The sequence below is a fragment of the Staurois parvus genome, unplaced genomic scaffold (genome assembly GCF_062004578.1).
Source record: "Staurois parvus isolate SC_StPar_1 unplaced genomic scaffold, SC_StPar_1.0 ptg001661l, whole genome shotgun sequence".
Taxonomy (NCBI): Eukaryota; Metazoa; Chordata; class Amphibia; order Anura; family Ranidae; genus Staurois; species Staurois parvus.
This window is the reverse complement of record NW_028319457.1, coordinates 1-60,603: the sequence shown is the minus strand read 5'-3', so window position 1 is coordinate 60,603 and position 60,603 is coordinate 1. Positions and strand designations below refer to the sequence as shown.

Sequence of the window (60,603 nt, the reverse complement as noted above, 5' to 3'; positions counted from 1 at the left end):
CCCCCTTCCAGTCCGGACACTTTCCCCCCCTTCCAGTCCGGACACTTTCCCCCCTTCCAGTCCGGACACTTTCCCCCCCTTCCAGTCCGGACACTTTCCCCCCCCCCTTCCAGTCCGGACACTTTTCCCCCCCCCCTTCCAGTCCGGACACTTTTCCCCCCCCCCTTCCAGTCCGGACACTTTTCCCCCCCCCCTTCCAGTCCGGACACTTTTCCCCCCCCCCTTCCAGTCCGGACACTTTCCCCCCCCCCCCTTCCAGTCCGGACACTTTTCCCCCCCCCCCTTCCAGTCCGGACACTTTCCCCCCCCCCCTTCCAGTCCGGACACTTTCCCCCCCCCCCTTCCAGTCCGGACACTTTCCCCCCCCCCCTTCCAGTCCGGACACTTCCCCCCCCCCCCCCTTCCAGTCCGGACACTTCCCCCCCCCCCCCTTCCAGTCCGGACACTTCCCCCCCCCCCCCTTCCAGTCCGGACACTTTCCCCCCCCCCTTCCAGTCCGGACACTTCCCCCCCCCCCCCCCTTCCAGTCCGGACACTTAATTCCAGTCCGGACACTTTCCCCCCCCCCCCTTCCAGTCCGGACACTTCCCCCCCCCTTCCAGTCCGGACACTTCCCCCCCCCTTCCAGTCCGGACACTTTCCCCCCCCCCCTTCCAGTCCGGACACTTTCCCCCCCCCCTTCCAGTCCGGACACTTTCCCCCCCCCCCTTCCAGTCCGGACACTTCCCCCCCCCCCCCCTTCCAGTCCGGACACTTCCCCCCCCCCCCCCTTCCAGTCCGGACACTTCCCCCCCCCCCGTTCCAGTCCGGACACTTCCCCCCCCCCTTCCAGTCTGGACACTTTCCCCCCCCCCCCCTTCCAGTCTGGACACTTCCCCCCCCCCTTCCAGTCTGGACACTTCCCCCCCCCCCCTTCCAGTCTGGACACTTCCCCCCCCCCCCCTTCCAGTCTGGACACTTCCCCCCCCCCCCTTCCAGTCTGGACACTTCCCCCCCCCCCCCTTCCAGTCTGGACACTTCCCCCCCCCCCTTCCAGTCTGGACACTTCCCCCCCCCCCCCTTCCAGTCTGGACACTCCCCCCCCCCCCCCTTCCAGTCTGGACACTTCCCCCCCCCCCCCCCCTTCCAGTCTGGACACTTCCCCCCCCCCCCCCTTCCAGTCCGGACACTTCCCCCCCCCCTTCCAGTCCGGACACTTTCCCCCCCCCTTCCAGTCCGGACACTTCCCCCCCCCCTTCCAGTCCGGACACTTCCCCCCCCCCCCCCCCTTCCAGTCCGGACACTTCCCCCCCCCCCCCCCCGTTCCAGTCCAGACACTTCCCCCCCACCTTCCAGTCCGGACACTTCCCCCCCACCTTCCAGTCCGGACACTTCCCCCCCCCCCCCCTTCCAGTCCGGACACTCCCCCCCCCCCCCCCCCCCTTCCAGTCCGGACACTCCCCCCCCCCCCCCCCGTTCCAGTCCGGACACTTCCCCCCCCCCCCTTCCAGTCCGGACACTTCCCCCCCCCTTCCAGTCCGGACACTTCCCCCCCCCCCCCCCCTTCCAGTCTGGACACTTCCCCCCCCCCCCTTCCAGTCTGGACACTTCCCCCCCCCCCCCCTTCCAGTCTGGACACTCCCCCCCCCCCTTCCAGTCTGGACACTCCCCCCCCCCCCCCCCCTTCCAGTCTGGACACTTCCCCCCCCCCCCCTTCCAGTCTGGACACTTCCCCCCCCCCCCCCCCTTCCAGTCTGGACACTTCCCCCCCCCTTCCAGTCTGGACACTCCCCCCCCCCCCCCCCATTCCAGTCTGGACACTTCCCCCCCCCCCCCCTTCCATTCAGGACACTTTCCCCCCTTCCTGTTCAGGCCAATTTTCAGCTTTCAGCGCTATCACACTTTGAATGACAATTGCGCGGTCATGCAACACTGTACCCATATGAATTTTTTAACAATTTTTTGAGACAGATAAAGCTTTATTTTGGTGGTATTTATTCACTGCTGGGTTTTTGTTTTTTTTTTTTGCTATATAAATGAAAAAGTCCAAAAATTTTGAAAAAAAGTGTTGTTCTTATAAAATTTTGCAAATAAGTAATATTTCATCATAAATCTTGGCCAAAATGTATTCCGTTCTATTTTCAGTAAAAAAAAAAAAACCAAATTAGTTTATAACGAAAAATTATCATTTTTAAACATTTTTTTTTTACATTTTATTTTTTTATATTATTATTATATATTTATATTATATTTTTATTTATTTTTTTTTACACATACTGTCACCCTAGCAGTGTAGTGTCACCATGGTTGACAAGTCCCATCATGCCTCTGCCTGTAAGAGTCATGCTTGTAACTGTCAATCTTGCAATGCCTCATGGAACTTGGCAAGAGCTGAAGGGCTACCAGTTTCCTTGCCTGTAGCCCTCTGGAACACGTGACAGGTCCCAGAAGACTACGGGACCATTCACAAGGCGCAGTGCTACTCGCCCATGAAGCCATAAGCTGTCACAGCCGGGTGCCCACACTTAAGATGCCGGGGAGAGATGACGGCCAGTGAAACCGGCTGCGGTGAGACCGCTGGATCTAGGGGCAGGTGAGGACATCGCTGGATCGAGGGGCAGGTGAGGACGCCGCTGGATCGAGTGGCAGGTGAGGACGCCGCTGGATCGAGTGGCAGGTGAGGACGTCGCTGGATCGAGGGGCAGGTGAGGACACCGCTGGATCGAGGGGCAGGTGAGGACGCCGCTGGATCGAGGGGCAGGCGAGGACGCCGCTGGATCGAGGGGCAGGCGAGGACGCCGCTGGATCGAGGGGCAGGCGAGGACGCCGCTGGATCGAGGGGCAGGCGAGGACGCCGCTGGATCGAGGGGCAGGCGAGGACGCCGCTGGATCGAGGGGCAGGCGAGGACATCGCTGGATCGAGGGGCAGGCGAGGACGCCGCTGGATCGAGGGGCAGGCGAGGACGCCGCTGGATCGAGGGGCAGGCGAGGACACCGCTGGATCGAGGGGCAGGCGAGGACATCGCTGGATCGAGGGGCAGGCGAGGACATCGCTGGATCGAGGGGCAGGCGAGGACGCCGCTGGATCGAGGGGCAGGCGAGGACGCCGCTGGATCGAGGGGCAGGCGAGGACGCCGCTGGATCGAGGGGCAGGCGAGGACGCCGCTGGATCGAGGGGCAGGCGAGGACGCCGCTGGATCGAGGGGCAGCTAAGTGGCTGTTTTTTTAAAAGTCAGCAGCTACAGTTTTTTTAGCTGCTGATTTTTTTATTTTTTTTATTTTGACTGGAGCTCTGCTTTAAAGGGCTGAAGAGAGTAAGTAAAGTCAGTAAAGAGGACCTGTCACGGACCTATGGTATTGATTTTTAAAAAAAAAAAAATTAAAGATACAGTGCAAAAAAAAAAAACAAACAAAAACCCATCAAAACATTTTTTTGCAAGTGCCCCTGTCCCCTTCTGCTCGTTCGCAAAGGCGGATGGATGTGTTGATGCGTAAAAAGCTATCGCACCACATGTGTGAGGTATCAACGCGAATGTCCGATTGAGAGCAATAATTCTGGCACCTGTGTAAATCTAAAGTGGTAACTTGGAAAGGCTTTTGAATCGTCGCCTATAGATAAAAATATTGTACGTAGTGTGTCACCTTAACACGGCAATTTGTAAAGCCTTGCATGTTTGGTATTTATTTACTTGGCGTAACATCATCTTTTATATTTTACCAAACAATTGGGTATTTTATTGTGTTTTTGTTCATCAACCACCTCCCATCCGGCCCATGCATATAAACGGCCAGACGGTGGCAGTGCAGGGTCGGGTGGCATTGTATAAATGGCCTCCCCGCCCCCTGCTTGTGCGCACTCCCTGGGAGCGCGCAGCACCGCGATCCGATGCCCGCTGTGTCCTCCGGACACAGTGGAACACCGATCGTCGTACGGGACCTCTGTGTGAGGTCCCGATCATGTGATCACTGATTGGCCAATCGGTGATCACATGAAGAGTAGTAAGCAAGATGTCACTTCTGACATTGCTTGCTACGTGTTAAATCTCTGAATGATCACAGAGATCACATGGTACAGGGCCATTCACTACAGCCTTGTACCATGTGACAAGCTGTGACCAATCACAGCTCACACAGTAGTTCTCAATGGCTGCAAGAATGCAACCAGAGAGGAGGAGAAATTTATTTATTTATTTTATTTATTACAGGTACTTATATAGCACCATCAATTTACACAGCGCTGTACATATATATTGTACATTCACATCAGTCCCCGCCCCCGAGGAGCGTACAATCTAAGGTCATATACAAGGGCCAATTTAGACAGGATCCAATTAACCTACCAGCATGTCTTTGGAGTGTGGAAGGAAACTGGAGTACCCGGAGGAAACCCACGCAGGCACAAGGAGAACATGCAAACTCCAGGCAGAAAGTGTCATGGCTGGGATTCGAACCAATGACCCGAGTACTGCCAGGCGGAAGTGCTAACCATTTAGGCGCTGTGAAATGATTGCTTTTACACCCATATAGGCTGTAAAAGCAATCAGTGTAAAAAAAATAAAATAAAAAATCATTACCCCCCACAAGTAGTACAGTGTCACCATGGTGACCCTCAATGCTAGGGTGACAGTGTGTAGAAAAAAAACATAAATAATAATATAAAAATGTAAAAAAAAATTAGAAAAATTATAATTTTTGGTTATAAATTAATTTGGGTTATTTATTTTTTTTACTAAAAAGATAACGGAATACATTTTGGCCAAGATTTATGATGAAATATTATTTATTTGCAAAATTTTATAAGAAAACACTTTTGTTCAAAATTTTTAGACTTTTTCATTTACATAGCAAAAAAAAAAGTCCCAGCGGTGAATAAATCCCACCAAAATAAAGCTTTATCTGTCTCAAAGAAATGCTAAAAAATTCATATGGGTACAGTGTTGCATGACCGCGCAATTGTCATTCAAAGTGTGATAGCTCAAAATTGGCCTGGACTGGAAGGGGGGGAAAGTGTCCGGACTGGAAGGGGGGGAAAGTGTCCGGACTGGAAGGGGGGGAAAGTGTCCGGACTGGAAGGGGGGGAAAGTGTCCGGACTGGAAGGGGGTGAAAGTGTCCGGACTGGAAGGGGGTGAAAGTGTCCGGACTGGAAGGGGGTGAAAGTGTCCGGACTGGAAGGGGGTGAAAGTGTCCGGACTGGAAGGGGGGGAAAGTGTCCGGACTGGAAGGGGGGGAAAGTGTCCGGACTGGAAGGGGGGGGAAAGTGTCCGGACTGGAAGGGGGGGAAAGTGTCCGGACTGGAAGGGGGGGAAAGTGTCCGGACTGGAAGGGGGGGAAAGTGTCCGGACTGGAAGGAGGGGAAAGTGTCCGGACTGGAAGGGGGGAAAGTGTCCGGACTGGAAGGGGGGGAAAGTGTCCGGACTGGAAGGGGGGGAAAGTGTCCGGACTGGAAGGGGGGGAAAGTGTCCGGACTGGAAGGGGGGGAAAGTGTCCGGACTGGAAGGGGGGGAAAGTGTCCGGACTGGAAGGGGGGGAAAAGTGTCCGGACTGGAAGGGGGTGAAAGTGTCCGGACTGGAAGGGGGTGAAAGTGTCCGGACTGGAAGGGGGGGGAAAGTGTCCGGACTGGAAGGGGGGGAAAGTGTCCGGACTGGAAGGGGGGGAAAGTGTCCGGACTGGAAGGGGGTGAAAGTGTCCGGACTGGAAGGGGGTGAAAGCGTCCGGACTGGAAGGGGGTGAAAGCGTCCGGACTGGAAGGGGGTGAAAGCGTCCGGACTGGAAGGGGGTGAAAGCGTCCGGACTGGAAGGGGGGGAAAGCGTCCGGACTGGAAGGGGGTGAAAGCGTCCGGACTGGAAGGGGGGGAAAGCGTCCGGACTGGAAGGGGGGGAAAGCGTCCGGACTGGAAGGGGGGGAAAGCGTCCGGACTGGAAGGGGGGGAAAGCGTCCGGACTGGAAGGGGGTAAAAGCGTCCGGACTGGAAGGGGGGGAAAGCGTCCGGACTGGAAGGGGGTGAAAGCGTCCGGACTGGAAGGGGGTGAAAGTGTCCGGACTGGAAGGGGGGGGAAAGTGTCCGTACTTGAAGTGGTTAAAGGGTATTTTTTTTTTTTTAAATTGTGTACGAAAAACTGCTGCGCAAATACCGTGTGACAAAAAAATTGCAACACCCGCCATTTTAATCTCTAGGGCCTCTAGTTTAAAAAAAATATAGAATATTTGGGTGGTTCTAAGTAATTTTCTAGCAAAAATACTGATTTTTACATGTAAACTAAAAAGTGTCAGAAAAATCTGGGTCCTCAAGTGGTTCATAGAAAACTCTGTTCTCTTAATATGTTGGCAAATGTGCAAAACTTTATTTTTTGCCGATTGAGAGAGGCAGGAATTCAGATACAGTTGGGTTATACTGCCGTCTGCTGAAGCTTGGGACACCGGCCAACAGAAGAACCTTAATACAGTCCACAGTATGACCCTCCTCTACCCAGAAATCTTCTGTGCTTTTCCTTTTTTTTTTTTGTTGTAGATTCCTCGTCCATCAATGAAGATTCCTTTCCATGTTTGTGGTTCAGTTTGTCTTTACAATTTTCTGGATCAGCATTTTCTCAGCCTGGCTTTATCCACCCCCCCCCCCCCCCCCGCTAGACTAGATGAGTGGGGCCAGCCCGGAATGTGACCTTCGGACACCAGGCTCTGCATTGTGGCACTTTCCAGCCTTGGGTCTGTTGGTGAGGTGGAGCCCCCCAAGTGTGACCCTGTCTTCGGAGCATCTGGAGCTATCTCCCTGTCTGCACCATTGGGTGTCGCTTCAAATTTCCCACTACCACCAATTTGAGAGCAGAAAGGGTTATTGCTAAGGTCATCTGCTGGGTGGAGGTTCACACACGCTCCACACTCTTTCCCTGAAAGAGGAAGTACCATCCTGATGCTGCCTGCCCATTACCATTGCCCACTTCCAGCCACCTGACCTCATCAGCACCAGCTGCCTTGGGTTTGAGATAACTGAGACCTTGCCTTTCACGTTGGGCCTGCTGTCATTGCTGTTACACGGTCAAAACGTGTCTGCTCAGAAACACACGGGACATTCTACAGGTGACCCTAGCCCACTTTCCCTAGTGGTTCTGAAGGCATCTACTAGTTTCCTCCAAAGCAACCAGTGTCTCTCACTCAGATTCAGTTTCCCTACAATTTTGTCTCTGAGGAGACTGTTTTCGGGGCACCACAGTCACTTGCCGTCACTCCAGGTTTACAGGTCATGTCGAATCTTATTGATGGGTTCTTCCCTGATCAGCATGCTGTCTCTAGCCTTGGGTCTATTGGAGCTTCCACAGCTGCAAAGACTTTCGCATTACATCTACTAATTGTGGCATTCCTCTATATCAGTGGCTTCCAAACTGCGGCCAGGATGGCTGGGTGTGGCCCTTTGCTTGCCTTTATCTGGCCCTTGGAGCACTATTCCATCAACTGACACCAGTGATGGAGCACCATTCCCCCTACTGACACCATCGATGGGGCACTATTCTTATTATTGTTATAGAGTATTTATATAGCGCCAAAGGGTTTGCTCAGCGCTGTACATTAGAATGGGGGACAGAACATGAGACAATACAGTAGCAAAACAATACACAATACATGAGGGTTCGAGGTCCCTGCCCTTTCGAGCTTACAGTCTAGGAGGGAGGGGATGGTGGTACAGGAGGAGATGGCTGTGGGGGATGGAATGAAGTGAGGAGTGGAGGGGATCGGCTGTTGTGAGGGTGGGGTAGGCTTCCCTGAAGAGATGGGTTTTCAGGGTGCGCCTAAAGGTGAGGAGGGTAGGGGACAATCTGATGGATTGGGGTAGTGAGTTCCAGAGGATGGGGGAAGCTCTGGAGAAGTCCTGTAGTCGGGCGTGGGAGGTGGAGACCAGGGAGCTAGAGAGTAGGAGGTCTTGCGAGGAGCGAAGATTACGGGTAGGGTGGTATTTGGGTATCAGGTCGGTGAGGTAGCCTGGGGCAGTTATTAATATCAACAACGGGGGCACTATTCCTCCCATTACAACCAAAGATAGAGCCATGATGCTGGGACATTTTCTACTCCCACTGGCCAGAGTCCAGCCCCTCTAAAGCCTGAAGGATAGTAAACTGGCCCTTTGCTTAGAATGTTTGGAGACCCTTGCTCTTTATAAACAGGAGACACACTGAGGGGTTCTGGACCCCACCCAAAAGTGTGCTGGGAGTGTTCCCAGGTAAAATGGTGGACTATTTCCATTGAGGTTCAACCAGTTTACCACCTAAATACGAGCACCGCCAGTCAGATAGGTGTGCTTACCTTTACATATTCTACTGAAAGGTGTTAGAAATGTAGAATCCTTCCTCAAATCCCAGTTTGTGCTAGTTTGTGATGCCCTCCGCTCTGTGCCGGCAGTGACCAGTGTCGGTGGGTTAATTCCCTCCAAAGGGGTCTCTCCTCAGTTGGAGTGGGCTCTTGTTTATTAGGGCACATGGAAAAATTCTGGAGGCTTGCGCTTCAGTTGTGAAGTTTTATTATAAGCCCCTAAACTCCTATTCCTCATAGGCCTGATGTCCATACAGATGCACAGGGCTCTCTGGTTACAATGCTGGGATACCAGTGACATATCCAAAGCATCTGACTTGGTTGGCCTTTGAGGGATATCGTCTCTTCGGTTCTGTGCTTCACAGTGATCAGTGCCATATTATTGAAGGCCAGACTTTGACCAATGTCATGGAAGGCCAGAATGTGCTCCAGCCACATTGCCGAAGGTCTAGAAGGAAGGTTGGTTGAATATCTCCTTTTTCCTAAATCTAGCTCTGCAGTAAGTGTACTCAGGCCCCCTGAGAATTCAGCAGTCTGCTAATCCCTCTTTATGAAGGTGTACCCCCCCTCACATCTTCAATCTGATTGTGCATCCTGGCTGGGTCCTTGAGTGACCTCCCTCCCTCTCCGGGATTCCAGTGCCCTCAAGCTAATCCCTTGCTTTTGCTGCCCCTTCAATTGCTCCTTCCCCAGTCTGTCTGGGTTTTTCACTCCTTGGGTCCCCTTACCCCAGCCCTTTTGATATTTCAGGTATTGGATCGGTGCTCCATTTGGGCTTCCTCGGGAAGACCCTTTGTTCTTAAGACTTTCATGGCTGCCAGGGTACATTGTACCCCGCACGTTCCTCCCTCTCCCGAGGGGCTCCCTAGCCTACAAGTCGACCAGAGGGTGGAATGATCCAGCCTAAGCTATCCCAGAAAAGGCCTAGATCTGGTGTGCTTTTGCTCCCTTGTCAGGCAGGGAGTCCACCCATTCTCACTCCATTGAGGGAATGTTAGGGTTTGGGCGCAAACCCCCCCCTCAGTATGGTTCCTACCTCTCTGGCTTTGTCCTGGCTTTCTGCAGCTGCCTCCTCTGTGGTTGCAGGTTCGAGCAGGCCTGTGATCCTGTTTCTGTGAATCAGGTTGTCCCTGCCTTTAATCCCTTGTCCTCTTCACATGGCTAGGAGAGTCTCTTTCCTACCATTCCTGGAGTATTCCACTTGCAGGAGTAACTCCATTGCCGGGGGTACCATGTGATCTCTTGGTTATATTTACCTTCACTTTGGGGAACCCCACCTGGACTACGTTTTCTACTAAGGTACCCTATGCTGATGGCAGAGTGTGTCCAGATGATTTTGTGGGGCCTCTTCAAAAGGGGATTGGTCCTTCCTTCCTGGCTGTTCAGCCTCCTAGTGGAAGTCCATGAGATACCTCCCTTGGTCTTGCCCTTGCCCTTATTCAGACCAATGCTCTAAGCACTTCAAGATTTCTGTTCCTCACTCCAAGACCGTTGATTCTTCATTGGGCCTGAGGGATCAGGAGCTTTTGAAAATCATGTCTGTGTTTAAGGGGTAGGCAGGGCCTGGCACTTTTTTTTTTCTGCAGGCCCTAGGGTTTTCTAGGGGTATCTTAGAATGTTTAGCTTTCCTTTCATCCTCTCTGTCCCTAGGCAGTCCACGTCTCACCTCTCTGAAGCCTATGTTGTTGTTTTTTTGTGTTTTTTTCGTGGTGACCCTTGTGCCTTCTGGTGCCCTCTTTCTTCCGGTTTTTTTTGTTGATTTTGTGAGATTAAATTCTTAAGTTCTCTAGTGAGGTCAGAGGTCTCCTCACAAACTAACTCCTCTTTACCTTGTACTATACTGTGCATTCTCTAGTATACCTCGCTTAGCAAGCTTGGTTATGTGGCTAGGCAACTTACCTTAGTCACTTAGTTACCTTCATTGCCTTGACCCTAAGAGGCGGGATAACGGGCCTGTGGCCTTCCCACGTAGACTAGCTGGTCTTTTTACCTAGACCTATCTTTTGTGTTTGTTTCCTTTTTGAACCTGTTCTTCCTGGGGATTATCGCTAATGTTTTGTTCTGCTGACCATATCAAGTTGTTATTGGTAGGTTAATGGTCTACCTCTTTTTGGTGGGTTCTAATTAAACAGTTTCTTTTTACTGACTTGGGTTCAGTGTTCCTTCTGAATATAGTCATCTCTCTCTTATAATGACTTTCTCCATTTTGGCCTTGAGCATCAGATTGATCTTCCATGCTCTCCCCCTAGTCATGTTTTTAGCTTTTTCTGTCTGGTAGGGGTTCCACCTCATCCATCCAGGTTTGGGTGATGGTCCTTCAGACCGCTCCTAGGCTGCAGGTTGCCCCCAGCTCCCCTAGTGAGGCCTGTGGTTTTTCTTTTCTGTGTTGCTCATCCCTCAGCTGGTTTTTGGAGGTCCAGACTGTATCTGAATTCCTGTATCCCTCAGCAGACGAGAAAGAAAATGGGCTTTCCTTACCTGCCGTAAATCATTTTTCTTGGATTCCCTTGAGGGACACAAGTTCCAATCCTTTGTGTTTTCGTTTTTGCCCTTAGTACTGCTTTACTACAAAACTGGGGCATGCTGGGTTTTTCTTTTCATTCATTGAAGGATGCAGCCATAGTTCGTGACAGATGGGTTTGATATAGCCACCAACAGGAGCAGGACGCCAGGTGCAACTAAACTAGAAACACACCCATGGGGAAGCTGCCTGGAGGTGGCCAAACCCCCCATCTGCAGCAAGGAGTTCAGTTTTCACAGCTTTCTAGATCCTAGTTTTTGCTGGTTTCTTTTCAATTTTTGGAGTTTTGCAAGGTGGCCATTTGTTCCCTTTTTCACCGAGTACCAAGTAAGGTTGACATGGCTGCCTCCGCAGATGCCAGCTTTGCTCAGAAAGTTTCAAGTGGCAGTTTGAGTTCTGCTGGTTTGCTGTTCCCTTCTCTGCTGTTGTTTTCTGTTTATGGGCCCACCCTTCTTCTTTCTGGCATTGCTTTGGACTTCCCATCTGCCATGAAGTATGGCTGTGTCCTTCAATGAACAAAAGATAAAATGGGATTCCTATCTTTTTTATGTTCATTGAAGGACACGGCACCCGCCCAGTCTTCTTTTGGCTGTCTCACTGGGTATATCCTATACTCTGGGCCGAGACAAGGGGTGGGCAGAAGGGGCAACTGCCCTGGGCACAGTGAAGCAAAGGGGGCAAAGAATAGATGCAGTGGTACTCCCATTCTACAGCATGTATTAATAATGGGGGAGGGGGGTGCAATTCTGGATCCTTGCCCTGGGAGCTGGATGACCCTGTCCAGGTACTGCCTCTAATGCTGGTACTGCCTCTAATGCTGGTACTGCTGACAACTAGCTACCCCCTGGGTGTGCTTTTAGTTTAGGCGCACCTAGCATCCTGCTCCTGTGGGTGGCGACATCAAACCTATGCGTCATGAATTATGGCTGTGTCCTTCAATGAACTAAGAGAAAAGGTTTTACAGAAGGTGAGTACAAAAATCCCATTTTCTGGTTTTGCCCGGGTCAAATCCTCCTGTAGGTGGCAGGATAACCAGATTGAATCTCTGTGTCCTTCAGTTGATGTCACCTTGCATGGGATCTCTGTCAGAACCAACATAGTGGTCACATGATCAGGAGGCACTGTGATTGGCTGGTCGGGATTGTGAGCTAGCAGCTGTGCAAAGTGGTATCTCCTGGCTCTCAAAGGGGAGAATATTTATTGTGTGTCCTCAGCACAGAGTATCGGTCCCGGGAACCCTCATAAACAGATGAACTTCATAGAATTTCGGTTATATAAAAAAAATCGGACCCTTGTTATCCAATGACCAGCCTCCGAGATCCCGAAATACAGGATGATGCCAGAATGGCAGATATTCATTGACCTTTATTCCATGAAGGGCATAAAATGTTTTTGTTTTGGACTTAGTGCTGAACTCCGGGAACAAAACTTTCTAGATTCATCAATAGCCACTTCAATCTGTATGCACCAAATACTTTTGAAAACCCAGTTATTACATGTAAAAGTAGCAGTCACATTATCACCATGCTGTACATAGCCTGAGCAGAGCTGTGGGAGGGGCCTGACAGGCTCCACCCACTACATCCTACAAGAGGGGGCGGAGACATGTCCTGTCCCCCTGCACAAGGAGAGAGCATAGCTGTGGGAAGGGCTCAGCAAGCTCCACCCTCTGCACTACAGGCTGCCTGCAGGAAAGTGTGTGGGGGAGGGGAGACAAGACGAGTCACCCAGCACAAGCAGAGAGATCAGCTGTGGGAAGGGCCTATTTGACTCCACCCATTGCAGAAAACTACAGGAGGGGTGGAGACCACACCAGTCACCCTGCACAAAGAGAGTAGATCTATGGGAGGGGTCTATCAGACTCCACCCACTACAGAAAATGACAGGAAGGGGGAAGCAACAAGACCAGTCACCCTGCACAAGGACAGAGAGCATAGTTGTGGGAGGGGTTTAGCAGACCCCACCCTCTGCAGAAAATCACAGGAGGGGGCAGAGACAAGAATGCTCTCTGCACAAGGAGAGAGAGCAGAGCTGTGGGAGGGGTCTATCGGACCACACCCACTACAAAATAACTACAGGAGGGGGCGGAGACAAGATCGGTCCCTCTGCACAAGGAGAGCAGAGCTGTGGGAGGGGTCTACTGGACCCCACCCACTACAAAATAACTACAGGACGGGGCGGAGACGAGACCGGTCCCTCTGCACAAGGAGAGAGAGCAGAGCTGTGGGAGGGGTCTACCGGACCCCACCCACTACAAAATAACTACGGGGCAGAGACAAGACCGGTCCCTCTGCACAAGGAGAGAGCAGAGCTGTGGGAGGGGTCTACCAGACCCCACCCACTACAGAAAATGACAGGGGGGGCGGAGACTAGACCAGTCCCCCTGCACAAAGAGAGAGCAGCAGTGGGCGGTCTTTATTCCAGGAAGTCTCCCCCCTGGATGATGGCTCAGATCTGGAAGAAATACCCAGAGATCTCCGAGATTCCAGAAGAAGTCACATGACCGATGGATGTAGAGAAGGTTTCCATCTCCCGGAGTTCAGCTTTAGGTCCACTTGTATTATTAGTAGTCTATATAATCATCTGCTGCTCAGTATCTCCGTAACCAACTTTCCCGGCTGTCCATTTGCTCGCCCGCAGAGTAACGCAATGTAAATACAAGAGGATTGGCTGCCCCTGGCAGGGTCCCTTCCACGAGCTGACCGTGCACGAGTCCGAGTGTTCCCACCCCTCCAAAACCGGTAACGAGCTGATGGAGATCCTGGACGAGATGGACCAAAGCCACAAGAAGGAGATGCAATTGTACAACAGCATCTTTGGCCTGCTGAGCTTCGAGAAGATCGGTTACACAGGTAAGGGCCGACCCGGCCGCTCCATTGGCCTGTGAGAGTTGCTAGTGTCTGTTGGGGGCTGTCGGTGGAGAGACGATACACAGCCGTTCTTTGTGCATGTCACTCTTTTGCTTTGTAGGTGTCGGTAGAGGATGTAGTTGTCATTCTGCAGCTGAGAATCTGAAGAGCGGGGGTTACCATGTGGGTTGTCCAGCCATCTCCCCCCTCCATCCCCCAACCAATCATGTGTTTCTGTAGGGTAAGTGTCACCAAGGACATGAAGAGGGGCAGCTGTCACTGCGAATTAGCTGCTGATCTTTATGAACTGACCCGCCTCTGATCGGTCTCCTTGATGGCACGTGACTCCATACGCACTTGCCCGTTCCTCTTCCTGGTGGGAGGAGCCGCGTGCGTCCGTATATGTCTTTCTTTGATGTTGAGAAGCAGGTTTCAGAAGAAGATGAAGATGCACTCGGGCCCCACTTATGCAGGGAAAGCCTTCCCTTCCCCCCCCCTCCCTTGGATTACCGATGTCCCTCAGCTTTCTGGTGGAAGGTAAGTCACCAATCTTACTTTGTGCTCCGGAAGCGGTTAAAGCGCCTGGATGTGTGTGAATCTCGGGTACGTACAGAACTCCTACAAAGGCAGAAGATGGCGGTCCTAGCGGGAGCCCACAAGCCGCCTTTGTTCTTCTTTCCCTTCTCTCTTCTAGCTCTCCCGCCATTTTCTCTTTCTTCCTCTCTAAACTATTTACAGCCCTGTTCTGTCTGGGTAAAACGTTTAGTGACGGCTCTCGGGTTTTTGTTTTTTTTTTTTTTTCCATTCTGGTGATCGGGAGGGGGGTTGAGGAAGGGTGCGATGAGAAGTCGTATCCCTGACCAGGTAAGTACATGACCTTGAAAATTGATCGTGTGTTCACCGTGTTGTTTTCTCATTGTGAATGACATTTATTAATGTTGCCTTCTCCTCCATCAGGATGGACTTTTGTTTATTTTAATAGTCGTATAAAGGAGGTGAGAGTTTTGTATATAGCGGAAGCACATTGGTCTCTTCCTGTCTGAAATAAACATTTCTTCAGCCATGTGTTGATTGCTTTTGTTAACTTCATGCCCGGGTCACGGCACCAAAAAATGTTGTGATTTTCATATAAACAGTGGGAAAAGGATGTCCTAAAAGGTTCCTCATGATGTGAGATGTTTCTTGTATTGTGCAATGTGTTCTCTGAATCTGGGAGAACGTTCCGGTATTGTATCAATCATGAACCTGTTTTTTTATTTTTATTTTTTTTTTTTAGCTTTGTATGATTTTGGAATAAACTTTTATTCTCTGAAATGGATATCTCTCCGTGTGTTCTTAAAAAAAAATGCAATCTGAAAGAATACGATGATGTTTTTGCCTTTTTTGCAATGTTGGTTTTCGATACAGAGTGTGAATTTTTCTTCATTAAAATTGAAGGCGGATTGTAGGAACCCATGTAAGAGATGGTATGTGCTCTCCTGCTCCTAGCGCTAGGCTTGTAGAGATGGTCAATCAAGATCAGTTCTGTGAATTCCGGCAAAGACTAAAACTCGTGGACTTTGAGGAACCTCCAGCAGACATTTGATACTGAGTATCAGGGAAAGCAATGATGTCGTAGAGTCTTGAAGCCACATTGAATAATTTTAGTCTTTAACGTTTGACAAGTACCTGAAGAGCAAAGTTTATTTAGCAGTCATGACAACAATCGAGTTTGTCTGCAGGGCAGGGGCATGGCTCAATCTCAAGTATCCGCCCAGTGCTGTGACATTCCTTTTTCGAGATTGGCAGCTAGACTTCAGCTAGGGGCTATAGCCAAGCAGGCTCTTCAGGGCTGGGCGGAGAGGTGGGGACAGCCTTTGGATCTACAGGAAGCCATGCTGACGCATGGCTTGTGATGTGAAAGTAAAGAAGAGAGGTCACAATCTGACTACGCTACCTTGGATCTGTATCCATGGATAGAGTGGTCAGAGGGTTACAGGAAGCCCTGCAACATGAAGGGGACTGGGGCAGGATTACAAGGTATTTAGTCTTCAGTGCTCTCTCACAACCAATAAAAGGCAGCATTATACATAGAAGGAAGGTAAGAAGAATGCAAAATGTCAATTTAATGGTGTGGGTTAACACAATTTATTGGTCACGTAGGCCTTGTCTGTATGGGACCAAGTACGTCTTTTGTTTGACACGCAATTTACTGCATGTGTTGAGCAACCTTTATCTCCCTTTCCCCTTTTTAAGAGGTAAAAAGATATAAAAGATCCCTTTAGGAGGCAAACCAGTGCTGAAGCGGCCACTGACCGGTCAACGGTAACAGGTAAAGTGGTGTCGTTGGGGGAATGTGAAACGACCTCTTCACCCAATAATTTTCTTTTTTCTTTTTTTTTTTCCCTTCCTCCCCATTCTCGTAGAAGTCCAGTTTCGACCCTACAGAACAGATGACTTCATTACCCGTCTGTACTACGAGACACCACGCTTCACAGTTCTCAACCAGACCTGGGTTCTGAAGGCTCGCGTCAACGATTCAGAAAGGAACCCCAACTTGTCTTGCAAGAGAACCCTCTCCTTCCAACTCATCCTAAAAAGCAAGGTCAATTCTCCTATGGAATGCTCCTTTCTGCTGCTCAAAGGTCCCTACGACGATGTCAAAATTCACCCAGTCATCTACCACTTTGTCTTCACCAACGAGAATAATGAGACTGAGTACGTGCCCCTACCCATCATAGACTCTGTGGAATGTAACAAACTTCTGGCTGCAAAGAACATCAATCTACGACTCTTTATATTCCAGATTCAGAAGTGAAGGGTGGTCATCTGCAGAACCATACTTACCTCATCTAGTTCCCTGACTCCAGCCCAACTCTTCCTCCTCCAGTAGACATGGCTGCCGCTAATTGGCAGGTGAGGGTGGAGAGCCCAACTCTTCCCCCTCCAGTAGACATGGCTGCCGTTCATTGGCAGGGGAGGGTAGAGAGCCCAACTCTTCCCCCTCCAGTAGACATGGCAGATGAGGGTGGAGAGCTCAACTCTTCCCCCTCCAGTAGACATGGCAGATGAGGGTGGAGAGCTCAACTCTTCCCCCTCCAGTTGACATGGCAGATGAGGGTGGAGAGCTCAACTCTTCCCCCTCCAGTAGACATGGCTGCCGCTCATTGGCAGGGGAGGGTGGAGAGTCCAACTCTTCCCCCTCCAGTAGGCATGGCAGGTGAGGTTGGAGAGTTCAACTCTTCCCCCTCCAGTAGACATGGCTGCCATTCCCCTTGGCAGGGGAGGGTGGATAGTTGTGCAGGATCCTTGTTGTTTGTTTTAATTAGTTTGCTTTTAATTTTTGTAGTTTGCATGTGTAGATTAGAGATGAGCTCCACTTTCAGCCTTGGGTATACACCATGGACACCTGGACATTTACTACCACTTCAGCCTGTCCACGTCCTGTTTTCTGGGTGTCTAAGCTGTTTGATTTCTAGTTTCTGTTTCTCTTCTCTGTTCTCCTCCAGGATTTTATCTGATTTTGTTTATTTTTAAGATTATTTTTATGTAGTTGAAGTAGCCCATTTAGGAACTGAAGATATCTTTGCAGGAGGTAGGAAACCCTTTAAGTTGGTCTCTATCACATAGCTGGAAAAATTCTACTTAATCTTTATGAACGCTTCCTGCCCAATTCCTGTCACGGTTTCCTTTCACGTTTGATAATCTAGCGGAATTGAGCTTTGATAGTAGCAGAGACTGTTCCACTGCTGGCGGGGTCTCCTCTGTGTGCAGAATGCTCCTATGGAAAGTTGAAGGATCTTCTCAAGCTTTAATCCCTCTCCCTTTATATATGGCTCTGGGTATTGGTGGATACTCCAGCTTGAGCGTCTGACCCCCATGTAGCATTATAATCCAAGCACATCATTCATCAAAGCAGCAAAGCCACAGAACTGGAAAGTGAGTAGATCACTGGCCACTTCTTATTGCCCGTTTGGTTGAGGCAATAAGGGGATGTTCCCAAGTCCTTCACAAAGCTTCGTAGATGACTGATGAGTAGCATTGTGTGCGTGAAGGTTCCTGAATGTTGGTAAATGCTGCACTAATGTTACCCTTCACTATTATTAACCTACCTCTTGGCTTCATTCACTGGTAGATCACTTTGAGTGACAGTAATCACATTATTCACTGGATTTGAATGGCTTTACTGTCTAGATGAGTGGTCTCCAAACTGTGGTCCGGAGGCCAGATGTGGCCCTTTTGCTTGCCTTTATCTGGCCCTTGGAGCACTCTTTCTCCAACTGACACTATTGATGGGGCACTACTTTTCCCACCAATGATGGGCACAGTCTGGCCCCCCCAAAGCCTGAAGGTCTGTAAACTGACCCTTTGCTTAGAAAGTCTGGAGACTCTTGGGTCTAGATCAGCCTCTCCCAACCAGAGCTGTGTGAAACCTGAGGGTTTCTCCAGAGGTTGCTAGGAATTCCTCTCGGATAAGTAGCCACTAACACTAATGATGTTTTCAGTAAGGGGAACTCTTCCTACTGACTACAAATGTAACTATCAACTTTCCTGCTAACCAACACATCAATGTACTGTGAGATGTAGATCTCATTTTTAGCAGGGGTTCCGGAACACCAGAAAATGATTTCAAGGGTCCTTTGTGTAAAAGGGTTGAGAAAGGCTGGTCTAGCTTTTTGGAAATCGGAGAACTTCATTGCCTCTGATTGGCCATCTATTATCCTGTGTGATGATTGGAGAGGAGACTTTATAATCCGTGTCATTATAAAGGCATGTTGAAGCTTCAGCTGCGTTCTTATTGGCCTGGAACCTGAGAGCTGCTCTGGGTCATGGCGATGGTTAGAAAGACATACGGTCTGCTTTGGGGTTGGAGCTCAGACAATGACGGATGATCTGCAGGGCCCAGAGCTGCCTGATTTGCGAAGTACTACTAGCATAAGTGGGGACTGTGTGATCCATCCATGATATGTGATTCTGAACACCAATTTCACAAGAATAGGACTAGACTCCTCCCAAGTGCAGATGATGTTCAGCATCACATAAACTTAGATGTCTCATTGACCCCATCCAATAGTAATACCGCAGGACTGGTAGACTGGACTGATCTGGTCACTGTGCTAAATGGGACATTCAGAATGTGGCATTGTAGGCCAGTTGCTTGTAAACCGTTTTACATTCTGAAGCTCTGGTTTAAAGCAGACTGCATCAGTTGTATACGCTAATCTGAAAGTGCAAGAATGTATTACTCCTCAGGGTGAGACTGTACCTTCCATCTTATTTCAGCACCATCAGGCATCATCTAGAGTTGTCACCTGCTTTCCAGAATACGATACTGGCCCAGGGAGCAGTCTTGTAAAGTCTGATGCTTGTTCCGTAGCCTTTATGTTCTTGGCTTTGTGTACACATTACTGCCATTCACTCATCTGCTTCCTCAAACTCTTTGACCAGCCAGGGTAACAATCCATCACATTCACACAGCATCCTCCCGCTTACTGCTTCCCACCCTGGGACCAGCCAGTTTAACAATCCATCACATTCACACGGCAAAATCTCTAAGTGGTTACTCTGTGACCAGCCAGGGTAACAATCCATTACATTCACACAGCTCACTGCCCTTTACTGGCTTCCACCCTGTGACCAGCCAGTATAACAATTCTATCACATTCACACAGCGCCCTCCTCCCTCCCAGCGACCAGCCAATTTAACAATATATCACATTTACATAGCACAATGCCTCTGATGTCTCTCACCCTATGACCAGCCATTGCAACAATCCACCACACTTCCTCTGCTTCCCCTCACTGTGGCCAGCCAAAGTTACAGTTCATCACATTCACAGAGCACATTTCCTTTGCTTCCTCTCACTCTGTGACCAAGCTGTGTAACAATCCACCACATTCACATAGCACACTTCCTCTGCTTCCCCTCACCCTGCGAACAGCCAGTGTTACAGTCCATCACATTCACAGAGCACATTTCCTGTGCTGCCTTCCACTCTGTAACCAGCCAATGTAACAATGTATCATATTCACATTGTACACTCCTGATATCTCACCCTTTGACCAGCCAAAGTAACAGTCCACCACATTCACATAGCACACTCAATCTGCTGTCTTTCACCTTGTGACCAGCCAATGTGACAATCCACCACATTTGCAGAGCACATGTCCTTTGCTGCCTTCCACTCTTTAAGCGGCCCAGTGTAAAAATCCACCACATTCACATAGCACACTCCTGCTACCTCCCACCCTCTGACCAGCCAATGTAACAATCCACCACATTCACATAGCACACTCCCTCTGCTGCCTTCCACCTTGTAACCAGCCACTGTAACAATCCAGCACATTCATATAGCACACTTCCTTTGCTTCCTCCACTCTGACCAGCCAATGTTACAGTCCACCACATTCGCATAGCACACTTCCTCTTGCCTTCCACTCTGTGACCATCCAATGTAACAATCCATCATGTTTATATTGCACGCTCCTGATGTCTCTCACCCTGCGACCAGCCAATGTGACAATCCACCCCATTCGCACAGCACATTTCCTTTGCTGCCTTCCACTCTTTGACCAGCCAGTGTAGCAATCCACCACATTCACATAGCACACTCCCTCTGCTGCCTTCCACCCTGTGACCAGCCAGTGTGACCATCCATCACATTTACATGTCATGCTTCCTCCTCTCACCCTGGGACCAGCCAGTGTAAAAATCCATCACAGCTGTACATCTGTTAGTCCCGTGGTGCTGTAAACGGTCAGGTCAGCTGTTTCTTCATGCGGACTTCTGATAGGTCCACTCCCAGCTCTCAGAATCGATGGTATGAATTGAAGACGTGGCTTCTCTGCCCGCTGGCCAGACGGTGACTTTGCTGCTTTGAAGTGTTGGGATGGGGGTTGGGGATAGAATATTTGGCAATGTGATGAAGTTCTAGGCTCTGTTCCCACAGTGTGTATGAGGGGGGATCTTGTTCTAGACCCTATTCCCACAATGTGTATGAGGGGGGGGGGGGGGGGTCTTGTTCTAGGCTCTGTTCTCACTGTGTATGAGGGAGGATCTTGTTCTAGACTGTTTCCACAGTGTGTATGAGGGGGGATCTTGTTCTAGACTCTGTTCTCACTGTGTATGAGGGAGGATCTTGTTCTAGACTCTGTTCCCACAGTGTGTATGAGGGGGGATCTTGTTCTAGACTCTATTCCCACAGTGTGTATGGGGGGGGATCTTGTTCTAGACTCTGTTCCCACAGTGTGTATGAGGAAGGATCTTGTTCTAGACTCTGTTTCCACAGTGTGTATGAGGGGGGATCTTGTTCTAGACTCTATTCCCACAGTGTGTATGGGGGGGGGGATCTTGTTCTAGACTCTGTTCCCACAGTGTGTATGAGGGGGGATCTTGTTCTAGACTCTGTTCCCATAGTGTGTATGAGGGGGATCTTGTTCTAGACCCTATTCCCACAATGTGTATGAGGGGGGATCTTGTTCTAGACTCTGTTCCCACAGTGTGTATTAATGGGGGATCTTGTTCTAGACTCTGTTCCCACAGTGTGTATGAGGGGGGATCTTGTTCTAGACTCTGTTCCCACAGTGTATGAGGGGGGATCTTGTTCTAGACTCTATTCCCACAGTGTGTATGGGGGGGGATCTTGTTCTAGACTCTGTTCCCACAGTGTGTATGAGGAAGGATCTTGTTCTAGACTCTGTTTCCACAGTGTGTATGAGGGGGGATCTTGTTCTAGACTCTATTCCCACAGTGTGTATGGGGGGGGGATCTTGTTCTAGACTCTGTTCCCACAGTGTGTATGAGGGGGGATCTTGTTCTAGACTCTGTTCCCATAGTGTGTATGAGGGGGATCTTGTTCTAGACCCTATTCCCACAATGTGTATGAGGGGGGATCTTGTTCTAGACTCTGTTCCCACAGTGTGTATTAATGGGGGATCTTGTTCTAGACTCTGTTCCCACAGTGTGTATGAGGGGGGATCTTGTTCTAGACTCTGTTCCCACAGTGTATGAGGGGGGATCTTGTTCTAGACTCTGTTCCCACAATGTGTATGAGGGGGGATCTTGTTCTAGACTCTGTTCCCACAGTGTGTATGAGGGGGGATCTTGTTCTATGGAGGTCTGAGCTCCGATATTTCTGTATATCACAAGAACGCTCCCCGACCACACGGCGCCGCGGCCGATGGAAACCCAGAGCCGAATCATAAGCCGGACAGCTCTGAAGGCAGAATCTGAGCCTCGCTTCGCGATACGTCTGTGTATGTTTTGTTTTGTTTTTCGCTAATAAATGAATGAATTGGTTCCTGCAGCCCAGAACTGCTGTGGTGTGATTTGTGTGTGGAGTCCATGAATGTCTCAGCATAGTCCACGTCTCCGGTACCACTGAAGTCCACCGGTGTCACCAGCTGCTGGTGCTTCTCTGGGATCTGCTCCACTCTGCAAACCAGTCCACATACCATGATAGGAGGCCACTGATCCACTGGGCACAAGACCGGTTTGCTGGCTTGGCATTGTTGAGGTCCCTCCACCTCCCTCCACCCAGCTCCTCTACTGACGCATTTTGCCCTCTACTAGAGCTTGATCATAGAGTTCAACGATCAGAGAGAGGAGCTTTTACCTCCCAAACATCCAGGATGCTTCTGGATTGGCCTAGGATTTCAACAAAATCCTGCCATCTCGCAGATCCGGGCTGTTTCCCAGAGCCAGAGCGAGTTGTCCTGGGGGGGGGGGGGGGGATTTGGGGAGAAGAAATTTTGTAAGGGCGGGGGATTTGTGTTGGGTCAGTTGATAAGGGGGGAGGTGGAGCATAGGGGAAGGATTTGTGCTAAAGGGGAATGGGGGGGGGGGATTTGTGTTGGGTCAGTTGATAAGGGGGAGGTGGAGCATAAGGGAAGGATTTGTGCTAGAAGGAGAATGGGGGGGGGGATTTGTGTTGGGTCAGTTGATATGGGGGGAGGTGGAGCATAGGGGAAGGATTTGTGCTAAAGGGGAATGGGGGGGGGGGGGGATTTGTGTTGGCTCAGTTGATCTGGGGGGAGGTGGAGTATAGGAGAAGGATTTATGCTAGAAGGGGAATGGGGGGGGGGGATTGTACTGGGTCAGTTGATATGGGGGGAGGTGGAGTATAGGGGAAGGATTTGTGCTAGAAGGAGAATGGGGGGGGGGGATTTTTGCTGGGTCAGTTGATATTGGAGGTGGAGTATAGGGGAAGGATTTGTGGTAGAAGGGGAATGGGGGGGGGGATTGTACTGGGTCAGTTGATATGGGGGGAGGTGGAGTATAGGGGAAGGATTTGTGCTAGAAGGAGAATGGGGGGGGGGGGATTTTTGCTGGGTCAGTTGATATTGGAGGTGGAGTATAGGGGAAGGATTTGTGGTAGAAGGGGAATGGGGGGAGGGGAGAATTGAGCTGTGTCAGTTGATATGGGGGAAGGTGGAGTATAGGGGAAGGAATTTTGCTAGAAGGGGAATGGGGGGGGGGTGGATTTTGCTTGAACAAGGAATATGGGTGAGGAAATGATTAGTGCTAGAAGGGGGATTAAGGGGGGAGATTTGTGCTGGATGGGAGATTTAGGGCAGAAGAGGTTTTGAAATGGAAGGGGGTTTAGAGAGAGGATTCATGCTGGGGGAATGTGGAGGGGAGAGGATTTGTGCTGGGAGGGGGATTTGGAGGGGAGAAGATTTGTGCTGGGAGGGGGATTTGAGGGAGAGGATTTGAACTTGGAAGAATTTGGGGGGTGGAAAAGGATTTGTGCTGAGAGGGGGGATTTGGGGGGAAAGGGATGTGTAATGGGGGGGGGGGAGATTTATGCTAGGATGGTTGCTTTGGGGGTATGAGGAAAGATTTGTGCTAGGATAGGAGGAAGGAATTGTGCTTGGGGGGGTGAAGAATAAAAGAATTGGTGCTAACAGGGATTGTGAGAGGACTTGTTCTGGAAGGTGGGATTTGGGGGGGGGGGGGGTAGTGCTTGTAGGGGATTTGGAGGGGAACAGGAATTGTGCAGGGAGGTGGGGTTGGTGGGAAATAAAAAGATTTGTGCTAGGAGGAGGAGTTAGAGGGGAGTATTTGTGCAGGGAGAAGGGATTTGGGGGGAGGGGATATTGTAGAGGATTTGTGCTGGAGGGTGATTTGGGGTTGGCAGAGAGGGTCTGTGCTTGAAAGGGGGATTTGTGCTGGAAGGGAGGATTGTGGGCATAAGATTTGTGTGGGGAGGGGGGAGGGAAGAATTGTACTAGAAGGGAAATTTTAGGGGTCGAAGAGTATTTGTGTTGGAGGGGTGTAATTGTATTGGTAGGGGGATTTTGTGGGGGAAAAGGATTTGTATTTGGGGGTGATTTGTGCTGAGACAGTTGATTTTGGAGGAGGGGGGTATGGCAGAAGGATTTGTGCTAGTAGGGGGGATTGGGTGAAAGGATTTGGGGAAGAGGTGATGGGGGGATTTGTATTGGGAGGAGGAATGAAGAGAGAGGATTCGTATTGGGAGGGAAATTTGGAGGAAAATACATGGATTTGTGCTGAAAGGAGTATTTGGGGAGGGGGGATTTGTGCTGGGAGGGGGGAGCTGTGCTGGGATGGGGAATTGAGAGGGAAAGTACGCTGCAATAGTTGATTTTTGTGGTGGTAGCGATGGGGATTTGGAGGAAGAAGGATTGGGGGGGGGGGGGGGTTGTGATGGGACAAATGATTTGGGGGCAAGATTTGTGCTAGGATGGGAGGAGGATTTGTGCAGGGGGATTTGGGATAGAATAAAAGTATTTGTGGTAGGAGGAGGATTGTGGGTGAGGATTTGTGCTGGGATGGGGATTTGGGTGTGTGGGGGAGTTTCTAACAGGCAGGAGAGGATTTGTGCTAGCGGGAAGAGGATTTTGCTGAAAAGGGGGATGTTTTTTGGAAAGAGGATTTTTTCTGGGACAGGTGATTTGGGGGGGTCTGTACTAGAAGGGAATTGAGAATTTGTGCTAGAAGGGAAGAAGGGGTGGTGGTAGTGCTAGCAGGTGGGATTTGTGCTGGGAGGGAGGTTTGGGGGAATAATGTGCTGGGAGGGGTGCATGATGGGAGTATTAATGCTTGGAAGGGGGTATTGGCAGGGAAAAGGATTTGTGCTGGGGGGGGGGTGGGTGAAGCATGCTTTAGTTTGCATAGGAGAATGGATTTTTGCTGGGAGGTAGGAGATTTGTGTTGGGGGGGGGGGGAGGAATTGTGCTTTCTGCTAGGAGGATTTATGAGGGAGGATTTTTACTGGGAGGGGGATTGGGAGGGAGAGGTTTTGTGCTGGTGGAGTTTGGCAGCAAAGATAATTTGTGCTGGAAGGTAGAATTTGGGGAGGAGCAGAGGATTTGTACTGAAAAATGGAGGGGGAGGAGTTGTAATAAAAGGGAGATTGGAGGGAGAATACAAGGATTCATGTTAGATGGAGGAATTATGGGGGAGGTGATTTGTGCTGGGAGGGAGATTTGGGGAGGATCAGAGGATTGGTACTAGGAAAGGAAAAGGATTTGTAATTGGGGTGGCAGTGTATTTTGGAGGAGGGGTATGATGGAGGAATTTGTGCTGGGAGGGGGGATTTGTAGTGGGGCAATCGATTTGGGGGGGATAATTTATACCAGCAGAGGGGGGAGGAACGGTGCTGGGAGGAGGTTTGGAGGGAGAACGTTTGTGCTGGGAGGGAAATTTGGACAAGAATACAAGGATTTGTGCTGGGATGGGGGATTGAGAGGGAAAGTGCTACAATGGTTGATTTGAGTGGGGGAGGGGGATTTGGAGGACAAAGGATCTGTGCTTTGGGGGGGGGGGGCTTGTGCTGCGACAATTGATTTGGGGGCAAGACTTGTGGGAGGATGGGGAAGAGGATTTGTGCTGAGGAGGGGGGATTTGGCTGTGAATAAAAGGATTGGTGCTAGAAGGGAAGTTTAGAGGGGAGGGGATTTGTGCTGGGAAGGGGTATTGGGGGTAGGGAATTTGGAGGGGGGGGGGTTGTACTCGGACAATTGATCTTGAGGAAGTATTTGTGCTAGAAGGGGGGAGGGGGATGATTTACCTAGCATAAGAAAAAAGATGTGTGTTGGAAGAGAGGATTGGAGGGAGAGGATTTGTGATGGGGGGAGGGAGGAATTGTGCTGAGAGAGGATATTGGGGGAGAATACAATGATTCATGTTACATGGAGGAATTATGGGGGAGGTGGTGTGCTGGGATGGGGGGACGATGATTTATTCAGGGAGGAGCAAATCCCCCCCAAATGTCAGGACGGTACAAATCCCCCCCCAAATGTCAGGACGGTACAAATCCCCCCCAAATGTCAGGACGGTACAAATCCCCCCCAAATGTCAGGACGGTGCAAATCCCCCCAAATGTCAGGACGGTACAAATCCCCCCAAATGTCAGGACGGTACAAATCCCCCCAAATGTCAGGACGGTACAAATCCCCCCCAAATGTCAGGACGGTACAAATCCCCCCAAATGTCAGGACGGTGCAAATCCCCCCAAATGTCAGGACGGTACAAATCCCCCCAAATGTCAGGACGGTACAAATCCCCCCAAATGTCAGGACGGTACAAATCCCCCCCAAATGTCAGGTAGTAAGAGGCATGGAGAGTATTTTTGTCACAATTTATTGAAAATGAAGAAATTGAATACAATTTGATGTTTTCACAACTATTTTTTTCCCATCCTGTCAGCAGCGCCCTCATGGGAGTGGTACGGAGGGGATCGGGGACACGGAGTGGTACGGAGGGGATCGGGGACACGGAGTGGTACGGAGGGGATCGGGGACACGGAGTGGTACGGAGGGGATCGGGGACACGGACTGGTACGGAGGGGATCGGGGACACGGAGTGGTACGGAGGGGATCGGGGACACGGACTGGTACGGAGGGGATCGGGGACACGGGCTGGTACGGAGGGGATCGGGGACACGGGCTGGTACGGAGGGGATCGGGGACACGGACTGGTACGGAGGGGATCGGGGACACGGGCTGGTACGGAGGGGATCGGGGACACGGGCTGTTACGGAGGGGATCGGGGACACGGGCTGTTACGGAGGGGATCGGGGACACGGAGTGGTACGGAGGGGATCGGGGACACGGAGTGGTACGGAGGGGATCGGGGACACGGGCTGGTACGGAGGGGATCGGGGACACGGGCTGGTACGGAGGGGATCGGGGACACGGGCTGGTACGGAGGGGATCGGGGACACGGGCTGGTACGGAGGGGATCGGGGACACGGGCTGGTACGGAGGGGATCGGGGACACGGAGTGGTACGGAGGGGATCGGGGACACGGAGTGGTACGGAGGGGATCGGGGACACGGAGTGGTACGGAGGGGATCGGGGACACGGACTGGTACGGAGGGGATCGGGGACACGGAGTGGTACGGAGGGGATCGGGGACACGGAGTGGTACGGAGGGGATCGGGGACACGGAGTGGTACGGAGGGGATCGGGGACACGGGCTGGTAGTATGTTAGAAAAAAAATTATATATGCTTTATTCAATTTTTTAAAACTTTAGGTTTTTTTTAGCTTTTCTTTTTTTTATTATTTTTCCGTCCCGTCATCAGAGTAGTTCAGTCACCATGGTAACACTGTACTACTCTGGGGGGTGATCTGGGATTTTTTGTCCTTTCACACTTTACTGTGCTGATCGCTGTCACGGTAATGTTTTGAACGGTCATGAATGGGTTACATTCACAACAGCTGTCATTACTATCGTGTGCTGTGATTGGCCCAGGTACCATGTGATAGCTGTGGGCCAATCACAACATCACTCTATAGGAATGACAGCCGTTATGAAATTCATTCATTCATAGCAGCTTTGTTGACGTTGTGATTGTCGTGGTCACGGGAGAGGCGTGCTGTGCGCCCTTAGCCTGGAACAGGCTGGATGACATACATGTACGGGATTGCACCCGCCCACGGTAAATACCATGTGAGCGGGCGGGGTAAAATAATGAACAGGTTTGCTTTCCTGCTGTGTGCAATGGTGGGTTTGGAGGAGGTCAGTACTGAGTAATGCCATGTTCCGAGGTCACTAGTATGTAACGCAGAGTCTGGAGGTCAGGAAGAGGTCATGCAAAGAGCAGGGGTCAAAGACAGTGCAGGGGTCAGTGGTATGTAACACAGAGGTCAGAAGTACCGCAGAATCTAGTAGTAGTTCCGACATTAGTAGTAACACAGGGGTCAAGGGCAAGAAGAAAGTAACGCAGAGGACAGTAGTATGTACCTCAGACGTTAGTATGTTATGCAGGGGTCAGTAGTATGTAATGCAGAGGTTAGTAGTATGTTATACAGGGGTCAGTAGTATGTAATGCAGAGGTTAGTGGTATGTTATGCAGGGGTCAGTAGTATGTAATGCAGAGGTTAGTAGTATGTTATGCAGGGGTCAGTGGTATGTTATGCAGGGGTCAGTGGTATGTTATGCAGGGGTCAGTGGTATGTAATGCAGAGGTTAGTGGTATGTTATGCAGGGGTCAGTGGTATGTAATGCAGAGGTTAGTGGTATGTTATGCAGGGGTCAGTAGTATGTAATGCAGAGGTTAGTGGTATGTTATGCAGGGGTCAGTAGTATGTAATGCAGAGGTTAGTGGTATGTTATGCAGGGGTCAGTAGTATGTACCTCAGAGGTTATAGGTATGTTATGCAGGGGTCAGTAGTATGTACCTCAGAGGTTATAGGTATGTTATGCAGGGGTCAGTAGTATGTAATGCAGAGGTTAGTGGTATGTTATGCAGGGGTCAGTAGTATGTCATGCAGAGCTTAGTAGTATGTTATGCAGGGGTCAGTAGTATGTCATGCAGAGCTTAGTAGTATGTTATGCAGGGGTCAGTAGTATGTCATGCAGAGGTTAATACCAAGTAATGCAGAGTTTGAGGGTCGGTAGTAATGCAGAGAGCCCCATTTTCTCGGTAAAACTCACTCACCTCACCTCAGATGTACTGGTGCGAGGAAAAGCTTCCTCCTCCTACAAAGGTTTCCTGTAACGTAGCCATAGTCCCACAGTCCATAGTCCCACAGTCCATAGTCCCACAGTCCATAGTCCCACAGTCCATAGTCCCACAGTCCATAGTCCCACAGTCTATAGTCCCACAGTCTATAGTCCCACAGTCTATAGTCCCACAGTCTATAGTCCCACAGTCTATAGTCCCACAGTCTATAGTCCCACAGTCTATAGTCCCACAGTCTATAGTCCCACAGTCCATAGTCCCACAGTCCATAGTCCCTCTCCGGATTGAGCAAGAGAAGGTGGATACATTCCAACATACAATGGGACCGTGGAGAACAATCCAAGCCACAATCCCAAAGACCACGGGTGTCAAACTGGCGGCTCTCCAGCTGTTGCCAAACTAAAAGTCCCATGAGGCATTGCAAGATTGACGGTTACAAGCATGACTCCCAAAGGCAGAGGCATGATGGGACTTTTGCAACAGCTGGAGGGCCGCCAGTTTGACACCCTTGCCATATAGACCGTCGGTGTCTGTAGTCCATACTTCCCCATTCCATAGTCCATCTCAGGAGTGAGCAAGAGAAGGTGGTTTATTCTCCACGGTCCTACTGTATGTAGAAACATAGCCATAGTCCCACAGTCCATAGTCCATCTCCGGAATGAGCAAGAGAAGGTGGATACATTCCAACATACAATGGGACCATGGAGAACGATCCAAGCCATAATCCCATAGTTCACAGTCCTATAATCTCATAGTCCGTTGGTGGCTGTAGTCCATACTTCCCCATTCCATAGTCCATCTCCGGAGTGAGCAAGGTGTTTTTTTCCACTCTATGGTCCCACTGTATATAGGAATGTAGCCATGGTCCCACAGTCCATCTGGGGAGTGACTAAGAGAAGGTGGTCTATTCTCCATAATCATACTGTATGTAGGAACATAGCCATAGTCCCACAGTCCATCTCAGGAATCGAGAAAGGACTTTGTTCCTACATACAGTGGGATTCTAGATAACAAACATAGCTATAGTCCCACAGTCCATAATCCCATAGTTCATAGTCCCATTGTCTATATCCCACACTCCATAGTCCATCTTGGGAGTGAACAAGAGGAGGCTATGTTCCTATATACAACGGGACCATGGAGAGTGATCGTAACCATAGTCCCACAGTCCATAATCCCATAGTTCATAGTCCCATTGTCTATAGCCCACACTCCATAGTCCATCTTGGGAGTGAACAAGAGGTGGCTATGTTCCTATATACAACGGGACCATGGAGAGTGATCGTAACCATAGTCCCACAGTCCATAATCCCATAGTTCATAGTCCCATTGTCTATAGCCCACACTCCATAGTCCATCTTGGGAGTGAACAAGAGGTGGCTATGTTCCTATATACAAAGGGACCATGGAGAGTGATCGTAACCATAGTCCCACTGTCCATAATCCCATAGTTCATAGTCCCATTGTCTATAGCCCACACTCCATAGTCCATCTTGGGAGTGAACAAGAGGTGGCTATGTTCCTATATACAAAGGGACCATGGAGAGTGATCGTAACCATAGTCCCACAGTCCATAGTCCCATAATGCCATAGTAATAGTGAAGGCTGAATCTACAAAAAGTGAACGCACGGATAACACATTATTACAAATCTGAATTTTATTGCTCCTCTCTGGAGAGAAACGATCGTATTATTTTCCAGTCCTGAACCAAATCAATATAAAGGATCTCCAGGATCCACAGCAGCAGAGAACCTGCCAATTCACAGTTATTGGTGGAGAGTGTCAGCTCTGCGGTCATCAGGATAAAGTCGGTGGAAGGTTCAGGAGGTGCAGGAGGGGCAGGCAGGACAGAGCGATGAACACCGAGAACGATACGGAAACTCCGAGAGAGTCCACGATGATCCCAGACACTGCGCTGAAGGAGACCTTCCCCAGGACCTCCAAGGAGGACAGGAGGCTGTAGTGACTGGCCTGCAGAGAGAGAAGAGCGGGAAATGTCATCTTACAAGTCCATCTCCAGGTAAATACTAACCCCTCCCACCCCACTGGCTGATCTAAATACTCCCGCCCTTATGTTCACATCCGGCAGGGTTCTTCGGGTGTCCATGTCATTGCCTGTGTGACATTTTCATTTGGCTGTCCAGCAGTGAGGTCCTCTCAGGATCCAGAAAAGTGACTTCACTGAGAGGGGACTGTTGGGAACCAGCTGGATGGGTGTATTCACAGCCCTGGATGAGTGGTCCTTATACCTGGAAATGGCACTGGACAGGGACCTGGCTGTGGAAATAGGGGACAACTTTCACTAATGTGAAAATATTAATGTTCTGTTTGGAGATAGGCTTTCAGGTGAGACCACCATGAGGAGTATACAGAAATCTCACCATAGTGATCAGGAGACTTCCGTCCTGTACAAAACTCTTCACACATCCAGACATCCTACATATAGTCCCTCTGGAATCAGTCTTCGCTGCACCCCCCCAGAGCAGGACAGGGATTGGCTGTGGTCAGTGTGAAATAACAGAGCCGCACAGTCCATTTTGCTTGCGAAACTTCATTGCAAGAAGTGGCAGAGATACTTCTCCCCTCCTCTGTCCATCCCCTCTCCTCCGATCCCCCTCCTGTTGTCCCACTCATACCCTCCATCTCCGTCTGTCCATCCCTGCTCCTACCTTCCTTCTCTTCTCCTCCCATCCCTCTCCTCCCCTCCATGCCCTCCCATTGCTCTCCACTTGTCCCTCTCTTCTCGTCCCTCCTCTCCCCTGTCCATCTAATCCCTCCCATCCCTCACCTCCCCTGGTCCATCACCGCCCGTCCCTCTTCTCTGGTCCATCACCACCTGTTCTCCTCCCCTCCATCTCCTCCCGTCCCTCTCTGCCCCATTTCATCCCTCACTTCCCCATCTCTTCCCTTCCCCTCCATCTCCTGTCCCTCTCTCCCCCTTCTATCCCCTCCCGTCCACCTCCTGCCATCCCTCTCTCTTATCCGTCTCCTCCTGTCCTCTGCCATCCATCTCCTCACATCCCTCTCCGTCTGTCCATCCCTGCTCCTACCTTCCTTCTCTTCTCCTCCCATCCCTCTCCTCCCCTCCATGCCCTCCCATTGCTCTCCACTTGTCCCTCTCTTCTCGTCCCTCCTCTCCCCTGTCCATCTAATCCCTCCCATCCCTCACCTCCCCTGGTCCATCACCGCCCGTCCCTCTTCTCTGGTCCATCACCACCTGTTCTCCTCCCCTCCATCTCCTCCCGTCCCTCTCTGCCCCATTTCATCCCTCACTTCCCCATCTCTTCCCTTCCCCTCCATCTCCTGTCCCTCTCTCCCCCTTCTATCCCCTCCCGTCCACCTCCTGCCATCCCTCTCTCTTATCCGTCTCCTCCTGTCCTCTGCCATCCATCTCCTCACATCCCTCTCCTTCCCCCTAGTCCATCTCCTACCACCATCTCCCAACAGCCCTCATTTCCCATCCCTTTCCTTTCTTCCTATCCATCTCCTCCAGTCCCTCTCCTTCCATCCTTCTTCTCCCTTCCAGTCCATCTCCTGCAACCATTCTCGTACCGTCCTTCTCCCTCTCATCTTCATCTCTCCATCCCTCCCCTCCATCTCCTCCCATCCCTTCACCCCCATCTCCTCCAGTCCCTTCACCCCCCATCTCCTCCAGTCCCTTTCCTTCCCTCTATCTCCTCCCATCCAATACATCTCCTGCCACTCATCTTCTTCTGTCCCTCTCCTCCCTTCCATTTCTTCATGTCTCCTCCATTCCTACTGCTTCCATTCTCCCCTCTAGTCAATCTCCTCCCATCCCTCTTCTTCCCTCCATCTCCTCCTTCCCCTCTCCTCACCTCCAGTGCATCTCCTCTCACCCATCTCCTTCCCTCCTTCTCCTCCATTCCCACACCTTGCCTCCTTGCTCTCCCTTCCAGTTCATCTTCTACCACCTAGCTCCTCCCACCCATCTCTTCCCTTTTCATCCATCATCTCCTGTCTCTCTCCTGCTATCCCTCTTCTCCTGTCTTTTCTCCTCCTGTCCCTATCCCCCATCTCTTGTATGTATTCCTCCTGTCTTCTCCTCCAGTCTCATCCCTTCTGACGCATTTCACCCCCTGGTGGGGCCTAATCATAGAGTTAGAGACAGCAGGGGGTGAAACACATCAAGGAAGATGGACAGGAGGAGAGAGATATTTGCAAGAAAAACTGGAAGCGGTGTGCACTCTGTTTTCACACTTTTAACTGTGGAGAGGAGATGAGACCCGGAGGTTTGGTTGGCACCACAGCTGGAGTGCAGTGCGAAGCCTAGAAACACTGAACTGGATATTATTACTGACTACAGCAGCCTTACCTGAATGTTCGGCTGGGCCTGGCGGGTGCAGTGCATCATCACAGTGAAGGTCACAGTGGTGACAACTCCGGCCAGGAAATGCTGCACCACCACACTGAGCAGAAGACACACTGAGGACAAAGCAGAGATAAAATATTATTGAGGAGATGACTAGAGAGAGAGACAGACCGTGATCATCAGAGCGTGAACATCACACGAGAGGACAGTGATCACAGGAGAGGGACAGTGATCATCACATAGTAAACCAGTACTAAACAAGGGAAGCCCCACAGGAATGCCTAAGATATTCTATTAGCTCCCTCAGAGCAGAAATTAAATATTTGAAATTTTCGGTATAGGGGTGGTGAGCACTCCTTCCTATCTCATCACAGGGGGGCTCTCAGGTAGGCAATAGAGGCCCCATAATTCCTAATGGCATTCCTGGACTGCACTGGCAGGAATCAGAAGCTATAATATGGCCCAGGAGACAACACATGGGTGATATCACCTCAGCTCCACCAGAACACACGGGTGATATCACCTCAGCTCCACCAGAACACACGGGTGATATCACCTCAGCTCCATCAGAACACACGGGTGATATCACCTCAGCTCCACCAGAACACACGGGTGATATCACCTCAGCTCCATCAGAACACACGGGTGATATCACCCCAGCTCCACCACAACACACGGGTGATATCACCTCAGCTCCACCACAACACACGGGTGATATCACCTCAGCTCCACCACAACACACGGGTGATATCACCTCAGCTCCACCAGAACACACGGGTGATATCACCTTAGCTCCCCCAGAACACACGGGTGATATCACCTCAGCTCCACCAGAACACACGGGTGATATCACCTTAGCTCCCCCAGAACACACGGGTGATATCACCTCAGCTCCCCCAGAACACACGGGTGATATCACCTCAGCTCCATCAGAACACACAGATGATATCACCTCAGCTCCCCCAGAACACATGGGTGATATCACCTCAGCTCCACCAGAACACACGGGTGATATCACCACAGCTCCACCAGAACACACGGGTGATATCACCTCAGCTCCACCAGAACACACGGGTGATATCACCTCAGCTCCACCAGAACACACGGGTGATATCACCTCAGCTCCAACAGAACACACGGGTGATATTATTATTTGATTTATTTTAGGCACATATATAAACACCATCAGTTTACGCAGCGCTTTACAAATATATATTGTACATTCACATCAGTCCCCGCCCCCCGAGGAGCGTACAATCTAAGGTCCCTAACTTACAGTCATACATACACATACTAGGGCCAATTTAGACAGGATCCAATTAACCTTCCAGCATATCTTTGGATTGTGGGAGGAAACCGGAGTACCCAGAGGAAACCCCACAGGCACAGGGAGAACATGCAAACTCCAGGCAGGTGGTGCCGTGGTTGGGGTTCGAATCAACGACCCTAGCAATGCCAGGTGGAAGTGCTAATCATTTAGCCACTGTGCTGCCCGTATCACCTCAGCTCCATTAGAACACACGGGTAATATCACCTCAGCTCCACAGAACACACGGGTAATATCACCTCAGCTCCACAGAACACACGGGTAATATCACCTCAGCTCCACCAGAACACACGGGTGATATCACCTCAGCTCCCGCAGAACACATGGGTGATCTCAGCTCCCGCAGAACACACGGATGATATCACCTCAGCTCCACCAGAACACACGGGTAATATCACCTCAGCTCCCGCAGAACACACGGGTGATATCACCTCAGCTCCACCGGAACACATGGGTGATATCACCTCAGCTCCACCAGAACACATGGGTGATATCACCTCAGCTCCACCAGAACACATGGGTGATATCACCTCAGCTCCACCAGAACACACGGGTGATATCACCTCAGCTCCACCAGAACACACGGGTGATATCACCTCAACTCCACCAGAACACACGGGTGATATCACCTCAGCTCCCGCAGAACACACGGGTGATATCACCTCAGCTCCACCGGAACACACGGGTGATATCACCTCAGCTCCACCGGAACACACGGGTGATATCACCTCAGCTCCAACGGAACACACGGGTGATATCACCTCAGCTCCACCGGAACACACGGGTGATATCACCTCAGCTCCACCGGAACACACGGGTGATATCACCTCAGCTCCACCAGAACACACGGGTGATATCACCTCAGCTTCCGCAGAACACACGGGTAATATCACCTCAGCTCCACCGGAACACACGGGTGATATCACCTCAGCTCCTGCGGAACACACGGGTGATATCACCTCAGCTCCCGCGGAACACACGGGTGATATCACCTCAGCTCCACCGGAACACACGGGTGATATCACCTCAGCTCCCGCAGAACACACGGGTGATATCACCTCAGCTCCCGCAGAACACACGGGTGATATCACCTCAGCTCCCGCGGAACACACGGGTGATATCACCTCAGCTCCCGCGGAACACACGGGTGATATCACCTCAGCTCCACCAGAACACACGGGTAATATCACCTCAGCTCCCGCAGAACACACGGGTGATATCACCTCAGCTCCCGCAGAACACACGGGTGATATCACCTCAGCTCCACCGGAACACACGGGTGATATCACCTCAGCTCCACCGGAACACACGGGTGATATCACCTCAGCTCCCGCGGAACACACGGGTGATATCACCTCAGCTCCACCGGAACACACGGGTGATATCACCTCAGCTCCACCGGAACACACGGGTGATATCACCTCAGCTCCACCGGAACACATGGGTGATATCACCTCAGCTCCCGCAGAACACACGGGTGATATCACCTCAGCTCCCGCGGAACACACGGGTGATATCACCTCAGCTCCCGCGGAACACACGGGTGATATCACCTCAGCTCCCGCGGAACACACGGGTGATATCACCTCAGCTCCCGCGGAACACACGGGTGATATCACCTCAGCTCCCGCGGAACACACGGGTGATATCACCTCAGCTCCCGCGGAACACACGGGTGATATCACCTCAGCTCCCGCGGAACACACGGGTGATATCACCTCAGCTCCACCGGAACACACGGGTGATATCACCTCAGCTCCCGCAGAACACACGGGTGATATCACCTCAGCTCCCGCGGAACACACGGGTGATATCACCTCAGCTCCCGCGGAACACATGGGTGATATCACCTCAGCTCCACCAGAACACACGGGTAATATCACCTCAGCTCCCGCAGAACACACGGGTGATATCACCTCAGCTCCCGCAGAACACACCGGTGATATCACCTCAGCTCCCGCAGAACACACGGGTGATATCACCTCAGCTCCCGCGGAACACACGGTTAATATCACCTCAGCTCCACCGGAACACACGGGTGATATCACCTCAGCTCCACCGGAACACACGGGTGATATCACCTCAGCTCCACCAGAACACACGGGTGATATCACCTCAGCTCCACCGGAACACACGGGTGATATCACCTCAGCTCCACCGGAACACACGGGTGATATCACCTCAGCTCCACCGGAACACACGGGTGATATCACCTCAGCTCCACCGGAACACACTGGTGAAACTAATAACCGTGGCTTTAAATTAAGTGCAACTCCCATCACATCATTGCTAGTAAAAATCTCAAATCGACACAAGAACAGCCAATCCCATCTCACCTTTCACAAGACTTGTGTCTCTACCAAGAGCAGAGAGGAGAAACGTCTGGAGGACAAGGCAGGAGAGGCGCAAACTCAGAACAGTCCCCAGCAGCGACTTGATGGACCTGGAGGAGAGGATAGAGGACAATGACCCAACATGATAGACGAAGAGCCTCACCACACCTCTGTGTTCCACATACATTGCGTTGAGAGGCTCATGTATCTACAATGGGCTTCAACAACAATAAAAGTGCTGCATGTCACACTTTTCTCAATCCATTGTTCACATCTGCACATTGTGTCAGTAGACTGAGGTTCTGTTCAGAAGGAATACTAATATTCCGCACCCCCATTGCAGGACACACGTTGCATTTGTGGTAACCCACCAGGGTGAATGGGTTGTGACTCTAAAAGGAACGAGCAGCCAGTCTGACCATACACATCCAAGATACTGCAGAGCCTGGCTGACCCCCATATCCAGGAGGTAGGCTTGTACATAACGTGTACAACCATCCACGTGGTGATCTGAGGGCCACATATGGGCACCCACCGGATTACCGAAACTAAGCATCAGATTTTGCTTTAAATGTGTGTGTGGGGGGGGGGGGGACATAATCTGACTTTCTATAAATGACCTCTGACCCCCATATCCAATAGAATTATTCTCTGGGAGAACACTCTGAGGAGCTCAGCCATGAAATCAGAACCCCCGTAACAAAGTAAAACATAATCAGAGAGGCCCACGGAAGAGCCTATTCTGCGTAATAGTAATATCAGGCCCCTTCTGCTGTTTGGCAGGCCTCTAGGGGCCCATTCAGACATAACTGGAACACCCTCCCAACTGGAGAGAATCCAGAGGACAACAAAGCTAATAAGAGAGCTGGAGGAGCTCAGTTATGGGGGATGGAGGAGCTCAGTTATGGGAGGATGGAGGAGCTCAGTTATGGGGGATGGAGGAGCTCAGTTATGGGGGATGGAGGAGCTCAATTATGGGGGATGGAAGAAATTATGGGGGATGGAGGAGCTCAGTTATGGGGGATGGAGTTCAGTTATGAAGGAGCTCAATAATGGGAGATGGAAGAAGTTATGGCGGATGGAGGAGCTCAGTTATGGGGGATGGAGGATCTCAGTTATGGGGGATGGAGAAGCTCAGTTATGGGAGATGGAGAAGCTCAGTTATGGGAGATGGAGAAGCTCAGTTATGGGGGAGCTCATTTTTGGGGATGGGGAAGCTCAGTTATGGAGGAGCTCATTTTTGGTTATGGAGGAGCTCAGTTATGGGGATGGGGAAGCTCAGTTATGGGGGATGGAAGAGCTCAGTTATAGGGGGGATGGAAGAGCTCAGTTATAGGGGGGATGGAAGAGCTCAGTTATGGGGGGGGTGGAGGAGCTCAGTTATGGGGTATGGAGGAGCTCAATTATGGGGGGGTGGAGGAGCTTAGTTACAGGGGGAATGGAGGAGCTCAGTTACGGGGGGGATGGAGGAACTCAGTTATGGGGGGGATGGAGGAGCTCAGTTATGTGCAAAGACTACAAACATGAAACGTTTTCCCCCTGGAGAAGAAATGTTTAGGATGGGATATGATCACAATATATAAATCACTGAATGGTGTAGGGGTTCTTCACTGTTAGAGCGGTAAGGATGTGGACCTCCCTGGCACAGTTGGTGGTGTCGGCGGGTGGTGTTGGCGAAAAAACTTGTAGAGGTTTCTTTGGGCACATAATAGGCTTTAATGTGTGGCTCAGTGCTTGGCTACAGGGTGGGGTAAATGGAAGCCTTACCTGCCCTTGCTGACCACCATTCCTCCAAGAGCTGAGCCTACGATGGAAGCCATCAGTGCCAGGATCCCATTCCAGATCCCCAGGTCAGCGGGAGAGACACCATGATCCAGGAGTAGGAGGGGAACCATAGAGAGGGAGCCCTGCTCACCTGTGGAGGGTCAATGTGTTAGATATGGAGGACACAGGTGTCACCAGAACAAACAGAGGACACCAGGCCTCACCCAGTTTGTAGATCAGAACATAGATGATGGTCCATCCCGTCCCTGGAACCCGCAACACGCTCCATACAAGGCTGCCCAGACTCAATCGTCTTGTTTTCTCCTTAGCGTTCCCTCGAGATGTTGGCTCCTCCCTTTTAAGGGCTCTCGCCCACCAAGCACACAACGTTGCCAGAAGATAACTAACCGAGAGAAGCAGAAAAACCATTCTCCATCCTAACATATCCAGCAAGGTGAGAGCGCCCCCTCCAGCCATCACTGAGCCCAGCTTGTAGGCCACAACCTGAAGAGAGTTGCCCAACCCCACCTGCTCCTCAGTGAGCACCGCCACAGTAACTGCGTCCAACGCTACGTCCTGCACGGAGGACAGAATGTGCATGAGCAGGAGCAGCCAGGCCAGAGAGGTGAAAGCAGTTCCAGGGGGCAGCACCGAGCAAAGGAGGCAACACACACAGAGTCCTCCTGTACACAGTAGTAGCCACGTCCGACGGCTCCACACTCCATCCACCAGTGGAGACCACATAACCTTCAGCAGCCATGGCAGATACAAGACTCTGGTCAGACCAATGTGAGAAAGGGAGAGGCCCTGGGTGCGAAGAAGAACTGGAAGGAGGCCAGACTGGAGGCCATACGGGAAACCCTGAACAAAGTAGAGGACCCCTAGAGGGAGGTACGGACTGGACAGGGGAGAGAGAAGGTGTGAACCCACCGTGCCTACCATGGTGGAGAACACTATCCTAAAGGTTGGGGGAAGGGTGGACCCATGTACTGCAGGGCTGGAAGATGGAGGGTGGTGGGGTGAGGAGGACAGAAGACTATGGCAGAGGAGATGAAAGATGGCCTGTGGGTGGCAGGATGGGGAAAGAGATGTACAAGATGACTGAAGGTCATGAAGGACTAGGAGTGGTGGTAAAGGATGGTGTATGGGGGTGGGGGATGGGTGTATAATGAGTTGGGGTGAAAAGGACAGAGGATTATGGGATGTAGAAGAGATGCTGGGGGTGGGGCATACAGTGGAGGGGAGAGAGATGGAAGGCTTATGGGGAATGGGGGGTACAGTTACGTAAGAAGGATAAAAGGTTTATGGGAAGTGGGCTGGGGTATGGAGGGTGGGGGAGGGGTATGGAAGAGTATTGGAAGTGGGTTTGGGGTATGGAAGGTGTAGGAGGAGTATGGAGGATTATTGGAAGTGGGGTTGGTGGGTGGGGGAGGGGTATGGAAGAGTATTGGAAGTGGGTTTGGGGTATGGAGGGTGTAGGAGGAGTATGGAGGATTATTGGAAGTGGGGGAGGGGCATGGAAGATTATTGGAAGTTGGTATGGAGGGTGTAGGAGGAGTACGGAGGATGGGTTATACAGTTGGGTGAGAGAGATAAAGGACTATGGGAAGTGGGGTGAATAGTTGGGTGAAAAGGTAGGTGGAGTATGGAGGGTGGGGGAGAGGTGTGGTGGATTATGGGAAGGGGGGTGGGGTATGGAGGGTGGGCTATGAAGGATTATGGGGGGGTTGTGCAGGATTACGCCCCGCTCGCCATTACTGCGCCATCTTGTGGAATTGGTCGGATCTGGAAAAGAAATAAGACGGGTCAGAAAGGAGGACATTCAGAGGAAGGAGGAGCACAGAGTCACAGAAGGGAGATAACCCCGCCCTCCAGGAGCAGCAGGAGGGTCCTATTAATAGAAGCGTCCTCACTCACTGGAACCCCCTGCTGGCGGATGTGTGTATATAATCGCTCACACCAGGGTAATGGCTGCTCCTGGGATTCCGCTTCTTTCAGCCGCCGATCACCTGGTCTATGAGAGTGATCGGGGTGACTTTATAGCCTCCTGATCACACATTCGGTGTAATACCGGGCATTGTCCAGCGGGTGGTGCAGTGGCATCTCTGCTGTTCGCAGGAATAGATGCCAACACAGTCCCACCACACCCGGCACAGAGACCCCTCCTGAGCTGTGCAGGGCGGCCGTCCACGCTGCTTCCTGGACTTTCCTACCCACCCTGGGGATGGGTGGCAAGGGGTTTGCGTGGGTAGGGGAATGAGTGGGTAAGAAGATGGGTGGGTAGGGGAATGAGTGGGTAGGTAGTTGGGTGAGTAGGGGGATGGGGGAGTAGGGGGATGGGGGAGCAGGGGGATGAGTGGGTAGGGGAATGAGTGGGTAAAAAGATGGGTGGGTAGGGGAATGAGTGGGTAGGTAGTTGGGTGAGTAGGGGGATGGGGGAGTAGGGGGATGGGGGAGCAGGGGGATGAGTGGGTAGGGGAATGAGTGGGTAAAAAGATGGGTGGGTAGGGGAATGAGTGTGAAGGCAGACTGGAGGGTAGGTAGTTGGGTGAGTAGTGGGATGGGTGGGAAGGTGGTTGGGTGGGTAGGGGGATGGGTGAGTAAGTAGTTGGGAGGGTAGGTAGTTCTATATGGTTGGGTGGGCAGGAGGATGTGTAGGTGGGTAGTGGGATGGGTGGGAATGTGGATGAGTGGGTAGGTAGGGGGATAGGTAGGTAGTTCTATATAGTTGGGTGGGTAGGAAGATGGGTAGGTAGTGTTGGGTAGGGGGATGGGTAGGATGTTAGGGGGGATGGGTAGGTAGTTCTATATAGTTGGTGGGTGGGTAGTGTTGGGTAGGGGGATGGGTAGGATTTTAGGGGGATGGGTAATATGTTGGGTGGGTAGGGGGATGGGTAGGTAGTTCTATATAGTTGGTGGGTAGGGGGAAGGGTAGGTAGGTAGTGTTGGGGATGGCTAGTCAGAGCTCACCTTAGTCAAGGCTCCTCCCCCTCACTCAGTCAGCAGGTCGGGGGCGTGGTCTGTTAGCGGATAGGTCAGTGGGCGGGGTTCACACAGACAGTCAGCGGTCATTGGAGGACACGGCCGTCCTCAGCCTCCCGCCCCTTGCAATTGCTTTCTGGGTCACATGACCGCACGCTGGGGATCACAGCCGGGTGTAGCAAGATGGCGCACGCGCCACATCCCCTTCCTTCTGGCCAAGTGAATGTAGGAGGAGTACAGGTCAGTTAGGCCCGCCCTTCGACCGGAAGTCCGGGGAGAGAGAGAGAGAAATCGGTGTGTAGTGTTTTGGGTGTACCGTGTGATGAAGTGGGGAGGGAGGCTGGGTACAGTGTGTGGGGGGAGGGGAGAGGTCATTGTATCGTCATCATGTTCGGGGCGCCCCCCTGCCTGGAGACTTCCCCAGGAGATCGGAGAGTCCCTCCAGAGTTTGTATCAGTTTGAGAACCTTGTAGAAACGCGGACAGCGCCCTCTGCTGGTGGGGCGACATCCTGACGTCTCCCCCACTAGAGCAGGGCCCCTCCAGAGGTTGCTTGGGGTTCCTGGAGCATTTTCTGCCTCAGATACCTTCCTCTGACACCAGTCATCTTAGTGATCTGTAAGGAGGGAATTCTTCCCGCTGACCGTCACACCGATGTGTCCTGAGGTGTACATACACTATATTGTCCCAAGTATTGTCCCCCCCCCCTGTATATACACTATATTGCCCCAAGTATTGTCCCCCCCCCCCCTGTACATACACTATATTGCCCCAAGTATTGTCCCCCCCCCCCTGTACATACACTATATTGCCCCAAGTATTGTCCCCCCCCCCCTGTATATACACTATATTGCCCCAAGTATTGGGCCGCCGCCCTTCCCACACACATGACCTTTAATGGCCCCCCAGTCTCAGTCCGTAGGGTTCAATATTGAGTTGGCCCCGCCCTTTCCCCACACATGACCTTTAATGGCCCCCCAGTCTTAGTCCGTAGGGTTCACTATTAAGTTGGCCTCGCCCTTTCCACGAACATGACCTTTAATGGCCCCCCAGTCTTAGTCCGTAGGGTTCAATATTGAGTTGGCCCCGCCCTTTCCACACACATGACCTTCAATGGCCTCCCAGTCTTAGTCCGTAGGGTTCAATATTGAGTTGGCCCCGCCCTCTGCAGCTATAACAGCTTCAACTCTTCTGGGAAGGCCGTCCACAAGGTTTAGGAGGGTGTCTATGGGAAGGTTGGACCATTCTTCCAGAAGCACATTTGTCAGGTCAGGCACTGATGTCGGGGGAGGAGGCCTGGCTCGCAGTCTCCGCTCTAATTCATCCCAAAGGTGTTCTATGGGGTTGAGGTCAGGACTCTGTGCAGGACAGTCAAGTTCCTCCACCCCAAACTGGCTCCTCCATATCTTTATGGACCTTGCTTTGTGCACTGGTGGGCAGTCATGTTGGAAAAGGAAGGGGCCGTCCCCAAACTCTTCCCACAAAGTTGGGAGCATGAAATTGTCCAAAATGTCGCCTTAAGAGTTCCTTCACTGGAACTAGAGGGCCAAGCTCAACCCCTGAAAAACATCCCCACACCATAATCCCCCCTCCACCAAACTTTACACTTGGCACAATGCAGTCAGGCAAGTACCGTTCTCCTGGCAACCGCCAAACCCAGACACGCCCATTGGATTGCCAGACAGAGAAGCGTGATTGGTCCCTCCAGAGAACACGCCTCCCCTGCTCTAGAGCCCAGTGGCGGCGTGCTTTACACCACGGCATCCGAGGCTTTGCATTGCACTTGGTGATGGAAGGCTTGGATGCAGCTGCTCGGCCATGGAAACCCATTCCATGAAGCTCTCTACGCACTGTTGTTGGGCTCATCTGAAGGCCACACCAAGTTTGGAGGTCTTTAGCTATTGACTCTGCAGACAGTTGGCGACTTCTGCGCACTGTGCGCTTCAGCATGCGCTGACCCCGCCCTGTCATGTGACGTGGCCTACCACTTGGTGGCTGAGTGGCTGTTGTTCCCAGTGGCTTCCACTTTGTTATAATCCCACTAACAGTTGAGCGTGGAATAATTAGTAGCCAGGAAATGTCACGGATGGACTTATTGCCCAGGTGGCCACCTATCACGGGACCACGCTTGGAGTCACTGAGTTCCTGAGAGCGACCCATTCTTTCACCAATGTTTGTAGAAGCCGTCTGCATGCCTAGGGGCTTGATTGTATACACCTGTGTCCATGGAGGGGATTGGAACACCTGAATCACATGATATGGAGGGGATTGGAACATCTGAATCACATGATATGGGGGGGATTGGAACACCTGAATCACATGATATGGAGGGGATTGGAGCACCTGAATCACATGATTGGGAGGGGATTGGAACACCTGAATCACATGATATGGAGGGGATTGGGACACCTGAATCACGATTGGGAGGGCGGGCCCAATATGTCTGAAAATATAGTGTGTGTATATATAGATATATAAAAAAAATAAATCGTACATACACTGTACATATCCTGCAGGTCATGCCTGGACTCTACTAGACTGGAGATGCAGGACCAGCCTGCATTGTGACCTTCAGGCCACCTGAACATCTCACCAGCTGCCTGAGTATGTGGCTACTAGAGGCTCTCGATGGGTAAAGTTGCATATTGCTTTACCATGCGCAGAAGACCGTGTTGCTGCCATGGGTGGTCACAGACCATAGTCCCCTGGTGGTTGTGGGACCATTTATTTGATATTCCTGGAAGGAACCAAGGCCTGTAATCAGTAACCTTGGGTGTCCAATATTATTGGCTTGTCCTCTTTGAGGTCTACCTTCACTCCATCTGGCAGGGCCGCAGCCTCCCCCATATCCTGGACACTTTTGTTGTATAATTGGTGTTGTCTACCAATAGAGGATCTTGGGCATCACCTGCCAGTGTTTTGAGATCGTTGGTCTTTACCCACCATAGATTTTCTAGTGGTCTACCTGAACCAGCATACTATACAAGTGGCTGGATGGCATGGTCACATTTCAGGATTTCACAGACAGGTGATTAAGTTCCCTTAGATCCCATTTCGAAGTAGCAGGGGTGGTCCTCTGCCCTATACTGGCAGTAACCTAAAACTGCCCAAACCTTGACAGATTGGCTGAAAGCACCAATATACTACAAATTCCATACCAATGCAGCCTTCAAAATGCTGGAATCTCTGCAGCCATCCCTTGGCTGCTAGTTCACATCTGAGCAGGTGGTGCCACTGCGTATCCGTGCGAAAATCCTTGCACCTCCCGTACAGAGAATTGCGGACCTAATGGCAAGCCACCTGCACTGGGAAACGCAACCGTACTGGGAACCTCGGCTGCGTTTCCAAAGTAGTGCAGGGACTTCTTTCCCTGCATGGCACAGGCGTCCATTCACATGAATGGGCTCTCGTCCCCGAGCAAAACGCGGGCCGCATAGGTGTGAACCTAGGGTGATTGAGCAAGGTCTGTGGACAATATGTACAAGAAAAGCAAAGGGAAGTGCAACCTCTAGTGCGATAAAGCTCCTTATTATCTGGATTATCTATACACTTCCATGCTCCAAGGGTGCCATCATGAGTATCAAACACAACCGTGAACCCTTCAATGTAGACGTCCTTCTCCAACAGACCTTTTGTAAAGGCACCACGTTCTGCTGTTCACTCGCCTTTCTTATCCTCGCCTTGAGCCTGTGTGTGCTACAGAGGGGAATGAGAGTAGGGAGCCGGCCGCACCACAGGATGAAGCTGACGGGCATCGGTGGTAGGGAGGAAGACCAGCTATCGCTCAGTGGAGCAGTGTGCACCCAGAAAAGTGCGGGTTTCCATGGATATGATGCGTTTTGGGGACCTGACCTCCTTTTTCAAGAATGGGTGAGAGCCCTTGGAGAGGACCCCTCCATAGCTGGCATAGGTTCATGTTTCACCAAATGGTTGTAACACGTCTGGAGACTTATTATTATTATTATACAGTATTTATAAAGCGCCAATAGTTGGCTCAGCGCTGTACATTACAAAGGGGGACAGAACATGTGACAGAACAATACCAATACAATGCAAAACATGAGGGGTTCAAGGGCCCTGCTCCTTGGAGCTTACAATCTAGGAGGGAGGGGATGGTGGCACAGGAGGAGATAGCTGTGGGGGATGGAGTGGTAGGAAGAGTGGAGGAGGTCGGCAGGTTAGCAGGGGGTGGGGTAGGCTTCCCTGAAGAGATGGGTTTTCAGGGTGCGCCTAAAGGAGAGGAGAGTAGGTGATATTCTGATGGGTTGGGGCAGGGAGTTCCAGAGGATGGGGGACACCCTGGAGAAGTCCTGGAGGCGGGCATGGGAGGAGGAGACCAGGGAACTAGAGAGGAGGAGGTCTTGTGAGGAGCGGAGTGTGCGTGTTGGGCGGTACTTGGATATTAGGTCGGTGATGTAGTTCGGGGCAGTATGGTGGACGGCTTTGTACGTCAGTGTTAGGGTTTTGAATTTGATCCGTTGCGCAATCGGAAGCCAGTGGAGGGATTGGCAGAGGGGGGTGGAGGACACTGAGTGGAGGCCAGTGGAGGGATTGGCAGAGAGGGGTGGAGGACACTGAGTGGAGGCCAGTGGAGGGATTGGCAGAGGGGGGTGGAGGACACTGAGTGGAGGCCAGTGGAGGGATTGGCAGAGGGGGGTGGAGGACACTGAGTGGTGGCCAGTGGAGGGATTGGCAGAGAGGGGTGGAGGACACTGAGTGGAGGCCAGTGGAGGGATTGGCAGAGAGGGGTGGAGGACACTGAGTGGAGGCCAGTGGAGGGATTGGCAGAGGGGGGTGGAGGACACTGAGTGGAGGCCAGTGGAGGGATTGGCAGAGAGGGGTGGAGGACACTGAGTGGAGGCCAGTGGAGGGATTGGCAGAGAGGGGTGGAGGACACTGAGTGGAGGCCAGTGGAGGGATTGGCAGAGGGGGGTGGAGGACACTGAGTGGAGGCCAGTGGAGGGATTGGCAGAGGGGGGTGGAGGACACTGAGTGGAGGCCAGTGGAGGGATTGGCAGAGGGGGGTGGCGGAGACGGAGCAGTTGGAAAGGTGAATGAGTGGCAGCCGTATTCAGGATGGACTGAAGCGGGGATAGCCAGCGGCGAGGCAGGCCAGTGAGGAGGGAGTTGCAGTAGTCCAGTCGTGATATGATGAGGGAGTGGATGAGCTGTTTAGGGGTTTCTGGAGACTTATGATGAACCGTGAAGGCTTCAAAACTAGTGTCTTGCTTGGGACTGATGGCTGTTCAAATGCATAGGGCATTATGGTTGTGTGTTTCGGATGCTGATGTTCTGTCCTGCTCTTGACACCATCAATAGCAATGCATTTGTTGGCTGTGGCCCCATCATAGGACTTCTGTAGAGGGGTCAGAGAAGTTCCTCTGTTATCCTTCAGGATTTGTTGCATGCAAAGCTTCAGAATCCTCTTCCTTCAAGGTCAGAGGTCAGTTAATCCCTCTGTTAAGCCTTGTGCATGAAGATGCCCCACTATTTCTACAAGTGGGGGGGTAGTTTGATCATTTGGACGGATCATTGGGTAGTTAACCTTTTAAGCATTTGATTACGCTGGTGGCTGTTCAGATGCATAGGGCATTATGGTTGCGTGTTTGGGATGCTGATGTTCTGTCCTGCTCTTGACACCGTCATTGATGACGAAACGCTTAGGGAGGAGTCGGAGCATATGACGTTGTTGGATTTCTGAGACACATATAGTACTTCTTTAGCGTCTATAGGCAATTTTGCTTGTGATTAAAGTGCCGGCAAAGTAAAAAATAAAGTGTTTTATTCTATCACACAATGGCTTAAAATAATGTAAAGCGTATCATGAACAGTTCCATGTAGAAAAAACCAGAAATATCATAGCAGAAGTTTAAAGATGTCACCCTTATTGTCTTGGCTGTCCGGCCATGTGCGTCTTCCATGTTCAGTTTGTCCTTTAGAGTCTTTGGGAAGAAGCCGGAAGTAGACGACGGAAGTGACTAATGCAGGCCATAGATGGGGAGAAAACCGGCCGATTTTTCTTTAAAAAACCGAAAAATCGGTCGTTCAAGCGGCCGACGTTACCAGGAATGGTAAAAAAAATCGGCCGATTTTCATCCCGTCTGCAGCCGGCAAAAACTGTCCCTGCAGAGAGCTCCGCTATTTCTTTGACATTTATAGTGGTTGCAACATTGTATCTATTTGTATCCATTTCGGATACAGATGTTTTTATTCGGAAACAAATAGATGCATTGTTGCAACCGCTATAAATGTCAAAGCACTGTCAAAGAAATAGCGGAGCTCTCTGCAGGGACACTTTTTGCCAGACTGGAATTATTCTTCATCTTCTTCATCCTCTTCTTCTTCATCCTCCTCCTCCTCCCTCTTCTTCATCCTCCTCCCTCCTCCTCCTCCCTCTTCTTCATCCTCCTCCCTCATCCTCCTCCCTCTTCTTCATCCTCCTACTCCTCCCTCTTCTTCATCCTCCTACTCCTCCCTCTTCTTCATCCTCCTACTCCTCCCTCTTCTTCATCCTCCTACTCCTCCCTCTTCTTCATCCTCCTACTCCTCCCTCTTCTTCATCCTCCTCCTCCCTCTTCTTCATCCTCCTCCTCCTCCCTCTTCTTCATCCTCCTCCACCTCCTCCCTCTTCTTCATCCTCCTCCGCCTCCTCCCTCTTCTTCATCCTTCTCCGCCTCCTCCCTCTTCTTCATCCTCCTCCGCCTCCTCCCTCTTCTTCATCCTCCTCCGCCTCCTCCCTCTTCTTCATCCTCCTCCGCCTCCTCCCTCTTCTTCATCCTCCTCCGCCTCCTCCCTCTTCTTCATCCTCCTCCGCCTCCTCCCTCTTCTTCATCCTCCTCCCTCTTCTTTCTTCTTTTTGTCTTCCTCTTGCAGGTAACTGCTCATGCGCAGATTTTTTATCGGTAAAAAGATTGGCCGATTTGCCCATAATTGGCGCAAAAATCGGCAAAATCGGCTGATCTTTTTCCAACTTTGTCGATAAAAAAGATCTGCAAAAATACCGAAAAATGGCGAACAATTAACCCACTAACGATCCGAAAATCGGCCGATTTTTATTTTCAGCTGAAAAATTGGCCGATTTTCGACCCATCTATGGCCTGCATTATTCTTGTCTTACAGCACCTGTTCCAGCTTCTCAGAATGTTCTTATGCGTATCTGTATGGACAGACGTGTGTGTGAGTGCGTGAGACTGTCCCTTGGGACCCTTTTTATGAAGCAAGTAATCATATCTTAGGACCTTGTATGGCAAACAATACTGCTTAGCAGAGCAATTTCATTGAAGGGAGGGGGCGCTACATATATGGTCTTTTGATTGACAGGCACATATGTAATGACCATAATAAGCTGGTGATGTAACATCAGCTTGTTCATATTTAAATGATAATATAAATTAAGAATGTATCTTTACAACATCTCAATAATGTTGTATAACCAGAAATCTACATATATAACAATATTACCAACTTATAAATCATAATAAATACATACAGATACTAGTAGAATACATTATGTAATACTTATTCTATTTTTGGTTACTTCTAACACCCTTTACATTTTACAGCAGAGTCCTGTAACCAGCTATGCCTTATTATATATATATATATATATATATATATATATATAAAACCTTTTTGTGAATTACAAAAATAAATTAAATGAAATAAATAAATAAATAAATTTTAAACATATAGTGTGCAATAAAGTCCAACTGATCAAAGAAAGTCCAAAATAGTGTCCACAAAGATCCCAAAATTTTCCACTCTTTTCATCCAATAAAAGGATTGACTCCTATTTCATCCAAAACGCACCTCGAAGTAAAAAAATATCTAGTGCATTACCTTAAAAAATATCAATAATCACCCCGTGCAACCACAATACACTTCAAAAACCTTTTGTGCAACCAAGAAGGGGGAAAAAAAAAAAAAAAAAAAAAAATAATATATATATATATATATATATATATATTAAATAAAATAAATAGATTGTTCAAATCCAAATAATTTTCTTATAGTGCATATAATCACACGGATCAAACTGTGAACACTCTGTGATCACTGCAATTCAGTGTCTACCATCAACCAACACACAGCAGTACTAAATACTATTACCCTCTATGAGTATTGAAATGCTCAGACAATATTATGGAACAATATTCCTCCACATTCTCTTCAAAGAAGTTTTTCCAAGGTCCTCAGAAAGATAAGAAGGGTCTCAGGACTGGTATTCAAAGCATAGGGATAACTTTTTTATTCATCACTTACATTAAAATTCAAAAATATCAGCTCCAGACATGGTTCCAAGCTTTTTCTATCAAACACTATAGAAAACCATGTGTAGATAACCAACAAAATGGCCGCGGCGACACTTCCGGTCTACGTACGTGCGTCTTGAAGTCACTTCCCTAACGCGTTTCGTCACTTCCGGACTTCGTCTGAAGAGATCTTGATTGACAGGCACATATGTAATGACCGTAATAAGCTGGTGATGTAACATCAGCTTGTTCATATTTAAATGGTAATATAAATTAAGAATGTATCTTTACAACATCTCAATAATGTTGTATAACCAGAAATCTACATATGTAACAATATTACCAACTTATAAATCAAAATAAATACATACAGATACTAGTAGAATACATTATGTAATACTTATTCTATTTTTGGTTACTTCTAACGCCCTTGACATTTTACACCAGAGTCCAGCAATGCCTTATTATAGAATATTCAGCTTTCATCTGGTTAATTCAGCTATCTCCAGTCTCAGCTTTTATCTGAAGAACTTAACACTATCATTTGTTAAAGGCCATTCACACATATTAATATTAATTATGATTAATCATAAAAAACAAATATTTTGCAAGTTTGCCATCAATATAAGTGACGAATTATACATTTGATATAATTAATAATATTCATCAGACGTCATCGCGCACCGGAACGTGTCGGCCATCTTGTTGGTTGGAAAACCACCAATGGATATGGTGACATGTTTTTTATGAGTTATGATGTACTTGTTTTATTGCAGTTGAGACATTACAATTTTTCAAAATACTACACTATGAGGATTCCTTTTTACTTTTGAATTGGATTGTCCTCTGTGAGGATAATATTCATTTTAGGTTCATCCCAGAGTCACTTTATATGGAAGACCAGGATTCAAAGAAGTTCACAAGCTTAGTGTTTTGCTTCTGGGAAGCACCCAGCGTACATTGACCTTCCCTTGATTGGGGGTCAATATCATCCGGTAAGAGGCAGTGCGTTTGCTGGTGAAGGAGTTTCTTTTCCTCTTGGAGACTTTTTGAGAATCTATGGGATTGTGGATCCTTGATTGATGAACTGTCCTTCATATTTTTCAAGCCTTTTGGATTGGACTTTGGTTATGTTTATTATGTTTTTTTTAATTTTGAATTTAAGCGCTGCACTTTTCTATCTATCTATCTATCTATCTATTATCTATCTATCTATCTATCTATCTATCTATCTATCTATTATCTATCTATCTATCTATCTATTATCTATCTATCTATCTATTATCTATCTATCTATTATCTATCTATTATCTATCTATTATCTATCTATCTATTATCTATCTATCTATTATCTATCTATCTATTTATCTATCTATTATCTATCTATCTATTATCTATCTATCTATCTATCTATCTATCTATCTATTATCTATCTATTATCTATCTATCTATCTATCTATCTATTATCTATCTATCTATCTATTATCTATCTATCATCTATCATCTATCTATCTATCTATCTATTATCTATCTATCTATTATCTATCTATTATCTATCTATTATCTATCTATTATCTATCTATCTATCTATTATCTATCTATCTATTATCTATCTATTATCTATCTATCATCTCTCATCTATCATCTATCTATCTATCTATCTATCTATCTATTATCTATTATCTATCTATCTATTATCTATCTATTATCTATCTATTATCTATCTATTATCTATCTATTATCTATCTATTATCTATCTATTATCTATCTATCTATCTATCTATCTATCTATTATCTATCTATCTATTATCTATCTATTATCTATCTATTATCTATCTATTATCTATCTATTATCTATCTATCTATCTATCTATTATCTATCTATCTATTATCTATCTATCTATCTATCTATCTATCTATCTATCTATCTATCTATCTATCTATTACCTATCTATCTATTATCTATCTATCTATCTATCTATTACCTATCTATCTATTATCTATCTATCTATCTATCTATCTATCTATCTATCTATCTATCTATCTATCTATCTATCTATTATCTATCTATCTATCTATCTATCTATCTATCTATCTATTATCTATCTATCTATCTATCTATCTATTATCTATCTATCTATTATCTATCTATCTATTATCTATCTATCTATCTATCTATTATCTATCTATCTATCTATCTATCTATTATCTATCTATCTATCTATCTATCTATCTATCTATATATATGTTTTTTGTATTGTAACCTGCAATTATTATGTTGGCTGCTTATGCGGATTATATCCACTTAATTTTATCACAGACCATAGCGCAAATTTAATCTTTTTCCTTTAGAGCTACAATATAGTGTATAGTCATTGTTAGCAGGGGATCCCTGACACTGAAAAGATATATTTTGAGGGTTCCTCTGTGTTGAAAAGGTTGAGAAAAGCTGCACTAGAGGATACAGCCATCTCTGAGGAGCCCACCGACCAGCGCCTGGAGCTCCTTCAGAGAACTCTGCCGTCTGACTGGGCCACGAGCATGTTCTGTCTACCCTCTGGTCTCAGGCCATTGGCGCTCCTTCCCATAGCCTTGATCTGTTGAGTGGACAGGTTGTTGGAGGTATCCCACCTCCTCTCCTGTACTGTTTCCTGGCAGTGAAGATGAGGACCCTCTGGATTTATTGAGCTGGTTTAGAGCTGCAGAACCGGCGTGCAGAAAGAGCTGTGCGTGGGACAAGGCCTCTTCACAGTAGCCCTGGATACTGTCATGAAAGGTATCACTGGTGGGAAGAGTTCTCCTCATCCTCAACAAAACAAGCCTAGGGCTCACCGCTTCCTGGAGGCCAAAAAGTCTTTCATTTCTCATCCACCAAAGCCAAACCCAGGTCTGGCATCCATTGTACCTGAAAATCCTGGACTTCCTGTTCCCCAAACCCTCAGATAAATCTTCTTCAGCATGAGAGGGGTGGCTGTACTTTCCAAAGTAGAAGACATTGGTTAGCCTATTTGGACAACCTATATCTCAAATGCTTGGATGTGAGAGGAGCTTTCCAGGGGCTGCTTTCACTCCCAGCTCCCTTCCTGGTTCATCAGTTCCAGCCTACCAGTGCCACCAAACATATTAGATTTACATGCAGCCCCAACGGGTCTTTTCTAGCAGATTGTCATTGGCCCAGTCCCTGTGGCAGAACAGTTCTAGAGGTTCTTCAACCTGTTTGCAGTTCCCAAACCAAAAGGGGGCATTCACCCCATTTTGGATCTCAAGGCCCTCAAAAGTTTTTTCATTCACACAGAGAAATTCTGCATTTAATTCCCCAGGTCTGTCAGCTTCCCTGCACAGGGGAGACTTCCTGGCCTCTGTCGACATTTAGGATGCATATCTACATTAGCTGATCTTTCCATCGTATCAGCAATTCCTTTTCTTTACTCTGGGCCCTCTGCACTTGCAGTTTGTGCCCCCCTCCATTCAACTCTACACCTCAGGTATTCACCAAGGTCCTGTCCTCTGCTAGCCTTACTGCGCTCCCAGGGCATCCCCATTGAGGGATATGTAAATAGCCTCCTGCTGAGGTAATAGGGCTACATTATCTGCCAGAACCTGTGCCAACTGACTGTCCAGATCCTGCAGAGGTTTAGCTGGGTGCTGAACCTTTCGGAAATCCACACTGGAACCTACTCATCGCTTGAAATATCTGGGTGTAATCCTAGACACATCCCAAGTCATAGTTGTTCTTCCCCAGAAGGAACTTCAGCCTCTTTGTTCCCAAATTCAGACTCTCCAATCCAGGAGTCATCCGACTCTCCGCTTGTACATGAGAGTCTTTGGGGGCAGTTTCCCCAGTTCTACTCCAGAACCTTACAACACAACATTCTGGAACAAGTCGGTCCAATCTTTGGACGGATACATTTGTCTGGCTCTGAAGACCAGGTTGTCCCTGACTTGGTGGCTCAGGATTACTGAACTGAAGTTGTGAAAGTTTTCTTTTCCATTGTTCTGGAAGATCCTCACAACAGATGCTAGTCTGTAGAACTTGAGTCTTGAGCTCCTTGTCATTGCAGTGGACTTGGATGTTGAAGAAGTCTCATCTCCTGATTGACATTCTGGAACTTTGAACAATTTAATTGTTTCTGCAATGCTGGACCTCCAGACTGAAGGTTAATCCGATCTGTATTCAGCTGGATGTACATCAGCCATCAGGGTGGAACCAGAAGTCTCTCTGACAAAAGAGGTAGATCCTGTCCTGGCCAGGTCTTCACGTTCCACAAATGAAAATGTACGCCTAGGTTGATTTCCCCTGGAAGTAGACCAACAGTGCTCCACAGCTCATGGTGTCTTCCTGACACTTTAAACATTATAGGAGTAAAAGAGCTGGCTCTTCACCTTATCTTCACGTTCCATCCTTGTCTACCATTTATATCAGACATGGACAATTGGCAGGAAGACTTCACCAGCCAGCAGCGCCTGGACCGGGAGGAAGGTGTGCCAGGACCTGTGTCAAAGGTAGAAGACATTGGATTTGGACTTCCTGGCCTCCCTGCTCAACAGGACAGGTTTTTTTTTTGCAAGTACAGGGATTCTCTAGCAGAAGCAGTGGATGCTCTGGTGACTCCATGGGGTCCTTACACCCTGATCTTACCTTTTCTTCCATAAATCTCCTTCCTCATTTGCTTGCAGGATAGAGATGAAAGGCAGTCCAGTGAACCTTTTAACTCCGAATTAGCTGGGACAGATGCGGTACTCCGATTGGTTTAGAATCCTGCCAGACACTTTGTGGATTTGGATCATCCAGATCTTGTTTCTCAAAGACCAGTTTATCCTCCCTGTTGACAACATGGCTATTGAAAGGCAGGATCTAACACGGGTCCTCAAACTACGGCCTGCGTCAGCCAGCAAATAGCTACGGTGCTTGCTGGGTCCTTGGCGAGGAGCCAGTGAGCGGCAGCCTGGAAGCCTCTGATTTTGCCTGCTGCAGCCAGAGGAGCAACAGGAGAGGAGGAGAGTGCACCAGGTACAGTGCATTGTGGTGTCCAGTGCGTTCGTGTACAGTGCATTTTAAATATTGTATAGTGTTTTTCCTGTTTTTTTGCACTTGTTCATATTTTTTTCAATCTATAGTCTGGCCCCCCAACAGTGTGAAGGTCTGTGAACTGGCCCCCTGTTTTAAAAAGTTTGAGGACCCCTGATCTAACATATAGGGACCTCTGAATCAATTCCCACCATGCTGAAAGCTAGGGAAGTCTACTTATCACAAGATCTGTCTCTCTACATGGAAAGCATACTTCGCTTGTGCGAGGCGAGAGGCTTGCACCCCAAGAAGTTCACCTTAAGAAAAATCTCCCTACAGATGGGATTGGGTTGGCATTTGGCCCTCAGAACTATTAGGGGTCAGGTCTCCGCCCTTCCAGAGACTGCTGACTTCTCATTCTTTGAACAAAGCCTTTATATAGCGTGTCTCTCGTGGCTGTTTGCTCCCCTGTGACTCTGAGATCTGAATTTGGTTCTTTCGGTTCTTCAAAGACTGCCCTTTCGTTGGGGATATTCCCCTTTCCACTCTGACAAGGTTGCATTTCTTGTCATCAACTCTGTGAGGTGAGTGTCTGAGCTGGCGGCTTTATCCTGTAAAGAACTCCTTCTGGTCCTACACAAGGACAAGGTGGTGCTGAGGCCCAGAACTTCCTTCTTACCTAAGGTAGTTGTGGCCTTTCACCGCAACCAGGACACGGTCCTTCCATTCCTCTGGCCGACTCTAGTTCATCAGAAGGAGATCTCCCTCCAATGACTGGATGTAGCTTGTGCTTTGAGAGATTACCTCACAGCCGCTTCCTCCTTCACAAAGCCTGAACCTCTCTTGGTTGTTCTTGATGGTCTACAAGATCTGTAATTGCCTGTTGGGCTTTTCAGAAATAGGCTACTGTTTCAGATTTGCAAGGCTGCTGCCTGGAGTTGTGTTCACACGTTCTCCAAACTTTACTAGGTGGATGTTTAGATCTCATCTGATGCCACCTTCGAGCTGCAGGTAGTCCCCAGTTCTATTTTTTTGTGAGCCCGTTCATGTGTTGTATGCCGTGTTGCCTAATCCTCAGTTGGACTGCTTTGGGCTTGCAGATGGAATGTGATTTTTCTGTGTCCTTCAGTAGAAGAGATAGAAATTAGGATTTATGTACCCATTGTACAACTTTTTTTTCTTGTAGTCCTTAGCAGATCAAAGTCCCACCCTCTGTGTTCATAACTAAATGTGAGACATTCTGGTAGCAGGAGGGGTTACCCTTGGCTGGCCCACAACTATTTTGTTGGGCATTGTCGAATCCTCCTGTAGACAGTAGTATACCCAACAGTATATAAATTCATGTGTCCCTCAGGGTCCTTTCACAGGGGCATTCCGTTTTTTTTTGTTTTTTTTTTTTTTTTTTTTCAATCAGTTCAGTCATGTTTTTTCAAAGAATAAATGGATCAGTTTAGATCAATTTCTGGTCCTACACAAGGACAAGGTGGTGCTGAGGACCAGAACTTCCTTCTTACCTAAGATAGCTGTGGCCTTTCACCACAACCAGGACATGGTCCTTCCATTCCTCTGGCCGACTCTAGTTCATCATCAGGAGATCTCCCTCCAATGACTGGGTGTAGCTTGTGCTGTGAGAGATTACCTCACAGCCGCTTCCTCCTTCACAAAGACAACCTCTCTTGGTTGTTCTTGATGGTCTACAAGATCTGTAATTGCCTGCTGGGCTTCTCAGAAATAGGCTACTGTTTCAGATTTGCAAGGCTGCTGCCTGGAGTTGTGTTCACACGTTCTCCAAACTTTACTAGGTGGATGTTTAGATCTCATCTGATGCCACCTTCGAGCTACAGGTAGTCCCCAGTTCTATTTTTTTGTGAGCCCGTTCATGTGTTGTATGCCGTGTTGCCTAATCCTCAGTTGGACTGCTTTGGGCTTGCAGATAGAATGTGATTTTTCTGTGTCCTTCAGTAGAAGAGATAGAAATTAGGATTTATGTACCCATTGTACAACTTTTTGTTCTTGTAGTCCTTAGCAGATCAAAGTCCCGCCCTCTGTGTTCATAACTAAATGTGAGACATTCTGGTAGCAGGAGGGGTTACCCTGGGCTGGCCCACAACTATTTTGTTGGGCATTGTCGAATCCTCCTGTAGACAGTAGTATACCCAACAGTATATAAATTCATGTGTCCCTCAGGGTCCTTTGACACGGGCATTCCGTTTTTTTTTTTTTCTTTTCATCAGTTCAGTCACATTTTTTTAAAGAATAAATGGATCAGTTTACATCAAATTTTTCATCAGTTTTTTTTTACATCCTTTACCAATGCAGAAATGGACCGTATGCCCGTTTACATTCTTTTTCGTCCATTCCAGGCTATTTTATGGAAGAAAAATAGGGTTTTCTTCCGTTCAAAAAAAGGATCTAAATGGATGATCCGTTTACATCCGCTAGTCCAGGGCTTAACATTTCAAGTCTAGACCTACTAGCCAGGCAAGAACCTTACTCTCCACCAGTTGCCCCATCAAACTTTGCCCAGGTCCGCCTCCAACCCCACCCCCAGGCCTGCCCCCAATCCCGCCCCCAGCCCTGCCCCCAACCCCACCCCCTTAAAGCTTATGAAATTACATTTTTCTTTAGAATAAAGAGTCCAAAAAATAAAAAACAGCAATTATAACATAGATTTATTATGTCAATTTAAACATATTAGCAATAGCTTAATAGAGTCTAGAGGGCAAGTGGTTAACATAAAACAATGTAAACACACAAAATGAAAATAAGTGTCCCCATCAGGTGTCCCCCTTTACATCAGGTGTCCCCATCAGAGTCCCCCTTTACATCAGGTGTCCCCATCAGAGTCCCCCTTTACATCAGGTGTCCCCATCAGAGTCCCCCTTTACATCAGGTGTCCCCATCAGAGTCCCCCTTTACATCAGGTGTCCCCATCAGAGTCCCCCTTTACATCAGGTGTCCCCATCAGAGTCCCCCTTTACATCAGGTGTCCCCATCAGAGTCCCCCTTTACATCAGGTGTCCCCATCAGAGTCCCCCTTTACATCAGGTGTCCCCATCAGAGTCCCCCTTTAAATCAGGTGTCCCCATCAGAGTCCCCCTTTACATCACGTGTCCCCATCAGAGTCCCCCTTTACATCAGGTGTCCCCCTTTACATCAGGTGTCCCCATCAGAGTCCCCCTTTACATCAGGTGTCCCCATCAGAGTCCCCCTTTACATCAGGTGTCCCCATCAGAGTCCCCCTTTACATCAGGTGTCCCCATCAGAGTCCCCCTTTACATCAGGTGTCCCCATCAGAGTCCCCCTTTACATCAGGTGTCCCCCTTTACATCAGGTGTCCCCATCAGAGTCCCCCTTTACATCAGGTGTCCCCATCAGAGTCCCCCTTTACATCAGGTGTCCCCATCAGAGTCCCCCTTTACATCAGGTGTCCCCATCAGAGTCCCCCTTTACATCAGGTGTCCCCATCAGAGTCCCCCTTTACATCAGGTGTCCCCCTTTACATCAGGTGTCCCCATCAGAGTCCCCCTTTACATCAGGTGTCCCCCTTTACATCAGGTGTCCCCCTTTACATCAGGTGTCCCCCTTTACATCAGGTGTCCCCCTTTACATCAGGTGTCCCCCTTTACATCAGGTGTCCCCATCAGAGTCCCCCTTTACATCAGGTGTCCCCATCAGAGTCCCCCTTTACATCAGGTGTCCCCATCAGAGTCCCCCTTTACATCAGGTGTCCCCATCAGAGTCCCCCTTTACATCAGGTGTCCCCATCAGGTGTCCCCCTTTACATCAGGTGTCCCCCTTTACATCAGGTGTCCCCATCAGAGCCCCCCTTTACATCAGGTGTCCCCATCAGAGCCCCCCTTTACATCAGGTGTCCCCATCAGAGCCCCCCTTTACATCAGGTGTCCCCATCAGAGCCCCCCTTTACATCAGGTGTCCCCATCAGAGCCCCCCTTTACACCAGGTGTCCTCATCAGAGCCCCCCTTTACATCAGGTGTCCCCATCAGGTGTCCCCCTTTACATCAGGTGTCCCCCTTTACATCAGGTGTCCCCATCAGAGTCCCCCTTTACATCAGGTGTCCCCATCAGAGCCCCCCTTTACATCAGGTGTCCCCATCAGAGCCCCCCTTTACATCAGGTGTCCCCATCAGAGCCCCCCTTTACATCAGGTGTCCCCATCAGAGCCCCCCTTTACATCAGGTGTCCCCACCAGAGCCCCCCTTTAAACCAGGTGTCCCCATCAGAGCCCCCCTTTACATCAGGTGTTCCCATAAGTGTAACCTTGCCCTTCCCCCTTGTACTCACAGATCGTCTTGTGAATGCAGCTTCTCCTTTCCCTCCTTCGGTCATGTGATAAGTCACATGACAAGGGGAGAGAGGAAAGACACTCTGCCTTCACTCCTTAGTGCCGGCTGTCTATTGCCCCCAGCAGTCAGGAGGGAGGAGAAAGACTAGTCCTCCCTCCAGCAAGTGTCAGCAGCTGCTCCCTGTGACAGGAGTGAAACTGCGGTCACTGAGGAGCGGCACCAGCAATGCGCCCCCCCTCAACACAGTGCTCAGGGCAGGTTGGTGCTGCTGGTAGCACCCACCCCCCATCCTCTGATGCGGCGCCTGGGACACACTCACCCCCATGTTATTTTTACTTGCCAAATGCGAGCAGGCGAGTGGAAATTTCAAGCCCTGCGCTAGTCCATAGAAATACATGGGTGTCCGTTTATCATCCTTAAACAGATGAAAAAACGGACATACGGAAAGGAATTTTATAAATGTTCTATCGATATATTATCTACTCTTAATGTCGCCCTTTCGCCGGACGCATATTATTTTTATTGTCATATCATTATCTCGTTCTTCTAGATGTTGTCTTCCCACGGACAGTACTCCGCATAGTGTGGTCGCTCCAGGAACAGGCAGCAATCCCAAAATGCAGCCCATTCCTATTACATCCCCCACACAGACAAGGACCTGCTGCTCCTGAACTCAAACAACGACCTGGACGAAGAGGGCTGCTTGCAGAAGACCAGGCTGTGCGGTGGCATCGATGGAGGAAGCTGTCACCACTGACTTTGGCTGGGGCTCCATCATCCCAGTGGTGATCTTACATCGGGTCTTCCAGGTCCTGGCGGACAGTGAGGGTGCGGTGCCCGCTCTGTGCAGGTAAGGACACGACAACAGGTGTGTTCCGAGTTGTCATCCTCTTCATCTCTTATCTCCCTGTGTCTTCTTTCATCTGCAGGATCTCCCAGGTGTGTCGGCTATGGAGACAGGTAGCGTCCAGTCGGGACCTCTGGCGCCGCGTGACAGTGAGTCGCTGCTGGGTCGTTCCAGGCACCACAGATCCACCCGGAACCCAGAAAATGGTGATGAAGACAATGGGGGCATTTATTCAGCAACGGTCAGTTCAGGTCTTCCTTTGTTTGTCAGACAGGTTGTAGAATTGGGCAGTAGGAAGTTTATCTGCAGATATCCACCAACCAGAAGACCCAAAACTTCCTAAATTAAGAGAATTTCCATCCTTCTACTTTGACATTTTGGGGTCATATTTTTGGGGAATTAACCACTTGGCTTGCGGGCACTCCCAACCCATGCCCCCCCCCCCCCCCTCCTGCCCAGGGCCACTTTTCAGTTTTCATCGCTGTTGCACTTTGAATGACAATTGCACGGTCATGCAACACACTACCCATTTTTATCATTTTTTTTCACACAAATAGAACTCTCTTTTGGTGGCATTTAATTGCCACTGGGGTGTTTTATTTATTTGCACTTTGGGTGGGGGGCCCATGGAACTCAGCTCACTTTGGAGAGGTGGGGAGACCCCTGTCTCAGCTCCCCATATCCCTATTATGTGTAAGTCACCCTGTGCCTGTTAGGGGTGCAGAGTGATCTGTCCTAATATTGGGGTGGGGGGTTGTTGATTGTTTGATGTCATGTGGTTGCATCCCATTGTTCTATTGTGTGTCTGGCTTGGGAGCAAACTATTATGGGATGTATGTGTTTGTGTATTGGCTTGTTGGGGGGTGCCTCCAGCAGCCCTCCCTCCTG

General features: G+C 49.6%; 2 protein-coding genes and 1 long non-coding RNA gene across 3 annotated transcripts; 2 read left to right on the top strand and 1 right to left on the bottom strand.

The window, feature by feature from the left end:
* Positions 1–13,409: 13,409 nt before the first annotated feature.
* ZFTRAF1 (zinc finger TRAF-type and ring finger containing 1) lies at positions 13,410–21,935 on the top strand. The gene is made up of 2 exons (XM_089663323.1): positions 13,410–13,653; positions 16,056–21,935. Exons 1-2 carry the CDS (start codon positions 13,554–13,556, stop codon positions 16,445–16,447), a joined length of 492 nt encoding a protein of 163 aa, XP_089519449.1. The 5' UTR covers positions 13,410–13,553; the 3' UTR covers positions 16,448–21,935.
* An 8,269-nt stretch (positions 21,936–30,204) lies between these two features.
* On the bottom strand, positions 30,205–41,420 carry LOC149434835 (solute carrier family 33 member 2-like). The gene is made up of 6 exons (XM_089663322.1): positions 41,290–41,420; positions 38,544–40,104; positions 38,323–38,470; positions 36,559–36,665; positions 32,899–33,008; positions 30,205–30,536 (listed from the first exon to the last, which is right to left on the bottom strand). The coding sequence occupies exons 2-6, from the start codon at positions 39,259–39,261 to the stop codon at positions 30,363–30,365; spliced, it is 1,257 nt and encodes a 418-aa protein (XP_089519448.1). The 5' UTR covers positions 39,262–40,104; positions 41,290–41,420; the 3' UTR covers positions 30,205–30,362.
* A 45-nt stretch (positions 41,421–41,465) lies between these two features.
* On the top strand, positions 41,466–59,980 carry LOC149434834 (uncharacterized). The gene is made up of 3 exons (XR_016308610.1): positions 41,466–41,595; positions 59,419–59,718; positions 59,798–59,980. It is a non-coding gene; the product is annotated as an uncharacterized LOC149434834 (long non-coding RNA).
* Positions 59,981–60,603: the final 623 nt, after the last annotated feature.

Coding starts and splice junctions, on each gene's coding strand:
- ZFTRAF1 (XM_089663323.1), top strand. CDS start 13,554: ATGGAGATCCTGGACGAGATGGACCAAAGCCACAAGAAGGAGATGCAA. Junction 13,654..16,055: donor CGAGAAGATCGGTTACACAG/GTAAGGGCCGAC, acceptor CCATTCTCGTAG/AAGTCCAGTTTCGACCCTAC.
- LOC149434835 (XM_089663322.1), bottom strand. CDS start 39,261: ATGGTAGGCACGGTGGGTTCACACCTTCTCTCTCCCCTGTCCAGTCCG. Junction 38,471..38,543: donor TGTTCTGATCTACAAACTGG/GTGAGGCCTGGT, acceptor GACCCTCCACAG/GTGAGCAGGGCTCCCTCTCT. Junction 33,009..36,558: donor AGACACAAGTCTTGTGAAAG/GTGAGATGGGAT, acceptor CTTTGTCCTCAG/TGTGTCTTCTGCTCAGTGTG.